At 37.4% G+C, this 72,089-nt stretch overlaps 1 protein-coding gene across 2 annotated transcripts; it reads left to right on the forward strand.

Annotated features, from left to right (window-relative positions):
* Nucleotides 1–9,270: 9,270 nt before the first annotated feature.
* On the forward strand, nt 9,271–29,372 carry TMEM212 (transmembrane protein 212). Of its 2 annotated transcripts, XM_039865040.1 has the most exons (4): nt 9,271–9,873; nt 18,561–18,620; nt 20,052–20,375; nt 29,151–29,372. In XM_039865040.1, exons 1-4 carry the CDS (start codon nt 9,715–9,717, stop codon nt 29,175–29,177), a joined length of 570 nt encoding a protein of 189 aa, XP_039720974.1. In that variant the 5' UTR covers nt 9,271–9,714; the 3' UTR covers nt 29,178–29,372. The 2 variants fall into 2 exon arrangements, with proteins under 2 accessions (XP_039720974.1, XP_039720973.1); XM_039865039.1 differs by lacking the exon at nt 29,151–29,372 and having other exon boundaries at nt 20,052–20,672.
* The last annotated feature ends 42,717 nt before the right edge of the window (nt 29,373–72,089 follow it).

Consider the following 72,089-nt stretch of genomic DNA (forward strand, 5'->3'; position numbering starts at 1 on the left):
CTGTGAAGAGAGAATTGGGAGAAAAAGTAGAGTTCACTCTGTTTTAAATATTCTAAGTGAATACGGTATAAAAACCACAAAGCATAGTTTTATCCTCAAAGGCTGTAAAGGAAATAGAATCTTTAGAAAAGAAGGGCTGTGTTTGTGCTGGGCAGAGAGCTGAAAAGAACGCTTTGTAAGAAAGTCAAACTTTAGCCAAGAACTTAGCTTTTTTGGCCCGAGGCAAAAATATATATATAAAAATTAGAAGAAAACTTCTCTTTAGGACCAGGTTGAAGGGTTTTTATTATGGATCCTAGCAGCTAACTTTACATAAACTATTTCTCTCTCTTTACTCTAAGCTCTGCAATGTGATTATGATGCTTTCACTCTAGACTTCCACTTTCCTTTCTGCTAAAAGCTTAGGACTGTTATCAGCATCATTGCCTGATTATCAGTATTACAAATAGCTGGTGGTAAATAATCAAAACTAAAGAAAATAGCATGTGTAGCAGCAACATACTAGATATTGCTTTGTTACCTATACCCAGAAGGTTTTAAATGCAGTAATAGATGGTTATATATGTGACTTGTAGAACTTGAACATTTATGCTGAGCTTATCCCAAATTTTAGCCACATTGAAAGAACTGAGTAATGATATTCAAGATTTATAGTTAATAGCTGAATTTTATGCCCTGTAAACTTAAAGGTGAATTGAAAATTTGCCCTCTTCCTAAAATATGAACTTCCTGAAGCAAGACCTGATTCTCCCTATGGTATTATCATTCATATTGTGAACAACTGAACTAATCTAAGTGCTGACTCCTCTGTCACTAGAGGGGGTTAAAACATTTCCATCTTCTGTTGCCATGGCAAAGGAAAGGTTCTAGAAAGTTGTCCTTTCTCCCACTTGGTCTGTGTGGGAGTATTAAAACCTCAATACAACAGTGCTAAACTTTTTTTTTTTTTCCATATTTTGTTTTTCTATAAACAAACTTTATCTGTGGCCTTGTAGTGGACAGTCAGTTCCAGGAAACACACAGCTAACAATGTCATTCCCCTTGTATTGCACATAATATAAAAACAGAGTTTAAGTAAATATTTGAATTAGGACAATTTGAAAAATTTAACTTTGGAGTAGCCTTTCCCTGGCATGTATTGATCACTTCATTCCAGAGCGGCCGTTTCAATGGATTCAATATGCCATACCCTCACCATTTAAACGAAGCTAATTCAAGGTAACATATAATATACCAGCAAAATATAATCTTAAAAACTCGGCATTTACAGAATAGAACTCAAATTAGGTGGTTCAGTTCCTGTTGCACGTCAAAGAAAAACCTGGTCTGTAAATAGCAGTAGAGCAGCACCTAGTGCTAAATGCAGATATAGCAGAGAGATCACCGGTCACAACCAGCTTATTAAATTTTAGGTTAATGTTACAATTAAATGGCTTTTTTCCTTGGTATATTAACCATGGAATTATTCTGTGAAATGACAAGCATGGACTGGCTGATCTCTAAGGTCTTTTTCGGCTCTGTTTGTCTGTAATTCTCCAGTTGGGTTATTACTATGTACTTTTCATTCTCATTGTCCCACGTTCTTTTTAGTGAACTTGTCCATTAGGTAAAGGAAACTTGCTTAGGCCTAGCTTTTACCTTTTATGTCAATTAGCTTTGTGTTGATTGTGAGGAAGAAATAGAAAGGCTTAGGTACCAAGACAATGTGATGGGAAGTCCCAAGAAAGTAACTTTTCTCCTATTGTACCTCTTAAAAAAAAAAAAAAAAGTAAATAAAAACTAGGGCATGATATATACATTGTTGAAAAGGGAAAGGAAAGTGTGGACCTTTGTATATAAAATTATATCATCTACCTGCTAACAGTAGATGATATTTATACTATGCTACCCAACTCCTTATGTCATAAGGATGCACTTAGTTTTATCATTTGTTCTGTCTCAGGAAAGAACACAATATCTGTATGGAAATACAGTAGGAGCATAGTCTGCATAGCCAAGTTCTCCCAAGTAAAAATTTTAGTATCTTTATTATTTCATTTTCCTATAGATTAAACGAAAATACTTATATATGGAAAGTGGTGAGATAAAGAAGTAGATGAAACCTTTGTATATGCAGAGATAAATAAAAAAAACTATTAATTATCATCATGAACATGATGAACAGATCATTATGAACATGAACCGCTTTAAAGGTCAGCATCACCAGTAGATTAAAAAGGTACACATCAGAGTTTTCTCCCAAAGTGGAAATTCTTGTTAGACTCATGTGTTTAGTCTGTGACCTGGTATCTTCCTCTACTTAACACAGGTTCATATGGTAGTATGTCATATGCCAGTATAGCAAAACTAAAATAATCCCAGAATGGGTGATTTCAGTGCACCTCTCCCATATATCTAACATACAATACACATGCATTTATAATACAATCTCACAGCTGATTATCCTAACCTAGAAAATGTCCCTTGTGCTTCTGTGTGGATTTCATAGAGAGGAGATGGAGAGATTTAAGGTACCAAGATATTAAATGTTTCTAAGTGAAGGCCTGAGGAGCTAGCTTTTACAGCAAAATGGTCTGAATAAACTAGAGGTTTATTGATATGTGATAAGTAGTGATCTCATAAATTTATTTATTCATTCATCCAGTCATTCATCAATACTTCTATGCGTCTACTATAGGCCAGGCATTGTTCTTGGTTCTGGGATGTAGCCATGAACAAAACAAAGTCCTTGCCTTCATGGAGCTTTTGTTCTAGTTGGGAAGATATACGGTAAACAAATAAGCCAAGAGCTATGAAGAATAAAGTCAGGTGGTAATAAGTAAGCTCAATAAAGGGATGGAGAAAGAGATTGATAAGGGAAGGTCTGTGATGAAGGGCCTTTTGAGCAGAGACCTAGATGAAGTAAGAGAGTGAATCAATTGTTTGTACCATTTTTAGCTCACCTTGCTTTCTTATATTTTAAAATATAAAGAAAATTGAGTATTCTGATATTTTAACTGTTGCTTGGAAAACATAGAGTAGGACTTTGTTTCCTGACCAATCAGAAACTGGTTTAGAGAGGTTCACCCTATCTAGCCACTCCTGGCTGGGGGATGGGGATGTATTTGCCTGTGAGTTCTCCACCACATCCAGATCCTCACTGAATTCTCATCTCTCCATTCACCTACACCAGGAGATCCATGCCTACAAATGTTACCCGTTACCTCCCAGCTTTTCATCCCTTTTCAAGAAGCTGGGAAAGAAGAGTGAGTCATTTTTATGTTCCTTCAATTCTTGCCCTCCTTGGCCTCTGGTGTGTTTATTGACAAATTTTAATTATTTTATGACACAGTCACTAGAGCTGGGCTGAGATCACCAATTTGTTATTCAGAGGCTGTTAATTACCCAGTGGCTGCCAGCTTCTAGTTACTGCCTGTTTGTGTGCCAGAAGGGTCAAAATGAGGCCTTCTCAGAGGCACTCTGGGTGAAATCTCTGCAGCAGACCCCAGTTGGCCAAATCACAGGGCCCGGTGCTCATTATGAGCCCATTGCTTATACCAGATAGAGAGGGATCTAGCTGGAGGTTCCCAGGCCTCAAGGAGACAGCATTCCTGCTGATAAAGGCTTCTTAGGAACGGGCTTTTTGGCCACATAGGCACTTTTGCTCTTTGGGGATTTAAGTCATGGAATTGTAGATACGGAAGGAGCCTTAGAAATCATCTAGTCTAAGTCCACATGCTGCTGAGAAGAACAACAGGATTATGAGAGGTTTTGATTTACTCAAGGTCACACAGGCCTGGTCTCTTTGTACTGCACCCGGCTGCTCCTCATCTTATCCATTTTGTTTTAGTCCACGCCCCTGCGAAGCAGCCATTCAGCATATGACAACCACCTACCCAGTCCATCTGCACGTTAAAGGCAAGGGACCACATATGAAGCACTGAAAAATGGAAAACTAGCCACCTCGGTGCTCTTGATAGGAATTCTAGGATTTTTACACCAATACACAGAAATTAACTTTGGTTTTAGTTCTCCCCTTGTTCAAGTTAAAAAAAAAAAAATAGAAGAAATCTCTGTTTAGTTTTCATTTTGTTTTGTTTTGTTTGTAACTGCGGGTAGAATAAGCAGGTCTAACGATGCCTTATTTGTGTGTATATGACACCATCTCCATCCCTACTATGTCCTTGGTTTGACCACAGCGTTATATGCGTTGCTAGACTTCATAGTTTAATTTTCAGATGTACGTATGTTTAAAAAGACATAGTACACCTGTATAGTGATCTAGTAGAGAAAAACAAAAATCACAGTCTTCAGAGTCAAGCATTCCTAGATTCAGAACCAGGGTTCAACACTAGTTGTGTTATCTTTTGTTATTTAACATCTTAAAACCTGTTTTGTCATCTGCAAAATAGGAATGATAATGACAACTGTAGAAGGCTTTCTTGAACACATCTCACCTTTGCCTTTTACATAATTGGATCAAAAGGTGTGATTATTGAACAATGGCAGCCTCCATTGTTGTCAATAATTCTCAAGGATTATTGAGTGGCATGGCTGTATGTCTGAGTATAAGTTAGGCCTTTCATTTTATCCAGTTAATAATGTTTAATCTTTCTTTTTCTTTTTGTACCCTCACCTTTTAATTCAAAGTTTTCAAACCTATAAAAAGTGGAAAGAAAGCAACTTTTGGTTCTTTTCTTTTTCAAAAGTGCCCAGAGAAGGAACTAAATGAATATACATTTTCTGTTGAAGAAAACTTAAATGTTTGTCACTAAAACAAGTACAATCTGAGAACATTTTGGGATACTGAGAGCTGCTTCTTTCTCATTCTGCCTCCACCCCCTGACTTTCTTTCAATTTATTTCTCTTTTGTCCTCCCTACAAACATCTTTGGTAAAATGTACATGAACAGCCCATAGCTTCCATTGCTCCTCTGTCCCGGAATCAACTCAGTCCAGATTCGGGCTTTGGATTTGTGAGTGACGCAAGAAGCTGTTTTTGGCTTCAGAAATGTTTTCCTCTGTGTTCTGACTCCTCTCTTGTCCTTCTTTCCTCTCCATCTTTTCTCCACTTCTCTTCCCCAGAAACCCCCACTGTTTCTCTCTTCCTGTTTTCTTAGTTTCTTCCCCTCTCCTTGGTGGCCAAAGCACCAATCAATCAAAGCCACTGTCACAATCGCAGTTCCTCTATCTACATGATAAAACAAGATAGAGTGAGCGGTTCTTCCAAAAGACAGACAATCTCCACAGTAGCCTGTGGGAGGCTGCCTAGTGCAGTCAAGTCTGCCAATAAGAGCATTTCCTTGCAGCTGCAGACTTGGGAGAGCAAACCGACAGCTAGCTACACAAGTTTGCCGGTGACACACTTAAGTTGTTTTGCTTTGCAAAAACATGGGAAAATTCTGATAAATTCCAGATGATTTCAAAACACTTTTGAGGGTCAGATATACAAAAAGCAGATAAAATCTGAATTAGGTAAGTCCAAGTTGATGCACAAATCTCTACTTGGGCCCAAACATCTTGCAGATTGAAAGGCTTTAAATCTGACAATTCCCAGTTAGGGATGATAAAAATTGAACTTTGCTCTCCTTAAACCCCAAGCAATTATGAGAAGAGAGGGTTCACTCAAAGTTGAAGTTGAACAGCTAATAAAATGCTGAGGGAAGTGTGCATTAATGAATAGCATTGGAAAGGTTTTTCATCCCCTTAAGAAACTGGAATATTTGAAAAAGCAAAAAAAAAAAAAAAAAAAAAACCCAGAAAAAACAAACAAAAACTTTGTGTCTGCATAAGTGGTATATCTGCACAGTATAATCTAACACACCTGTTCCATTGTTCCTATTCTAGGAAGACAATTTCTGTCTGGTGCTGAAGGAGGGCAGAGCAGCTTTTGCCTTACATTCCTTACACCATGACCTACATTCATCAATATTCTCAAGGATTGTTGAACCAGCATGGCTGTATGTCTGAGTAAAACTTAGATTGTTCATTTTATGAAGGTTATAAAACTAAATCTTTTTTTCTCTTTCGTTCTTCCACCTTTTAATTTGAAATTTTCAAACCTACAGAAAAGCGGAAAGAAAGCCTAAAGGACACTAACTCACCTACTTTCACCAATAGGACATTTTCTTATAGAACTATAATGTCATTCATGCTCCCAAGATACCTAACATTGATACGCTAGTATTATCTAACATAAACACCATAGTTAAATTTCCCCAATCATCCCAGTGACCTTTTTATTATCTTACATGTCATGGACAGTTTTGAGGAGTTTAGTTTAGTGCTTTGTAAAATATTCCTATAATCTGAATTTGTCTGATTGTTTCTTTGTGATTGGATTCAGGCTAAACATTTTTGCCAAAACACCACAAGGGTGATAGTGTGTACTTCCATTGCATCATATTAAGAGGCAGTGATGTTAGTTTGTCCTGGTATTGGTGATATAAATCTCATCACTTGGTTCAGGTGGTAATATTGCCATATTTTCCATTGTAAAGACATCTTTTTCAATTGTGCTCAAATCAGTTACTGCATTGGGATTAGCAGAGTGTTAATTTTCTAATTTTTTTCGTTCCTTTTGTGCATGTCAGATGGAATCGTCAGTATCAAATCCAGGTCTTTCTGATGCCAAAGCTCATGCTCTTTCTGCTACAGATATAACCTCTCTGATGTGTAAACAAATGAAGCTGCTGAGAAAATAAAGCATCTTAACTTTATCTCATTTAGAGCTTTATTTTCTTTTCTATTGGAAAAAAAATGGGCCCCTTCTATAGCTTTAAAACTTACTTTTAAAAAAAACCAAGAGTATAGCACACAGATAGCTGTTATTTCTAGAGCTCACATGTGAAGGAATGTATCTAAAGAGGTAGAGAAAATCCAAGTCAGCTTCTCTCTCTCAGCATCACTGACATTATCCCATTTCTTTGGGGGTCCAGGTTACATTTTTTTGCAGGGGATGGATAGGTGAGTGCTGGAATTAAAACATCAGTTTTGGGGGGGTTTGTTTTTATTTTTAGTTTTTCCTTTTTTTTTCTTTTTTTTTTTTTTTTTTTTTAGTGGCAAAGCTAAATTGAATTGAAGAGTTTAGTGGGACTTCTACCGGTCTTCCCTGAGCCATAATCGTGAGATCCCCCTGAGTGAGGGGGAAGATAGGGTCTGAAAAGTAGCCTGTGAAGACCTTAACTCCACACCTCCACTGAGATGATAGATCCACCTTCCAATAAATTAGCGACAAATGGAAGGGAAGGGACTTGGAAGGGGATGGGGGAGGGGATGGGAGTGGGAGGGAGGAGCCTGTGAACCTTGCTAGCTGCCAGACACTGGGAGCATAGAGACGTGAGAATTACATTTTGTCTTCTTTCCCAGTTTCCTCCCTGAAACTCTTCTTTCCCAGTTTCCTCCCTGAAACTCTCCTTGCTTTAAGGAAATTCATGTGAAAAGATTCCTGCAGGAAGGTGCAGCTGGGAAAACATAGAGAGAAAGCCCTAGTTGTACCTGTCCCTTCTTTGTTATATTAAGTGGCAACAGCTCTTCTAATAACTAATGAATTCAGGTTTACAAGTCACACTGGCAGTGTCAGGGTTAGCCTGTCAGTGTTACAAACACTAAACAGTCCCCCCAAATTAAAACAAAAAAATATTCTCTTTATTTGCCATCTTTGTACTGTTTAACATGAGTATTTCAACAGTCTTTATTTTCCAAACATGCAAACAGAAAGTGATCTGACCCACAGTATATTGACATACCATGTAGCTATAACCTTGAGATAAAAGTAAAGAAAAAAGTCAAAACAGCTCAAACCAAATACTAACACAAATGAGTCTTTCTTCAGTCCACATCCCTTACCTCTGTAACAAAGAAACACACTAGCAATAGCATGTCCTTGTAATGGTGGACACACAAAGATAGATCCACCTTTGGCAGACCCCAAATGCATGGCTGGAAAGTCTGATGCATTAATTAACGAACTTAACAAATGTATACTACTCTGGGCCAGACACAATTCCAGGTGTTGGGAATGTCTTATACCTCTAGGGGATGTATAAGACTTGGAAGGCCTCTGCCCTTGTAGAACTTAGCTAGTGACATTAGAAAAAAAAATAGAATATACTCCCAAAGGGTTGAGAGAAGGTGGGAAATAACAGCTATAGCAGAAAGTCTGAGCTGCTTTCCAGGATTCCGTGTATCCAGGAATTAAACTGCTTCAAAATCTGGGTCACACTGTGGAATGGCTGTTAAAGACAGAAAGATGGAGAGAGAAAAAAGCAGAGAGTCAGAGAGAAGCTTCACTCCTCACTACAGATGGGAGGGTCTTTTGGGAGCTTTTACCAGGTTGATCAGGAAGAGTCAAACCTAATGTTTATAAGATGATGGATAAAAGCAACAATAATGACTGTGCTTCTGCTGCGTGCTGAAACAATGCCAAAGATGAAATGTCCCAACATGTGAACAGGTAACTAACTGAGCTTCTTTGCTACATAGAGCTGAACGCTGAGCATTTTAAATGTATTGTCTCATTTAATCCTCTCAATTGTGGCCTGGCGAGAAACTCTAATTTTATTCCCATTTTTCATATGAAGGAACAAATCTAAAAAGGTAAGTAACTTGACCTTGTCTAAGGACATACCTGGCAGGTAGTGGAACGAGAATAGTATTCTAGCTCTGTCTGATGCCAAATCCGCGTTCTAAACCACTGCATTTCCATCCATAAAACTATTTTTCATCATTTTACAGAAGAAAAAAGATATTAATATTGAACAAGAAAATTATTCAGATAGCTTCAAAAAATAGTCTGTGTTTTCAAGATATTATCTTGGAAGAGACAGCCAACCATGTCCTATCAGTCAAAAGCAAATATGCACCACTTTCTCAAATGTATGAGCGTATAAGAGATGGATTTTTCAATTGCTTAAATGTACATAAGCCCGACCTCTAAAATTTGAATTATGATTCAAGAATAAATGGAAATCAGTATTTTATTCAACTAATAAATTACTCCTCCAAGTTTATTTTACAACTGCATACATTTCTATCTTTGCAGTTTACTTGATAATCGAATTACTAATTAACTAAGGTGAAGCCGATTTAGTGGAAAAATGCAGAACTCCATAACGAAGCTTATGCCTATTTGGGGATAAGTCTATATCAAAATCTTCATTAAGATTTCAAAAATAATCGTAGTAGAATTAAACTTCGAAGAGGGGAGAGTTCGTGTTTTTTGCTTTAAATCATTTAAATTAAATGCAATGAGAAGCGATCAGAGTGCTTATTTTTCTTTGTTTTGTGGGAAATTGTGCTGGGAATGTGGATCTATTGTGAACAAAGGATGTTGGCTTTATGCTGGAACCACCAAGCAGGTTGAGTTGAGAAACAATTAGCTCAGTCAGCAAGCCTTTGAATCTGATTAAGCCAGGAAGTGGTCACTCCCCACAGCAGGGCAGAATGAAGGGAATGAAGGCAGTAACCCAAAAAGAGGAATGATTTCTCTCTCTCTCTCTCTCTCTGAAGTAAACTAGTATGAGAATTTATTTTGTCCACTCTATGTCAAGGATTATTTCGTTACACTTTATTATCTCAGGTCAAACAAACTAGAATCTTGTTTCCAAGTGGATCAACAGTCCACATGTGTCATGGCTACTGTCTCTAAGAAACTTATGTTTGTTGAGGCCTGACATACCCCTATGTTTTGGTAACAGAACATCTTTGAGACCAAGGACCCAGGTCACAGAGGAAAATGCAGGGCCTCTACCAGGCTGCTGGCTGGATTCTTGTTACTCTGGGGTCTCTCAGTGTTTTTTCTGGAGTTATTGCTTTCTTCCCAGTCTTTTCTTACAAGCTTTGGTTCACGGGATGGAGTGTCTGGATTGCTTGTCCCATCTGGAATGGAGCTTTGGTAGGAACAGATTTTATTACACATGTTGAGAGAATGTAAGAAGGCGGAAAGGAAAGATGAAACGGAATGACATATCCTTTTAAAGTTTTCTAATAATATGAAAAAGTTGAAATTTTACAGAAAATTAACATTTACTTTGGAATATTGATTTCTTTTAGTTGTATTTTAAATATGGGATCTTTTTAAAGATCATTTTATCATGTGTACTGTATATTATATATGTATATGCTATAATGAAACGCTATTTAAGAAATTCTTTAAAAGTTATTTTAATCTTCTCACCTTGATATTCTGAGAAATTGGAATCTCTTTTGACATTTGAATTTAGAATAACATATCGAACACAAAAAATAATTTAAAAATGGAGAATAAAGTAAAATAACTTTCAGGCTAACACTTCCATTAGAAATGCTGATATGTGTCTTACACAACTCAAATGTGCAAGCCCCAAATCTTAGTTTTCCCTCCTTTTCCTTTGCACACAACTGTTTAACCTGAAAATAATTTAAGAAGCTGGGCGATGGACTTCACCCACTTCCTAGTTCCCTAGGAAAGTGTGCATGTACCAAGTACAAGTCAGCTTCAAGTAGGTGCTCCATGTCTGCTCACTGGATGATTGCACAGATGAAGTATTGAACTGGTACCTCTGCTCCGTGGATCAAAGAAGTGAACACATCTAGCCCTGTGAATAGGTGGCTTCAAGGTAGTATGACTTAAGAGAAGTTACAGAGGCCCGCGGGCACAATAAATCTTTCATTGTTTCTCAGGTTAACTGACATTCACCACTAAAGACTAGAGAATTCAATTTTAAAGCCTTTTGATATTACGGAATTTTTTCTTGGGAGAGACAACATTATAAGCCTTTAAAAAAATCAGACTGGGATATTACCTAAAAGTGAGAACTTAGGAAATATAATTTTAATCTATTTATTAAATAAATATGTACTGTATCCTACTACATATTCGAGTTACAATGGAGAATAAAACAAAGTCAAAGGAACTTGGTCCAGTGGGGTTTAATGATGGAGTGCAGATGGGGGTAAGCTGGATGCTGGGTGGGCGGAACTGAACGAGGAGACCACTTGATGGTATTTTTCTTTTTTCTTTTTTTTAAAAAATATATTCTTTTACATCTACCGCCCTAATCTTGGCACTTTGCTCTTCTCCCCAACACCTACTCAAAACCATATGTTCATTGAAAAAAATGTTTATAAGATGTGTACCAGAACGCAAAGATGGCAGTTACATTTAGTCAAGCAGCTTCCAAACTTTCTGTTGGTGACCCACAATAAGAAAAAAATTTTACACCTGGAACATACATAATTACATTCTTCTCTAGGTAAATAGATAGATATTGATATATACAAATAATTAGATCTATATAACAAAATTTTCACAAAATCACCCCTAACCTTCTATGTAAAATGAATTCTGATATTTTCTATTCTATTTAATTTTTTTTAAATTCTGACTTCACGACTTATCCAAAGTTTAACAAAACCATGATTATAGCCCAACTCTATGTCACTTTCTTAGAATTCTTTCCCTATCCCTGCAAAATTTATCATAATGCAGTCAAGAGATAGCGGTCATTTGATTAGGTTCACAAAGTATTGAATTTATACTTCTTATAGAACAAATATCTCTTTTCTAATTAGACCTTAAGATGTAATATAATAGGTCTCCAGCATGTAGCTAGTTGGTGTTTATTTTATTTTGAGAGGACAGCGTACGGAAGTAGAGTCGGAAAGGTAGGACTTGGGGAGGTGGGGCGTACATTCAAGTCCTGACTTTGACTTTCTTGGTCAAGAGCAGAACCCTCACTCAGCCAATTCCCCATTGCCTTTGCCTATAAAATGGGAAATTTTACAAATAAAGAGAGCCTATGTGAAACGCTCCAACCCTAAGATGCTCAGAGAGAATGAACACAGTTTGAACAAAGTCTGTATAATAAAGAGCTTTGCCAGTTTTAAAGCCCTGTACAAGTGCTAGTTAATAGCATGCCTTTCATTGGTGCCCTCTCTGTGTCCAAATTTTTTGTTCCTAATCCCTTGCCACCTGACTCTCTCCCCATCCCATTACCTCCTGGACTTCACCTCCTACCACTCTTCTATAACTCAATTATTTCCCACCACATTCGTTCTTTGTTGTTTTCAAATATTCTAAGGTATGTTTCTGCCACAGGGCCTTTGCATTGCCTGTTGTCTGCCTGAAGCTTCTTTCTACACATGGCTCATTCCCTAACCTCCTTCAGTTTTTTGAACAAATGTCACTTTCTCACTGATGCCTTCCTTTATTATCCTATTTAAAATTGCAAACCTCCCCCACAAATTGGCATTCTCAGTCTCTCATACCCTGATCTATTTTTCCCCATAGTCTTTATCATCATCTAATATACTATGTAATTTACTAATTTTTTGTATGTTTGCCTCCCCCCAATATATATTGTACAAGGGCAGGGATTTTTTCTATTTGTTTACTGCTTGTATGTCCAGCACTTGGAATAGAGTGAGTCACAAACTAGGTGTATAATAAATATTGTTCAATAAACATTGTCGAATAAGTGAATAAATCCCATGATCTCCGTGCTGGTGGTACAGAATTCCTTATACAGTCGAACTCCGATTAGATTGCAAAGACTAAAGGTCAAGCTGGTATTTATACTAAAGGAGGAAAAAATCCTCATTAAAAAGAAAAATAAGAACGCTCACTCGTTTAGTAATGTTTAAATTTAAAACGCGATTTTTTTCCTTGTGAGTTTCCTGGTGAACTAGAGCTCTGTCTGATCAGGGTCAACTTCAAAAGATCTCTGACTCATTTCACAACCATCCTTGCCAGTCATTTCTCAACTTGCCTGCAAAGTGTATCTTCCTCTAGTGGAAAGATAATTTGTACACTTCAATCATATTGACATTGCTTTTTGCAAATGACTCTATACCTCTTTGGAGACTTGTAAGAGATAGATTTTTACAAGTGGTACAGTGCTTTGTATTTGTTCAATTCCTTTCATTCAAGGCTTTCTAAATTCTTCACAAATATTGGTCCTCAGACTCTCTTAGTTCTGTCCTGCTAGTCATATGATAAGCTGTTTTCCTAGAATTTCTGAACTAGTTATTTAAAGGCATCAGCTGCTAGAAAGTATGCAGCAAAGATATCATAGTGCCTTAAGGACTTAGCTCTACTTTAATCCTGGAAAACCTGGCTGTAGATCAAGCTCTGATGAAGAAACCAAAGTACAGTGAGTTTCACAAGATCTGAAGCCTGGAGGGTCTAATGACTTGGCCAATGGTGAGCAAAAGTGCTGCACCCAGAACCCTGACCGGAGACGGGAAGCTGGGAGAAAAGCAGGGCTAGACCTACCCTTGCAGCCCCAGGTTCCTCCTCTTTAAAGAAGAGATTTGATTTCAGCATCGCTCAAGTCCCTTACAGCATCAACAGTCCTGTAATTTCCAACTCTTGATGATCAATTTTCTACTTAGATATCCAAAGCTTCTTTAAGCTCAGCTTGCCACACCTCCCCCGCAAAAAAAAAAAAAAAAAAAAATTAATCATCTTACCACCAAAAGCAACAATTTCTTCTCCTGACTTCCTTGTCTTTGAACCCAGTTTCAAACCTCGGAGTGATGTTTGACTCAATCATTTCCTCTTAGTGCTTCTCAAACTGTAATTCACACAAGAATCACCTGGGGATCTTGTTAAAAAAGCAAACTCTGATTCAGTAAATCTGGGGTGAGAACTGAGATTCTGCATGTCTGACAAGTTCCCAAAGGTGTCAATCCTGCATGTCCTAGGACTGTGCTTTGGGCTGCACTGCCCTAAACCAGCCCACCCCACAACCCACCGCTTCCAACTATTACCGAAGCTCAATAATTAAGTTCATTCTGCCTGAGCGCTCTGGCCAAAAATACATGAGCAGGGGTTTGCAGTAAAGAGTTTATTAGGGTTGGCCAATCTGGAGATAGGCAAGCATGTGACCCGAAAGATCTAAATCCCTGATGGCATATAGGTTATTTTGTAACTAGTAGTTACAAAATAGTCATGGGAATGTAAAGGACAGCATAGGGAATATAGTTGATAATATTGTACTAACTGTGTACTTCTTAATCCTTTCAGCTTTTTCACCCTGCCCTCTAATCCCCTTCCCCGATGGCAGCCATCAGTTTGTTCTCTGTATCTACGAGTCTATTTTTGTTTAGTTTTTTTTTTCACTTATATCGTTCTTTAGATTCCACATCATTTCCTCAGGTCTTGAGGACAACTCTGAAGTCAGCTCCGAGTCTAGAACAAATTTCAAGGAAAGGTAGCCAAGGGGGTCAGTTCTACCTTACAGGAGCTGAAAGATAACTTAGATTAAGATGTTATCTTTAGCCTTCCAGCGGCTTAAACCTGTGACCATTAGTCAGAACCAGGCTATTTGTCTTCTGCCATCTCAAGGGTCAACGATCATCATCACGGTGAGAGACTAAGTTCAGGACAGTAAAGTGTGCTGGGAAAGAGGAGGAAAAACACGATTGTTTTAAAACTACAGTTTAAATCAAATCAAAATCAGAGGACCCTCGATTTCACAGTTACATCTTTCTTACGAGGCATATCCCTATGCATTACTTACTCTTATTCTCATTGTGCAACCCACCCACCACTTACCACTTCCCACCCCTGCCCAGGTTTTATACCTAGATAACTTTCATAGCCCAACTGTTGGAATCTCTCTATTAGTGGGTTATAAAATCAATCTATTGAGTAGCTAACAGTATTTATAAAACATGAATCGAATCAGAATAGAATAGAGAATATTAGAGTGTCTCACACATAGTAAAGATATTATTATTTTGGTTAGATATAAAAATATTTATAACTTGGCCATGAAGCAAAATATATTTCTCCATGTGGGTAGAGGTTAAAAAAAAAAAAAGTTTGAAGACCAAGGTCCTACAGAGACCTCGAGGCCTCACTCCATTCCAATCCAGCAAGCATGCAACAACCAGCTCATCTTTCTAAACCTCTGCTGTGTCAATCTAGCTCCTTCTTCAAAAATCTTTAGTGTTGCTTCATTGTCCAGAGTCCAGACACGTTAGCCTGAATTTTGAGGACCTCCACAACCTGGCCTCCCGTGGCTTTCAAGCCTGATTTCCTCTTCTTTTCTGCCAAATATGGACCCTAGGCTTCCTCTCACACCGTTTCCGAAGCATGACTGCCACTTCCTCGCCTTTGTGATGCAGGGCAGGACAAATTTCCCCGAGTCGGGGCGGGGGCGAGACCAAGCCCTCCACTGAGAGAAGAAGAGGGTCCTTTGGTGAAGAGTGTAGAAAGAATTCAACACACATGCCAAAGTTAGAGTCAAAAGGAAAGTTTATAGGAGAAGGGGTAACGCTCCATAAACAGAGTGTGGTCTCCAGAGGCAGAGAGTGAGAGCCTGAGAGACTCAGAGGGACAAAGACAATAAAGATGAGGATAGCGAGAGAGAAGGAGTGAAGACAGTGAGAGGGACCCCTAGTGTTGGGGAATTCAGTTTTACATCATTCTTTAGTTCCTGCGAGTTACAGTTTTAAGACTTTGTTGACCCATTTCCTTTGATATGGACATACAGTGAGGAAGGGAAAGCGTATGTAGTGTGAAAGGCCTGCTGGCAGTTCCCAGCCTTTAATTCATAGGTTCCCTATGGTTTTAGCCATAGGGAATGAAAGATTTTATTTTGTGTAGGGCAGCCACTTAAAGAATCTGTTTTTCCTGTTTCCTCTTCTACAGGTGTGGGAAATGGTTTGTTAGCAATCTCAGCAGAAACCTTCCTTTGTTCTGCAGGTGTCCTCTTGGCCTGGCTGCAGAGCTGATCAGCATATTGCAGTCTCTGACTGTAGTTTGATTTAACAGTTTAGTTCTCTTGCCTCCTCCCTACATTACTTGCACATGCTGCTCTGGCTGCTTGGACTGTCCTTCTGTCAGCCATCACCCATTGAAATCACATCTATCCTTCAAACCTACTTCAGTTTCTATTTCCTCTATCATTTGGTGGCTTCATCATTTGTTACCCCTGGTAGTGAGTGATATCTTATCACTGAGCTCTTCTCACACAGAAAGCATTCACTCTTCTTGCCTAATTTTGTGGACATTCTTATACTTGCATTACTTTCACATCTGGACTGCCAATTCCATTGATAGTTGGAACCTTTATTTGTATAATTATTACTTGGCGAGCTTGCTCATCTTATTTAGCCTCTCTGGGCCTCATTTAAAAAATAGAAGATCTATATCTTAGGGTCATAATGAGTGAACACATGTAAAATGTTTAGTATAGTGCCTGGCATAGAATAAGAGCTCAATAAATGTTAACTGTTATCATCTGCACAGTGCCTATGACATCGCTTGTTCATAGTAGACCCACAATAGATGTTTGTAAGTGAATAAGTTAGCCCATATTAAAATGATTCTTCTAAAAGTTTCTTTCTTTGGTGACTGATCTCTGCTTCCTTCAATTCATCTGTTTCTGGGAACCGCGTTCTTGAGAAATTTAAAGATTTAGTGGGAGGGCTCACAATTATCAAGCAATCAGAATGGTAGCAGCAACTGTTGCAAAACCCAAGTACTGTCCCTGGAATTGCCCATACAGCAAGTCAACAGCCTGTTGAGGATTCCTGAAAGAGGAGGGCGCAGGGCTGGCCCTCCTTCCCTCCACACTCACACCCTTCCCAAGCGCAGCCCCCGTCTCTGTCCTTCCTCAAACCTGCCCATCCTGCGGCACCCAGCATCGCACCTCTCAGACACTCCGGCCCTCACATTTCCTTTTCCCACTTGACCTCTCCCCTACCCTCAAATCTCTTCCTTTTTTATTCTTTTCCCTCCCTATCTAAAAACAAATTTTTTTTAAAAAGAAATAAAAGGGGAAGGCTGACTCCTGGCGGAACACCCCTCCCTCTATCTCCCTTGCACACGGCGAGGGGCACTGGTAACGATGGGTGCACTGGGCTCTTGAGACACTGCCCTGTAGGGCGGATTTAACGAGTTACTGGCATTTATACCGCAGCCTAGTCCATGAAAGATCTTTTTCAAAGTTTTGTGTAAATAAAGCAAAATTCAAGCTGGCAGTTACTACAGAAATAACAGGCAACTGCAATTCTGCAGCATTTTTCAACTTTTGAAAGGAAAGAAACAGTTCATGCCAAAGTAGTTACGGCAACCAGGAATCTAAGCGTCTGGTAATGTCAGCTCTCTAATTGGAGTTAAACCAGCAGAAGGGTGTCCTTTGCTTTTATTTCCTTCCCTTCAGTGTTTCTCTCATAGAGCGTTGACGCGTCATTTGAGCGCCTAGCCTCTGAAAGCATAGACTGGCCCCAGGCTTAGCCAGCAGTGCTACAGTTTCTGCTAATAATTCTCCTGTTTTGTTGTACTATTTATACTGGCTCAACCTCCATAGGGTCCCTTAGAAATTTTCCTCTTGCAGAATCTAGCCAACGTCTTTTGACTACAGATGGTTCTGTTTTTATCCATAGGAGTTTTATGGTATGGCAATGCCAAGTCTGGAATTTCAGGCTTAGCTACATGGGAAGTTTTGTGTGAGTTTGTGTGTGTGTGTGTGCTTCTCCGCCCCTCTCTCGAATTTTCTAAATCCAACATTCAAAATAAAATATGCCAGAAAAATGAAAAGCTAGGTCTCATAACAATAAATATGCCAGACCCAAAGCTACAAAAGCAAATTACCACAAAGCCACATTGATAAAAAGCTCCGATTTTTACCCCTTAAATTTGTTGATACTGTACATACAGTCATGTTTACTTCTCTGTCAAAAACCTAAATGATACTATTTCAGTCCTGTCATTCTATATCTTATTTCACGCACATCCCTTCCTTGTTTTCTCTCTCAATCTAGAAACTTTTCTTAACTAGGAACAAATGAATTATGGGTTAGGAGTAAGTGATTTCCAGGCTCAATGACCACAAAGGTCTCCTTTATCAGAGCTGGTACTGCATCAAAGATGAGCCCAGAATTTCTTTTTTTTTTTTTTTTTTTTTTTTCCATTATCTATTGCTCAGTTCTGGTGACACCATTCTCTCCTTTGTTTAACTATTTTTATTCTGTACTTCGGGCTTTTTTCCTTCAATGGAGACTATAAAGAACTCTCTTTGGAAAAGCCGGACACCACTGTACCCAGAACAATAAATGCACCATCATGCATTCATTCTAATGATAATCTTTGTCACTTGAGAAACAGGTATCACGTATTTGTATCCCACCAGCAGGCTTTCCCAGAAAAAGCAAATAGTAAAAGACAGTGCTGCAGCTGAGAGAGTTTTTAGGGTTCCGTGACACATTTCCATTCCAGTTTCTCCCATTTGCAATTTTAGCAATTTGTGAGAAAGATGAACAATAGACAATTAATCAAAATAAAACATATGGCAAGAGTTTTAAAGCCAAGCTTTTATTGCAGTGACACCTTACTGTAGCGAAGGTTATAATTGTGATGGCAAAGGCAACACAGAAAATCAAAAAAATGAGCCGTATGAATCATGTCTTTATGACACTGATAGTTTCTTTTCCTCATTGTCATCACAAATGAGATCAGAGCCATAAATCCATTTAGCCATTTGCCGTTCCTTCTAGTTCATGATAAAGTTGTCAAACTGTGAGACAGATTGAACTCTTTCCAGAGGTACATTCTATCATGGATGTTATTTTTCCATTTTCTTTTCACAGGCCATCACAGCTGGTGTACTCCTACTGTTGGCTCACAAAGACTGGGCCCAGAGACACTTGGTAAATATGTAGATATTGTCAGCATAAGAAAAGTCCAAACCTGTAAAGAATTTTTATAAGATTTAATCTGAGCCAAAACTAACAACAATTGCTAGGAAGCAAGATCTCAAATGCTTCAGAGAGTGACAGTTTTGCAGTTTCTTATGCATTTGAAATTAAGGAGGAAACATAAGGAGATTACCAGGTAGGAGAAGGTAAGGCGAGAATTGGATTACAGGATAGTTAAGATTATTTACTCTCTTTAGGATGGTTACGTTTTAGAAGGAGGGGTCTGGAAAGAGATATTTCAAAGGTGTGTTTACCTAGATGCACAGAAACAATGGACAGGGCTTGCTGAAGGCAAAGATAAACCTTTTACTAAAGAAGTTCTATCCCTGGGCTGTGACTACTCACCATGACCTGCCCAGTAAGGAATTTATGATCAGATCGCCTTGTGAGGTTACTTTCCATCACTGGACTTGTCAGTTTTATTACAGAATCCCTTTTTTGACCACAACGTAGAGGAGGATGGTAGAGTGTGTTTGAAGATTAAATCTCTACTAGATGAGGATGGAACATAAAGAATGCGATTTCCAATTATAATTGAATTCTAATTGATGTCTTACTATGATGAATTTCAGTAATAAACCATGTTTTCAATGAAAATTTTTTTTATCTGATTCCTGCTCCAAACATTTTCTATAAGTTTCTGTGATTATTATAAGTCATTTGGGAAGAACAGAGCCAGTGTTAGTGTTCCTGGATTTCATCTTGAAGAAATGCATCAATAGATTCCTCTGCTTGTAATAACGCATTTTCGAGTCTCAACATCTCAGTTTGGGATCTCTTTTCAATCTCCCTGTTATCTCCCCCTTAAAAAATAATTATAAGTCTTGATATCTTGAATTTCAATGGTAAAGTGCCAAGTAATCCCACAATATAGACAGACCACCTTGATCTGATTATCGATCTTTCTCCCATGGGTATAGCAGTGTTTCTCACACTTTAATGTGGGGGCTTTATCTAGGGATCTGGTTAAAATGCAGATCTGATTTAGTAGATCTTGGTGAGGTAGAGATTCTACCTTTCTAACAATGTCTTAGGGGATGTCATTGGACCACGGACCACACCCTGATTAGCAAGGTCCTGGAATAAGGCTGGGATGCTGTTTACTCAACTGTTTTTCCCATCCTAGACTGGTTCTCAGCAGGAAATAAATATTTGTTGAATGGAATTGATTTCGTTGTTGCCCCAGTTGGCTAATGTTATTCTCCCATACTGTAAATTGGAGAAGAGAACCCAAGAAACTAAGGAAAAGGTTGCAACCAGTTTCTCCTTCATTTTCCAGTAGGAAAGATTAATACCAGGTATCTCTTTCTTTCTTCATATTTCTAAGAAGCCATTGAAAAATCTAGTTCCCAAAGTAACATCTTGTCTCTGCTTTATTTTCAGTGGGAAGCTAGTTTCACCTTTGTGATTCTGAGTCTTATGGGATGTCCACTTCATTTTACAATAGCCTTGGAATCAGCTCTTCTCGGCCCATATTGCTTCTACTCATTTTCAGGGATTGCAGGGATTGGTTACCTTGGTTATGCAGTTGCTTTTCCTTTTCCATATGCAAAATTCCCATCAGTTTGCGTGGACCCACCACACTATGAAGAGTACCACCTGACGCTTCAAGCTTTTGACCTGTGCCTGAGCTTTGCCATGCTCTGTGCATCCCTAACAGTGTTCCTCAAATTCTGTGCAAGACTTTTCTGGAATGGACATATAAATGTAAGTTCCAAGAAAGGGGGAGCCGGTTCTTATTTTATCCTGTATGCTGAAATGGAAAGTCTGATATATTAATATTTAATCTGTCTCTTATTCACCACTGTATCCTATATAACCATGCAAGTCAGTGCCTGGCATACAATAGGTACTCAATAGTTGTTTTTGTATGAATGAATGTTAATATGTTGATGTAATAACTGGAGATATGGCTGTAGGTAACACTAGATAATTTTTATCCCAACTCACAATTTAAAAAATTACTAATAGAGACAAATACTAAGAGCTTTTTGTGGAAATCGAAAGTAGCACGCTTAATATTTTTAATATTAGTCAACTACAGATACCTTAATTTAGCTTCTATTCCACTCAGAAAGGTATACAGAATTCAGAAAGGTATACATGCTCCTTGGCTAGAAAAGATATATAAAATTCTCTTACTCTTTCTACTCCTACCCTAGCAGAGAGGCTGATGTAGGCTAACATCAAAATTTAATTTTCTAACTTTTTCCAAGAGAGCTAATAATAATATTCACGATATGATAATAGACACATAAACAATGTTTACTATGTGTACATGTACATTCCAATTTACAGATAGCACACCAAGACTAAAGAGTTTTATAGAACTTGCCCAAGATCACACAACTAATGAGTAGTAGGTCCAGATTCAGAAAGCAAACCCATTTCTCTTAATCAGGCCAGATTTCTGGACCTTTTTTTTTTTCACCCACCTTGTAACCTTTCCTCCTCTGCTCAGCCATTAATATACATGGCTCTGACCTCCAGGAGAATTAGAGCAAGGTCACTAGGAGAAGAGCACAAGTGATCTCTGTTCTAAATTCCTACGAGTATTGATACTAGGTCACTGCTTTGTGGGTTGAACAGCTTACCTCTGGAAAGAGATATTTCCCACTGCAAACTCTTATACTGATTTTATGATTCAAGTCAGTATTATATTAGGGTCAGGTGAGTCTGAGTAATGTTAGCCATTTTTTTTCCAAGTTGATCTTGTCAACACCAACCAGCAAAGCTGGGAAATAAGAATCGATACTTTCAATGCCTTTTGTAGTCAATCTTGTCCTCTTGAACTTTTACATAAGTCTGCAAAGAAGATTCTGTACATTCTTAGGAACAGAGTTGATTTTACAATAAGAGTTGAGACGAGCAGATCAAAATTACCTCCCCCATTATATTGCCAGGGCATCTATAAGTTTAGTTATTTGATATTTTTCCCTTGTGATGAACATCCCAAGTTCCTAGAGACCTTTGTTAAAAGGAGCATATGGCTAGGAGACTCATGCCTTAAAGTGCTGGCAGTCATAACTTGTTCCTCAACATGGATAGTTAATCAGACACTTGTTTGGCTCTCATCTTAGGCATACCACTGATAACATCTAGGTTTAACACAGGATAGAAGGCAGCGAGAAAAAAAATTTAAAATATATGCAGAACTTGGTATGCCAGCCCCATGGAGACCCCAGTGAGACCACTTAAACTACCTGGGGAAAGAGAAAATTAATTGAAATCAAAGCAAAGTTTTTTAACTTCAGAATTTTTTCTTTGCCCATCTTGCTCAGAATATGGTTTCTTGCTGTGTGATTCCTAAGTTAGGTATAGGATCCAACACAACTAGTATATATTTTTCAAGGTGAACCAATGACATCAGAATCACCCAGGATTCTTGTTCAACCAGATTTCCAGAGCCAGTCCCAGACCATTCCTACGTCAAGAACTCTGCGGTTGCAGGCAGGGAATGTGCATTTTTAACACATGATCCAAGAGATTATGATGAAAACTCTCTTCCTGGCACAAGATTATCATTGTGTCACTTCTGGACAGAATCTTAGTTTTTCTATGTGCATGTAATGCAGCACTAGTTTGGATGAGAGTTTCTGATAAGTTTAGTAAGCTGCATGTCTTTGGTGAGTGTTTTTGGATAACTTGACACCACTTAGTCTGTAATGGTGGCAGATCATGTTTCATTAGGGAGGATAAGTGGCTGACAAGATGGGATATTATATTACATATTAATAAATACACCTCTGCCCGAGCCCACAACAAGCACATGCAGCCTGAGCAAATCCTTTATGGTATGTAGAAATCTCAGCTATATTAGACACAATTTCAAGCAGTGAGATAAATGTATTATTTATCAAAATTGTAGAAAATGCACAACTTTCTTAGATGAAAAGATAGATCATGAGTTGGAATACAGAATACTACATAGTGATTATATTTAAGAAACCTCCATATAGTTACATTGTTAGACTTCCCATATCCTAAAAGGGATAAATAATGTTTTAAAATTTTATTAAAAACTATAATAAATATTGTAAAATATGCTGCTGGTTCACACTTCTTTCATATATAAACAAAACACTGAAAATGCTTTTAAAAGCTGTACTTTTAAGTGACTGCTTAAAAATTAAAATTCTCTTATATAAATACAGTGCATATTAGGAAGCTCGAGAGCTATGAAAATTTATTTTTAAAAAGTTATGGTTTGAAGGAAGATTTGGGGAGAAATTGTAGTTGTACTTTATTTTACTATAGAACAAAATAATTTTTTTTTTAGATTCATATGTAGCAGTCAATATTTTGATGAAAAATATTCACTTCTAAGAGTTTATAAGTTCAAAAATATGTTTTCAGAAATAAATCGAGCACCCCCTTAGGAAATACCACATTCATGATTTCTTTCCTGCCTTTCAGTTTAGTAGAATTTAAGTCATCTTGTGTCCCAGTCAACTCAAGCTGCTATAACAAAATACCATACACAGTATGGCTTAAGCAATACACATTTATTCTCAGAGTTCGAAGGCTGGAAGTCCAAGAAGAAGGTGCCAGCATGGCTGGTTTTTGGTGTGGCCTCTTTTTCTGGCTTGTGGAAGGCCACTTGCTCACCTTTCGCTCACATAGCCTTTGCTATGCCTGCTCATGGAGAGAGGAAGATCTCTCTCTTCTTATAATGACACTAATCCTACCATTGGGGGCTCTATTCTCACGACTTCATCTAAATTTTATTACCTCTCAAATAATTCGCCTCCAGATGTCATCACAGTAAGGATTAGGGCTTCAACATATAGATTTGGGAGGGGGACACAGTTGTTATTATCTTGTTGAAGGTCACACAGCGATGGTATGTGAGCATGTAGTCAATTGGTTCCATCCAAAACCACGGTGAGAAATGCTTGAAAGAGCCACAAAGGTTTTGGTGATTTTGATTAAGACTCACAAAGGCCTTGTGTGAGTGCTACGGAGTAAATGTCTGTGTCATCCCCGAAATTCATGTTGAAGTCCTAACCCCACTGTGATGTTATTTGAAGGAGGGACCTTTGGGAGACAATTAGGTTTAGATGAGGTCACGAGGATAAAGTCCCCATGATGGGAATAGTGCCCTTATAAGAAGATGAAGAGACCAGAGATCTCTCTGTGTCCACCATGTGAGGATACAGCAAGAAGGCAGTTATCTGAAAACTAGTGAGAGGGCTCTCATCAGACACTGAATCTGTCAGCAGCTTGATCTTGGGACTTCCAGCTTCCAGAACTGTGAGAAATAAATGTTTCTGTTTCTAGGTGGCTTAAATGTTGTTTAAGCCACCTAGACTATGGTGGTCTGTTAGAGCAGCCCAAACTGACTGCGCTTCCAAATTTCAAGGGCCTCATGGGAAGCAGTGGAGCTGGGAAAGGAGTAAGAGCCTCCCACTTCTGCCGCTTCACACACATGGGTTGGAGAGAGCCTGTTGACTTAGGACACAGCGCAGGAGGCAAATGAGCACAACACAGAATTCAAGCCGAGAAACTGAAACGCAAAACAACCTTAGCCAGAATTGTCTACATTCTTGGTTCAGAAAATAATAAAGTGATGGGAAAGAAAAGAATTGGGACACCAGACGCACTACAGCTGTCCCCCGCAGCTACTCTGCCCCTCCTCCACAGAATGGAATGGCTCAGTTTGTTTTCCTTTCATTATTCATTGTTATGTTTAGGTTTTTTTCTTTTCTTCTTCTTCTTCTTTTTTTTTTAATGAAAAGGGGAAATATTTTCCCCTAATTATATGAGAAAGTGGTTTTATTATTTTTTAATGAATTAAGAAATGCTGCTTCCTATCAAAAATGTAGGTAAATCCTATAAATGTAGTTTAAAAAGATTTAGGGACAGAATATTTTTTAGTAGAGGACCCTCTTCTTCCAAACTGAAGTGAATTAGCAAGCAGCAATATACTTCTAGTGGACCTACACTGCATCATTATCAATATAAATACATTTTGTGACAAATTTACTTGTGACTCTCATCCTAAACTATAGTAAGATCTTTCTGGTGCTTCCCCTAGTGTTAAACTCAAGAAAAACTCAAGCAGGACCATGGAATAATAAGAATCTACTGTATTTCTTCCCATAAATTCCATTATGTAATCTCTTTAAATTGGTCAGTAGAAAAATCAGAATCTCAAAAAATAATCACAGTCAGGGCATTACCATTCCTTTAATGTCATTATTTTCTCTGGAATAATAATAGCAGTGACATAAAATTGTATAACAGAAACATAATTGTAGGTGCTGTTTATTGGGCAGTTACTATTTGTCAAGTGCTTTACCTTCTTTATTCCTCACAACACTCTGAAGCTCATCATTCCCATTTCCTGGTTGAGGACGTTGACATGGCCATGTGGAGCTAGGATTTGCTCCCAGGTCTTGCAGGGTCTGGAGCCCAGACCCCTCACGACTGGGTCACACCTCTTGGGTGATGTATCTTTGGTCCTACCTATCCCTAGTGACCGTGCATAGTCATGCTTTTCATGGACAATCTTTCTAGCGTTTCTCATTAATTAAAACATTAACTCATATTTTAGAAATGGAAGTTATTTTTTTCCAGGATATTTTTATTTTATTTAATCAGTGGGACCACATCAAGGGCGATAGCAACTTATTAAGAGAGTAGATAAGACTAGGGTGTCTATTATAATGTATTAAAATAAGCTTGATATTTTGTCAGAGAGGGAGCAGTAAGTGGGAAGGGGTAAGCAACCTGAAAACTTTTTTTTGTCAAACTTTACCTTATAAATTATTTTCAACATATTTTCCTCTTGACATGCAATCTATTTAGTCTCTCAATATAAAACATCCTAGTAGATTTTTTCCCTGCTCTTTACTCTTAATCCAAAATGTTATCATTATTAATAAATTTTAAAACACACTTTAAATGTTATATTTAAAACAAATAAGAAATATATTTTTAAAAAGAAGAAGTTTTTGTTTTATAAAAGGGAGGAAATTTGAGTAGAAATCTGAAGCCTCCATTCTCTATAATCATATAAATTTAGTTTTCAACAAAGAAAACTGAATTTATACTAGTAAATATTTCAGAATGATTAAAAATGGTGCTAATATGTGAGTACAAAACCATTTAGAAATGTAACAATGTTGGTTGGTTACTTTAAATTTTATTAATTAAAAAGAAAAATACTTGATAGCTATTATTGGATGCCTGAATTCAGTCTTCATAGGAAAAAAGAGAAACAGAGGAAGTAATTAGGGTGAAAAACAATGGGAGTCATGTGACACTTCCCCTCCCAGACTGGCCCTAGGAGCCAGTGGGGACTGTGGACAAGGCAGCAGTTCACCCTTGCACGAGTCAGTAGTCGTGGACTTGCACTTCCTCATATCTAGGACCACAAAGATTGGCTACTCGGCCTCCTAAGACCTTTGCAGATCTGTCTCAGTTTGTGATTTGGAAATAAAACTTTATCCCATTTGAGAAGATTTACATTCAGGAGGGAATGATGTGAGCAGCAATGGCTTGCTCTTTATCCATCCTGTGCCTCTCTGAAGTGTTGCTGGGGCAGACAACATCGCCTTGCTGTGCGAGCTTAAGAACTCACATACACCAGCAATATTCCTCATGAGAGATGGTATGAAAGTTGTCACAGGTCACTTTAACTGCTTTAGAAAAACACCTTTCTTTACTCAATATTCAATCTGGCATATGAAACCAAGCAGAATTATCTTGTTGGCTGTATCTTTATAACTTATCATTATATTACTGAATAAATAAGAAACTTATAATTCCAGTTTATTTGTAGAAAAATTGTTTTAAAATGTTTTTCTTCTCTTACATCACATAACTAACCTAATGTCTCAGAAGAACAGGAAAGCTGCTGGTTAAAGCAATGGAATTACTAGGTGCTGGATGGTAATTAGTACCTATTTGACAAGAGTATCTTCTGTTCACTAGTACTGTACATGGCTTTTCTCTTACGTGTTAAGGAGCATGAACCCAAAGCCCCAAACACAGTTTTCCTTATTTAAACTTACTCCTTAACATTTATTGAACATATGTTATGTGCCAAATATTATGTTAAAGGCTAAAGGGTAGAGACAGAAAGATGAGCAAGACACAGTTCAGTTCTCTATTGACTTATAGAAACTTGAGCTAGAAGGACCAGAGCTCAGATGAGGAACACCAAGATCTAAATTACAGAGTGAGAGTGGACATGGAGAAGAAGTGACACATTTGAGAGATATTTAAGAGGTAGAATCAACAGGACTCGTAAACGGTCAGCAATGGGACAAGGGAGGAGCGCAGGAAGATGCGAAAGGGTTTCTGGACCATGAGAGACAATACAAAGCAACTGGATTTAATGTGTGAGTTCTACTCTTATCACTTAGGGGAAATATTCAGTTTCACATTTCATTATTAATGAAAAGTCATTGTGAGCAGCAATGAGATTCCAGCCAAGGAGTTACTAGAGCTTGCCATTGGCCATTACTTGGCTTTCACTGTATTTGTATCAGATACAAATTATGCCTTGCTTTGAATTCATAATACACCTAGTGCCGAAGAGCATGGGCTATAAAACAGTTTCAATCTAGGCCGTATTTAGTTAACAATTTTTCTTTTCTTCTACTAAATCTCCTGTAACAAAGATTGCCCACAAATGACCTATAGATTGCCAAGCCCGATGAAATCTTTCCAATCCGCATCTTCCTTGACCTCACCACAGCCTTGAAACTATTGGCCACTTTCTCCACGAAATCCTCTTCCCTTTGAATTCCATGTACCTTTTGCTTTGGTTCTCTTCCTCCTGCATGATTGTTCCTCCTTGGTTTCCTCTGAAGACTCCCTTGTTCTGCTCACCCCTTAAAGCCTGATGGCCTCAGTTACCACCTTTGAGCTGGTGCCTCACACATCTATGTCTGTAGCCCAGTTCCTTCTCCTGCTCTATTGAGCTCTACATTCAATCATTTTTTGGACACTTCTGGGTGTCCCTTAGACAAATCAAACTCAAGATATTCATAATGGAGCTGATGATCTCCTTGCCCCCAATACCTGCTCTTCTTCCTGTATTTCCAGCTCAGTTGCCAGTACTCAGGACATTTGGGATAAGCCTAAGACCTGGAGTCATCCTAGACTCCTCACATCTGAGTCAATCACCATAACCTGACAACTGCACCTCTTAAATATTTCTCCATCGTGTCCCCTTTCTCTGTACTGACCATGATGGCCCTGATTTGGCCCTCCATCTTCTCTCACTCAGACTTTTTTTGCCTCCACCCCTTGCAGTCTTGTCATTCTTAAAAAGTATCCTTCACACAGGCTCTAATTTGAGCTCTCTAGAATTCAAATCTGCTTTTATTATTCGCCTGCTCCCTTCTGTGGCTGCCCTTCACACTGAGGTTACAGCCAGCCTCCTTCATGTGACATCCACATGTATTCAGCTCTTCTCTAAGAATATGAGTTCCTTGAAGATAGGAACTCTCTAAGGTAAGCAGGAAAGGTAGGACTAGGAATGTGGGAGTCAAAAGTAGTAGAGCAGCATGTCGCAATACTAGATGTCATTTTGTCTTTCCAGCCATAGCTAAAATCTTACCTAAACCTATAGCATGAGTATTTCAAATTTAAAATCAACTCACAGGTCATGAGCGAATTTACTACAATCATAGAATTCAAGAAGAATCTCCAGGAAGGAATAGAGAGAAAAGGTAGATTTGAATTTTCATACCAAGGAGCAGTGGTTTCTTGAAGAAAAAATGCTTTCAGCATGATTTATGACACATGCAGAAGCTGATAATGCCAGAGTACTTTTGAAATCAGACAGTCTAAGCTGTAATTGTTTCCTCTATCATCTACTATCTGAGTAGCCTTGAGAAAATCAATACTGAACCTCTCCAAGCCTAATGTTCCTCATTTGTAAAATGGAGATAACACCTACCACACATATTGCAAAATGAAATGATGTAATTACTACTAAAACCTTGCACTGGTCATGGCACTTGATAAGTACTCAAGTAATGTTTGCTATCTTCCTCTTTCTTCTAATCAAATTTAAATTCTTGGCTCTCATTCAAAGATTTCAGAAGGTGCCTTTTACTCTTCTGTTAATTTTCAAAAAGTCCCCAAAACAATCTAAACCAGACAAAACAAACAGCAAATGACCAAAAGAGATAGTCAACAGAGAGATCACCACTGCCTTAGACAGCCCCTACCCACAAAAGTAATGGTTCTTCTTGACTTTTTTATGCTTATGCCAGATATTTTATTACACATATATTTCTTTTTTATATCTTTCTGCTATCCCCCTTCACCAGCATCACCAATTTTGTTCTCTCTGGTGATCCCTCTTAAATCCTTAAGTAGTACCACGATGCTGTTACTTGAGTCATCCTTCATTGGGTTTCTGTGACATAAAAAAGACTAAATTAAATGTCAGAAGTGACATTCTATTTTCTTTGATAAATTGTAGAAATAAACATTACTTTATTTTTCTTTTCTTCCTAGGGTCAAAAGAATGGACAACGAATTTGAAGCAATGATTCTCTTAAATGTGTTGTATTTGTGGCCGTTATTTTGAAATATTTTCCAAAGAATTTCGATCTTTAAAGTTTTTTTCTGTACTTATAAAAAATTGAAGTAATTGTAGATTTTAGCCCTTTTTGATTGTTAATCTTATTTTTTTTTGATTTATGTGTTATGATAAAAAATCAAGTCTACAGTCATGCCACTCTGCCCAATCTTGTCTGATCTCGGAAGCTAAGCAGGGTCAGGCCAGATTAGTACTTGGATGGGAGACCACTCAGGAATACCAGGTGCTGTAGGCTTTAAAAAAAAAAAATTGAAATTGAAATTGAAATTCTATCATTGTTGGCATAGAAATTTTGAAATCTAAAATATAAATTGGCAGTGAATTAATGTTTTCTTTAAATTCCTCTTGTTTGGTATGATGTTTTATCAAACTATAATTCTGTATTACTTAAATTAAAAAACAAAACAAAACATTTTTCTCAGCATTTCTTCATTGCCATTACCAAAGTGGCTTTAGATCTTTAAACACAATTAAAACATTGAGTAGTGGCCATAATGAGAAAGGTCCCCTGCAGGGAGAGTATGACCCTCCCTCTTGGGCTCTCTGTAGCTTGTCTTTGGCACTCATGACAAACAGTTTAATAGTTGGAAGGGAACTCAGAGGCCCTTTAGGCCAACTTCTCATCACATGTCCCAAGATCTATATGCCTCTGACAGAGCAACCGTTCCCAAGAGGCAACACCATCCAGCTGTCTACTGCCTCTAAATGTAAAAGGTCTTTCATAATTTGGCTAGAGATCTGCTTATCTTTGCTGTCTTTGTCCCACCTGTAGCTCTTAATAGCACAGTGGAGTGACTCTCAAATGTGATGCCCAGACCAGTAGCAATAGCATTACCTGAGAACTTGTAAGATCTGGAAACTCTGGGGCTGGATCCCAATAATCTGTTTTAAGAAGCCCTCCATCAGGTGATTCTGATGCACGCTAAAGTTTGAGGAGCACTGGTGTGGTGTAGCAGAAAAGTTGGTGGGGCTTTGAAACCGCTGGATTCAGATTCTGGCCCCCTGTCATTGTAGGCAATAGCCTCAGTTCCTTGCTGGTCAAATGGAGCTGATGCAGGTAACTAATTCCCAGACCTGCTGAGAGAATTTGATAATACTATATAGGTAAAACAAATAGCAGAAAATCTAACACATCTTAAGCACTCAAAAATAGTGTCTGTTCAACACACTTATTAGATACCTTTGAATATCAGTCTATATAGAGTTCATTCATGAGAATGGACAAAAACAGAATAAAAGTTTTATACATAATACTTTAGACATATCATGAAAAATATGATATTCAGAGAGGCTAAGTGACATGTTGGTGCCTCCCAGTCTTTAGCTTTCCAATCAACACATTTATCATTTAATGCAAAAAGTTATCTAGTCCTAGGCCTGATGATTACATAAGTAGGGATTTCAAATTTATCAGTACACTGTCTGAATTAATTTTAGTATTATTTAAGCATTCCCATCTAGTATTGGGCATGCTGGCTATTTATTTTCTTATGTACATTTTGTTTTCTTAAGTAAATTCCACTCTGTTCTGAAAGGATTTAAGGTGACCGTTAGGTGTTTTACCAAGAGTTAGAGTTCCCTCTGCTGTGGCATCAACTGTAAAACCAGTGAAGTCCAATAGTTGCTTCCCAGAACTTTAGCAAGAGGATCCCAGCAAAATGTGTAAAATTCCAAGGATCTCAAATGGATGCTAAGTGAAGAGGTCTAATATCGAGTGCTTTGGAATCTCATGTGTAACATGTTCAAAGTTATACAGATATGAAGAAACATGGGGGAGTTATTTCTTGTCTTTGCATCTGCATTCACGAAGAAATGAGCAGACATTTTGCTATACCCTTGCCCGGGAGAACTAAATGGTTAATGAATATTTTATATTAATAATCACGTGACAAAAAGTCTGCTTTACAGACCGGAAGGAATAAGGCACCTTTACTTTAAACAGCCAGTTTAAACAGCCTATTTCCAGTTTTATGTGGCTGTTGATATTACTGGACGAGTGACAGAGGCCAAGGCAGGAAAATAGGCTGGGTAACTTATAATTCTTTGAATGTGGACACATCAGCTTGTGGGAAGGAAACTATTTAAAATGGGGCTTAGGAGAAGGGGGAAAAAATTTCCCTTTCCCCATATGAGATTCTTCCCTGGTGTTGTCATGCAATCTTGAAAACCTCCATAGAACAGTAGATCACTCTCATTGGATATATGCAAATTATCTGAGACCCAGTGGTTTCCTGCCAGGGAAAAACTTATAATAACAGAGCAAGAATGCAATCTGAGCCCTTGCTCTCTGAAATCCCTAAAAGAACAGAGTCGTTCTTGACAGGGCAATTTCAGCCCTTGACATTCCAGGAAATAGCTTAATAATGTCATTTAGGCTGGAGTTGTAACCAATCCTAAGACATGGAGACACAAATGCAATATGTAAGATTTAAAATATCAGTTTGGGGACCATTGTTTTTTTTCATAGATTATCTAACAACAAAAACCACCACAACAACAAAAACTAAGCAAGGCATCCTAATTAAGTTAAAGATTATTTTCACTAATTAAACACCATATAGAAAAGGAAAGGTTTCTGCCAAGAGATTACAGACACATCCTGAAAACTATTTCCTTTCCCTTTACTTCCCTAGGTATTGGGTCCATGCCATATCCAGGATGTGACACCCAAACAAAACTGTATTTTGATCATTAATATATATGCAGAAGTTAACCCCACCCTGGGGCCTCAAAGGCCTTTATGAGACATGCTGGCCTTTACATTTCAATGTGTTTCATTTTCTCTGGGTACAGTACAGCTGAAAAAGGTTACAAAACTCAGGTTAAAAGTCAGGAAATGGATCAGGGCCCCACACTATGACATCATTTTCTTGTAATGCAATGAAGCAATGACATTTCCTGTAGGAAAAATGATTAGAGCAGACAGGCAGCCTCAGCTCAGTGTTTGTAGAGAAAGGTAGCAGGCCTGCCTTACTCCAATTCCTGCCTTCCTCCCTCCTGTTCCTTGGCTGGGGCTTCTCAGAGGTCAGAGACAGAAAGAGAAAGAGAGAGAAAGACCTGGGTCACTTTTATTTTATGATAGTCCTGTTATATTTAAAATGCAGGTATGCTAAAACTCAGTTACAAAAAAATGTGGAATTAACACTTTAAGGCAAAAATAAATAATTTTGCCACTTACAATATAGTTTCAGGTATCTGATATAGTGATTCGACTTTTTTATACCTTACAATGTGATCACCCCACTAGTTCTAGTAATTATCTGTCACCATGCAAACTTATCACAATATTATTGACTATATTCGCTAGAAATATTTTTTAAAGTGACATATAGGCAGAGCCACCAGGGGTAATTGTGCAGGTTGACCAAAAGGAAGAGTGGAAATTAAAATCTAGCTCACCCTCCAGTTGTCAAACCATGCTTCCTGGTTCAGGGCTGTATCTGCCTTTTTCAGGTTCACTTGAATGTCTCATGACAAGAGAAAGATGGTTTGTAATGGCACATGGTGTAAGTCAAACGATGACTCAGTCTTCTGCTTTCAATCCTGGGTGTCTCGATAACTATAGTTATGACATCTTTGGGAGATATTTCCAGAAGTGTAAATTTGAAGAGCAGCCCGATTGTGAGTTCTGGGCCTGATGAGCCTCCTGACACAGTCACCACAGCATATAGAGAGAGCCTTTTGGGGATTTACAAACAGGTTCGGCCAAGGAGCCAACATTTGGCTTGTTGAGTATGAGCTATGGGCTAGGTTTCAGCCTGGTCAGGTGATTTTGTGGACAAATTGTATAACTTGTAGTGGCACTACTGGTCCTCAAAATAGTAGATCCTGCTCTGGATTCCACATGCAGACAGACTTGCTCAGGTGCCTGGTGAGTGCTGCCTTGGGGTAGGCGTCTATTCCCTCACAAAACAGTTACCATTAGGGACAAAATGTCCACTTCATTAACAATGGAATGAGGGGTCCAGTGTTAAAATCTGCTGTCATTTTTCTTCTTCTTGTCTCGCTTGTATTCTCCTGGGAGTTAGCAGAATCTGCTAAGCAATGACTGTGACTGCAGATGTGACAGAAGGGAACAGCTTTCTGATGCTTCTTTTGTCCATTTCAAAACAAAATTAATACTAAGTCACTCTTCTGTCAGTGGAAGAATGTGAGTAAGAGAGAGAAGTTTCTACTTCAAAAAACAACAACAACAACAACAACAACAACAAAACAATTAGGGGTGGCTCCTTAGTGTAGTGGTTAGCATGTCTGCTTTACACGCAGAAGGCCCTGGGTTCGCGCCCCAGGTGGAGCCACGCACCAGGCTTCAGGTGCGCCAGGCCCCAGGTGCGCCAGGCCCCAGGTGAACCAGGCCCCAGGTGAACCAGGCCCCAGGTGAACCAGGCCCCAGGTGAACCAGGCCCAGGTGCACCAGGCCCAGGTGTGCACTGCGAGCGCGTCGGGGGAGATGCCCCGCCTTTAGAGATCCATTTCTTAAAAGGGAGATGGCAACATCCATAGGTCAGGAGTGGAAAGGTCAGGAGTGGAAGTGGGGCGGGGGGAATTAAAGGGGGGGGGGACCAAAAAAACATCAAACAGTAATAACTTCAGAAAGGTAAAAATCCTAGTATCCATAATGGATTTATATCCTGGAAACAATGTTTCTAGATATTGTACTAGGTTTGCCAAACAGATTCAAGCTCTCTTTGGCAGCTGAGTTGGTGGGTATCAGTGATGCTCCCAGCCACTTGTTTACACAGCGTTTAGATTGAGAGTGTTTCTACAAATCATTACACAGTAACTGGATGGACCTTGCAAATATGCTCTCTCCGGAAAAAACAGGCAAATATCTGAATGGCTTAACATTTTCCTGGGACACGTCACAAGCACAGTCTTCATACCTTTCCTTCAATATCCTGTGGGTGTTCTCTCAAATGTGTGGGTCTTCATAAACGAGTCACTTTTCCCGGGCCTGTCAAAGGTGTCAGTGATTACAACTCTAGGAAGCATAACAAGCCTAGAAAGAAAATAGAACTTTAATTTATGAGCAAAAATATAAATTGTCCGAAATTACTGGGGTTTTATTACTCTGCCAAATTTGCATTCTTATACTATCTAATCACCCTTTCTTGAGGGCTCATTATTTTCTCCAGTTAAGCTTATTTAAAAAAGGAATCTATTTTACATTTGGTATATTTGTATAGTCACAAAATCTGGAGCCTGTATTTTTCACCATTTGAGTAACCCTTTCGCTTGCCCATACATGTTGAAAGTGTCGTTTAACTTAAATACACAGATCAGAATTGTTTAAGACTCTACCCTTTCACCTTGCTCTAGGCAAGGAAAAAGATCAAAGCTTCCTGTGATTTTTAGGGATGACCCCGTCTTTGTTCTGAACACTTCTCACATCTCTTGTTTGTAGAAGCTTCTGCAAAGACTGAATTGTTTTTCTATTCTATAAATCTACTTCTTATATAGAAGACCCTCACTGCCCATTTTGCACCTAGAAGAGAGAATGTACCTATGTAGAGACTTTATATTATGATGGTTTTTAAAATTTATAATATTAAAACAGATATTTTTTAGTAGAAAGAATCATCAGAATTTGATTTTCTAAGTTATTTGTCACTGATATGCTACGATGATAAAATTGATATAGAACAATGGAAAAACTCGTTATCAATTCTGCTATAAAATAACCTGCCTGAAAGACTTTATATATTTTATTTTTACTTTAAAGTGACCTTAATTTATTTATTAATCCAATAATTCTTTTAAGGTTGAAGTAGAATATAAAATAAATGATGATATTATTTCACTTAGTTCGTTAATTTATTATCAACTAAAAATATGTAGAGTGCCTGCCAAAAGGCAAGGTAAAATGAATTGGGAAATGAAATCTTCTAGTTCACAAAACAGAGGTAATACAGAAATAAACACCGCAAAAAAGTTTGAATGGGTCAATACTTACCGGGTTGAGGACTGTAAAGCAAATCATTTTACCTTTTAGGGTTTTAGTTTTCTCATCTGTAAAATGAAGGAGACAAAATTAATTGTAAGGTCTCTTTAGCTCTAAAATTCTGGGACTAAAAGAAATATATGCCAGTGTTAAAAGTGAATTTAAATTACACAAACCCTCACATGCTTTGTTTGGCAAATATCACAAGGAAGATAAGCTCAAATTTGAATTATGACTGCAGATAGGGAGATGAATGCTATTATAGACATAGCAAACAATAGGAGGAAAAATATGGAGCTTAGCCGTAAATAGGAGAAAAATATCTAAATGGAATGGACAGACTGGGCAGGAGGGAGACAGAGCAGAGAGCTGTAGTGCACTGCGAGTCTCAGATCAATCAATCACCAAGGATTTTATTCTACTCAGGTTACTTTATTTGTTAAGGGATTCTTAAGGGGGCGCCTGAGATAACATGGCCAAGGATTATGAGCCATGCTAAGTATAGCAGTCTGCGAAAATATCCTAGCATCTAGCTCTATGACTAGTGGAGGAAGGGCATTTGTAAGTAGAGAGGGCTTAGAAAATATTTTAAGAATGCTCTGAGGTTCAGCTTCAAACGGTGGGTCCTGGCTGAGGATTGTAAAGAAACAGCAGTTACAGGCAGCCAGGGAGTGGTAATGAAAATACAGTTACTCTCTGTAAGCAGAGACTTTGGACAACCACCATTTGGGGGTTGGGGGTGGGTATTACCAATTTGTTGCAAACAATCACTCTGGCTCTAAATCAAGGAAGAATCTTCACATGTCCTCAAGACATAAATGAGACTATGTTGTAGTAGAAAGGTTTCCCACAAAACTCATTTCTCTCAGAAATTGAAAACATGGAATGCTGTGTTCTCTTCCACAATGAGAACTAGGTAAAACCCACTCCATGGCCCTTTTTTCCTTGCTTGCCAGGAAAGCTGGAAACAGAATTTAGATTCAATTTTAGGACTTAAAAATTTAACACCCTATTTTTATAGTTTTAACTTCTTACTTGACCTTTTGCTCTTAACAATTTTGCTATATTTGTAACTTTCATTACATGCTACCCCATTCATTCATTTATTTCACATATTATTTATTAAGCATTTACTATGTGCCAGATGTATGAGTCCTTTTGAAGGGCAGGTGGAATGTGGCCTAGTCTGGCAGGCAGGAGACTCTGTCTTTGATTGTGCTATGTTTAAGTCGTAGGGTTTGATGTTTATATTTGGGATACAGTTCAAGCATTTTCCAGATGAACAAGGGTTCTGGGGCATATAGCTGGTTTTCCTAATAACTCGCCCCATCTTCATCTCAGTTAAGAGTGGATTTTTCCCTTGAGGGTCTTTGATCCTTAGCTGCAGACATTCTGGCACCAGGGAGCCTTACAGGTCAAGGCTCCAGGACACACAGAGGTCAATAAAATCAGGGGACTTCTTAGCACCCGATGAGAACCAGTGAAGTTGAGCGCTATGGCTTCCAAGATGGATGGCTGATGTCGTGTGTGGTACAAATAAGTGTGCACTTACTAAGCTCTGACTGGGGTCCAATACGTGTGTTCCAGAACAGTGCTATTTGGAAGAGACACTCTGAGAAAAAGTCAATAAATTTTGTGCTTCCTTTAATCTGTGAAGTTTCTTTTTTCATGTTAGTTTCCCAAAAATTGAGCATCATGGGGTATGAAGGCAAGAGTGTGAACCTGAACTTCAGTTTCCCCATCCACAGAATAAAGGAGCTGGGCTCACTAGTCTAGCCAATTCTAGCTCTAATCATTTGTCATTTTATGACTATCAATTTTACTTAGAGCTTTTTGGTTCTACCACTCCACACAAAGAGTCATTATCATCCTCATCGAAAGTAACAAAAAACAGTATGCAAAGAAACACGGTGGAAAACTTGTATAATGGCAATACTGAAGGACATGATTGAGACCTACATAATGATTGTTGAGTTAATAGCAAAGACTTGCTAATGTGGTTACTTTTCAGGCTAGATCACTTCCTTCATAGCATATCCAAATCAATGGCGAACTGTGTTTACACAAAGTTTTAATATGTATGTATATATGCATCCATATTTACATTTGCTTAGCATAGTGATGTGTGTATAATAAGCATAAAAAGATTCTGAATAACTTTTGAACTAGGGAAATAGTTTATAAACATTTTAATTTTATATTAGTGATTTATATGTAAAATAAGTATCTGGGAATATAAAATACACAAATATAGGGAAAGCACAGTTCCTGCTCCAAATAATTTATAATTTAGTGAAAGTGCTTAAAAATGTAACCAACACTGTGTGTAAAACATTTTGATAAGTTCAGTAAATACGTAGTTATGACAACTACAAGCTTTTTTACAGTGAAAAATCAATATTGGGTACTGCCTACTATGCTAAATGCTGAGTATACAAAACGGTAGCAAAAGTCTCTGCACTTTATAGCCCTATAAGCTGATCAAAATGGTATATTCATTCATTCATTCTGCAAACAATTATGGGGAAAATCACTGATATAGGCACTTTAGAGAACAGAGACATCATTTCTTAATGGTTCCTGCCTTCAAGGATCTTAAAATTTAATGGGAGTGAGGAAACACCTAACAAAGTAGAATGGACAGGAAGTATCAGTAAGCTAACAAGAACACTCAGAATAGAGTAATGATACCCAGGGTTTAGGAAAGGCTTCATAGTGGAGGTGGCCCTTGACAATGACCTGGAAAAATAAAAAGCATTTTAAGGGTAGAGACAAAGGGGAAGGTAGGTCATCTCAGAAAGAAAAATCAGTGAGAACTAAAGATTGGAGGCCTAAAAATTAATGCATGCCCTGGAAATAGCAAGTCGAGTGGTGTGGCTGGAGCATGGAATCCAAAATTGGTAAAGGGGGATGAGGCCAAGAAGGTAGGATGGAGCCAGCGCACAGAGGGCCTCCAATGCCATATTAAACCTACTGATTCTATTCAGCTAATGGTCGGGAGCCAGTGGAGGTTCACAAGAGCAACAACAAATAGGAGACTGGGTACTTGTTCAATATCAAACATGACACTTCTGAAATGAACAACTGCTAAGGAGCAATCAAGTAGGGTAGAAAGAAAGGGTTTTCTAAATAAGAGATATAGGGGCAATGGGGCAACCAGAGGAAGTCTTGAGTGGGGATGTGTTGAAACCCTTCACCTAGCGAACTCCGACACATTCTTTAGATCTCAGAAGTGAACATTTCGTCCTCAGGGAAGCCTCCCTACATCTTGATTGAAGCATGCCTTTCTGCTGTGGAACCACAGAGATCTTTGTACCTTTCCTTGGTAGCACTTAGCAAAGTTTGTAATTATATACTTACTTGCATTTGATTAATGTGTGTGTCCCTCATTGGACTATAAACTGAATAAGAACAAAGACTATGTTTCTGTTTTGCCCTTTGATTTTACTGTAGGCTACCCAATTATGTCTGACCAAAGTAGGGACTAAAATATTTTATGAAAGAGAGAAAGAAGAGAGGGAGGAAAGGAAGGAAGGAGGGAGCAGAAGGGAATGAATACATTGTTAAAAGAGAATAATGAGAAATAATATTTGAGACCTTATAAACGGGTATGGTGGTTTTAAAATACGGCTGCAAAATTCTTTGACATTACTCTCATCAAAAGGTGGGGATTTTAATCCTTTTCCCTAATCTGGGCAGCCTTATGACAAATAGAATACAGTAAAGTTGATGGTATGTGATTTCCAAGGATAGGTTGGAACCACTTGGTTCTCTTGCTATGCTCGCTCTGGGAGAAGCCAGCTACCATGTAACTAGTTTGTCTTGGGACCACCAGTCTGGAGAAGCCACCATGCTGAACAAGTCAAGTGCAGATGTTCCAGTTGAGAGGCTGAGCTCATCATCTCTGCCAAAAAATGTGAATGAAGTTGTCTTGAACCCTCCAGACCATTTCATCTGCCTGCTGAGCACCTTTGAGTGATCTCAGTAATTGCCTTAGGAAGCAAAAGAATTGCCCAGCTGAGTCCTGCCTAAATATCTAACCCAAAGAATGTTTGCACCATAAAATGGTTGTTGATGTATGCCAGTAAATTTGGGATGATTTGTCACATAGCAATAGTACTGGACATTAACCAAAGTCTCAACAGAATCCTCCCCAATAACAGCTGAGGAAATTGAGATCCAGAGAGACTAGCTAATTTATCCATGGTTCTAAATTGGTGGCAGAAAGCAAGATTTAGGAACCAGTTTTCTGAACCCCAGACCACTGTTTTTTTCTTTCTAATATATGATAATGAATTAAGAAAATTTCTGTACAATTATATGCAGGGTCCAAATAACTGTCATCCCACAATTTTATCCTTATTGAAGCTTTATGCCCTTTGATAATTAAGTAGATTAGTCAATCTCCTTGACAATATAAACAACAACAAAAAAAGTTAACTGTGACCTTACATATGTGGAGCTTACAAATGCTGTAGATGATTTGAACATTTGAATGTAACTATCTCCCAGTTAGAGGAAGAAGCATGCTCAAGTATATAAAACACAATAACATTTCTTCTTAAGTTTGTGGCACTCGGATTCTTAGCAGACTAGGTTTTCAAGGCTGTCAGTTCCAAATTCACTGAAAGATCTTTTCTGCTGAAAGAAAAATGCCGCCTCTATTAATATCAACCTTTTCCTCCTCAGAACACTTGCTTGCTGGTGATTTATTATGGACAAGCTGCTTCCTGCTTCTTTTGAAAGTTAGATTTTTTTTTTTTTTAAATTCTGCAAGTGGAGGAAGAATTCCTCATCTCTTGTCCCCAGGGCAATTTAGTTAAGGCTAATCTTCAGGAGAGGGTTGGGTATTTACAACTCACAAATTGATGCTGCCCAATACCACACAAAAGAGAAAAGGGTTGTGCTGCTGTGTCTGATGTCAATTGGGAACTAATCCAAAAACAAATGAGGAGGACTGGCTCATGCAGCATGTATGGGAAAAGATTCTTTTAGATTTGAGAACTTTGCAATTATATCATAAAGATGGAAAATTTCTCCCTTAAAAAGATCAAAGATATTAATTATCCTTTTGTTAGCAGCGATGTCATTTTTTTAAAGACTCCATTTGAGAAAAATAACAACTAGATAATTCGATGCATGTGCTTTTCATAACTGTATCACAAAGAAAACTGTACACTGATGACTCAAGTTAATATTTATCTTATTACATTTTTCCTATTCCTACAGTGAAACCCATCAAAAATCTAAGGAAAGACAAATGTTTAAATCAATTCTATTCAGAATTTCTCATAAGCGCAGCTTTATAAATTTTAACAAACGTTAATCCTTTAAAATCCCACTCGTGATACAGACGGTACTTGTGGAGGGTATGCGTACTGGGCTTGAATGATGTTAGGTATTAAGACTCTCCCAGCTGCAAATGGCAGAACATCCAACTCAAACTAGTTTTAACAAAAAGTGAGGTTGATTGGCTTACGAAACAGAAATGTGCAAATTTAGAACTTGCTTCGGGCACAGCTAGAAGAGGGGGCAAATTGAGGCTAGGTTTCTACCTTCAGACTGTCTTTGCTCTCTCTGTTTTCCTCAGCGTTGGCACTTTTCTCAGGCAGGCTCAACCTTTGTAATGGAAAATGGCCCCTGGCAGCTCTCAGCTTACATTTGGCCAAATTCCAAACCCAGCAGAAGAATTCTAGATCACTGCAGACACATCCTAGGGCTGATTCTGTCTTGTCCCTCTTGAGTCACGTGCCCACCCTTGTGGAATTCTCCTTGACCACACCTATAAGGTATTAAAGATGTAGAATTTACCAAGAGTTGTAGCTGGATTTTAGCTTAATAGATTCTTAAAACCTTGCCCTAAAGAAAGTGTATGACATGCCAAGTTATACAGCTAAGCCTTCCAGAAACTCTGCCTTTTTATGAAGCTATATTCCCATACATATCTCACCTTTTTTTAATCCCAAATTTACCAAAAACATAATCTATATTTGTTTATTCCCCTTTTTTGCTATAATCCTCTTGAAGTGTAATCCCACTTCGCTACTAAAATGGCTTTCCCAAACATCACTCATCACCTCTCGATAGCCAAATCCACTGGTGTCTTTTTGGTGTTCCTGCAGCTTGTCCTCTTGGCAGCATTAGACACTATGAGACACTCCCTTTTCTTGGATTTCTCTATTCCTGAAGCTTGTGCTCATTCTTTGTCTCCAATAGATTTTTCTTGGATTTCTTTACTACCTTCTGTTATATGTGGCATGCTCCCTAAAAATAGATGTTCTCCAAAGTTTGGTCTTTCTTCTTTTCTTCTAATTTTATAGTCATTCATCAGGCAACTTCATCCAGTTTCATGGCCTCACTGTCTCCTTATCTGATATTGACTTTAAGATCTATAAATCTAGCCTTCTCTCTGCTAGACTATAATTTTGAATGTTCCTCTGCACTTGGATGTCTATCTTAGTTCATTCAGGCTACTATAACAGAATACCGTAGACCTAGTGGCTTATAAACAGTAGTTCTGGAGTCTGGGAATTCCAAGATCAAAGTGACAGCAGATTCATGCTGGTAAAGACCCATTTTCTTGTTCATAGATAGCCTTCTTCTTGCTGTATCCTCACGTGACAGAATGGGTGAAGGAGCTCCCCGGGGTCTCTTTTATAAGGGTACTAATCCCATTTATGAGGGCTCCATGTTCATGACCTAATCATCTCCCAAAGGCCTCACCTCCTAATACCATCACCTCAGGCATTAGAATTTCTACATATGAATTTGGGGGAGAATACAAACATTCAGTCAATAGTAATGTCTTTCCATCATCTTGAACTAGGCATTTTCAGAAGAGAATTTGTCATTTTAACCCATATTGTCCTCTGTGCCCTATAAAACGTCACCACCATTCTTTCAGTCATCTAGAATAGAAGAAAATAAGATAACTTGCACTATTTATTTTCACCTCATAACCAATTAGATCTCCAAAGACCCCAGCATCTACTTTTCTATCCCCACTGCCACTGACCTAGGTCAGATCTTCATCCACTCTTCCTTATTATGATGACTTCCCGATTTCTTATTTATTTTATCTAAACTATCTTATTGAAAATAGATGTCCAATACTCACGAAATTATTGATTTTGTCACATGCTATCAGTCCAAAATTCTTAATTTTCAAGATTTTCTATTATTAAACTCGATCCTTCTTTCTAAACTCATCTCCCAAATGTTCATTTTAGGTATTCTCCTGTTTAGTCACACCAACCACCCTTTCACATCTCTACTCATGTTATTCCTTCAATTTCAATAGCTTTCTCTCTTTATCGATCAATATCTTACTTATCCTTTAAGAGTCACCTGTGGTAGACAACAGTATGGTTTATCAAGTATTTCTGATTCGCTCCCTGCTTAACAGATTGTACTCTTCTTACCCCTTTGCCTGCAGAGTCATGTGACTTGCTTTGGAAGGTGAGACTTAAAAAATGTCAGCAGTCCAACATCAAAAAAATGGAGTCAGTACACCTGAAACTTATTGGATTTCATTAACCAACGTCATCATAATAACAAAAAAATAATAATAATTAAATCTAATAAAAGAAAATGGAGTCAGACATTTTATTACATAAAGACAACCTACATTTATTTCTCATCCTGCTACTTATCCATAATAGTTTTAGTGGGGGCTCTGGTCCACAGCATCTTTACTCTAGACTGTCAGAGCAACCAGTGGCATAGCCAATCTCACTAAATTGTAGAGCTTTCACTCAGAAATGGTCAGAAAGAAGGTGGCATTTTGGGTAGTAGACCATTCAGGGTAGATGAGAATATGCTGCATAACCATTATCTTGATTTCCATTACCATTACTATCAATAAGTCTTACTCATCTTTGAACTTCATATAGATAAAAATTTATGGTATGTATTATTTTGTGTATAGTTTGTCTCGTTCCACATTTCATTTATGAGATTTTTCCATTTTGCTACATGAATTAGTAGAACATTTCTTTTTATTGCTCTGTAGCATACCATTGAATAGATGAACCCTCAATTAGTTTCTCCATTTTCCTGTTGGCGGTCAATTGGGTTGTTTTGTGTATTATAAATAATGTTGCTATGAACATGTTTGCTGTAAACACACAAATGCATTTCAAGTGAAATCATAGGATATACATATGTCTTGCTTTAGATACTGCCAAACTGTTGTCTAGAGTGACTGTACCAACTTACATTCCTACTAGCAGTGTGTTACTCTATATAAAGATATAGAGTAAGATACCAGTTACGAAATTATCAATCCTCTCAATTTTAATCATTCTAGTAAAGGTGTAGTAGAATCACATTAGTATTTCTCTGATGGCTAATAATATTTATTGGCCATTTGAAAATCTTCTTTTGTGACATCCCTGCTCTAGTCTTTTGCACACATTTCTACTGGATTGTCTGTTGTATTTCTTCTTGATATATAGAAGTTCTATGAATATTCTGGCTGTGAGTCATTTGTGAGTTCTATGCATCACAAATAATACTCTTCTATTTTGTGGATTGCCTCTTTATTCTCCTAATAGTGCCTTTTGAAGCTCTCGTTTTATCAAAGTCCAATATGCCAATCTTTTCCTTTATTGTTAGTATATTTTTGTGTCCTGCTTCAGAAATATTTTTCTACTCCAAAGTCAAAAAGATATTTTCTTATGTTATTTTCTAGACACTCTATTGTTTTTCCTTTCATATTTCATTCTATAATCCAGCTGAAATTACTTTTTTAGAATAGTGTGTGATGGGGTCAAGATTCATTTTTCACACACATATATCCAATACATATAAGAACATTGAATCTTAATGTAATTTGATCTATTAAACAGATTAACTATTTCTCAAAGCTCAACTTCCCTAAAGTTATTATATCATTCTTGAAGTTCCTAAACCATTAACTTTAAGATGGTGACCTATTAAAACTCCTCATGGTTTCCTGAGATCATTTTACTGGTAGGGGGTGGGCGAGACCATTATACCTTCTTATCTTAGAGATCTTAACCAACGATTTCAAGGCTTTGAGGAAATAACAATAATTTTTGTTCACCAAAATAAAGAAGCTCTGCCCTTCTTTATTGATTGTTTCAGGCTACCAGCATACATATATTCTTTACCATAATTGAAATTTCATTATATTCCACAGTATCTTGTGACCATATTATTTTTTTCTTGTAATCTACATAGAGTGAATGCTCAGCAAATAGTAAACCACAGCCTATTAGCTATGGGAAGATGTTCTCCTACATTACCAAATGTTGACCCACAACAAGCAACTAGATGCAGCTCATAGAAGAGCCAAGGACCTGTCTGTGGAAAAAATTGCCTAGGTTTTGATTTCTCATAAATGGTGCAACCACATGCAATTTCCTTAACCATCCTGAACTCAGTCTCATTCATCTGCTCACTCAGGATAAGATTTCTCTAGTATTATCATGAGTTTTGTATTAGTATTTCATAAGATTGTTGTGCAGAATATTACATGTAAAGTCATTGTCTCACTGCCTCTCATATAGACTACAGCTAATAAATTTATCTATTATTATTTTCTGCTATTAATGCAGAAGCTCCACTAACTAATTGTTATCCTAGAGGCCCTCTATAAAAGAGAGTTTAAAAAACATGATACCAAGAAATGAAATTGATAGTTTTCATTTGTGTACACATAGCCAAATGCCCCACCATAAGTTGTCAGGTTTATTTCTCATAGACCAAAGACATACTTTGATAAAAGGGAAAATATCTTTAATGTTAAGATTTTCCAGAGATAGACAGGGTGAAATAAATAGGTAATAAACATGCCAGCCGTGAAATGAAAAAGAAATGTGTTCTACGATTATATTCTCCTTGGATTATCATAGTGATGTTGCTTTGGGATGTTGCTTCCAAAATGACTTTTTCATTTAACTCTAAATCTCCTGGAACAGGCAAATCTTCCCTGATTGAATAGGCCCATAATAATATGTAGGGGCAAAAATAATTATTGTCATTAGAAACAAGTCAATATTAAGATTATAAAGTCTTTTAGACTTCAATTGATACAATAATGAGGATTAAAGACCATATTTCTAAAGATTAAGTTGTATGCAAACATAATATAAATGTAGCTACCAAAAGGGCTAAAGACAACTTCTTTTACTTTTTCTTCTACATAGCATCTAGGAATTACTATGAATTTATTTAACTAAGTAAATAAAGTAGCCATTAAATCTTTCCTCAGAAAATGAAGATTGGCTACTTCACATAAGTACACTTATCTCTTCCCTATAAGTAACTTTGAATGATTTTGTGGTTTGCTTGATTTAATCTTTTTTCCCAGATATATCAGGGTTTCCAACACCTACCTGATAAGCAGTTTCAAAGATGAGGCCAAGAATATCTGAGCTGTACAGACCTTACTAGGTGTGCAAATTTCTCTTCCTTCTAAAACATTTCTTGAGAATCAGAGGAAGGATAAGAGTAACTCTCCATCCAGCTTTTCCAGATCCCTGCCACAGAGGGTATTCTTTAATGCCTGGTCAAGCTGATTCTTGGCTAGCGAGCTTGAAAGTGAGGTATTCCTTGGCTTGTGGGACAAGAATTTAAATAATGGCAGGAGCTCAATAATGCTTCATCAATGACGTTTAAGTTAGAGCCATGTAACCCTGCTCCATATGCAGGCAAACAACAAACTGAAAGCAAGCATATATGAGCAGAGGTAGCAATTAACTTGGGTAAAAATCCATTTTATTAACAGTTGCACCACTCCTGTTGCAGTCCAAGGGGGAAAACAATCACAACACAAGAGTCCTACTCAGAGCAAAAAAGCACCCTAGACAGTTTTCTCTGGTTGTGAGCAAAGCAACATCTGTGATTCACCTATATGGATTTAAGGAAGAAAAGAAGCTAAGACTCCAGGTCATTCCAGATTTTTCACTGAGTTTCAGAGTGATAAGTCAGTAGGATGGGGACCTGATGTTGGCCTCTGGAAACCGAGATCAAGTAAGAGCTGGTCACTTTTACTAATATCCTCCACCCCATCCCAGCAGTCAGATCCCATCCCCCAGTTCTCTCAATGCATAGAATTAATTTCAAATAAAACAGAAAGCATATGCCTAAAGAGTTTAGCAAAGAAGAAGTTTATCATTAGCTTTTAAATTGAGGTTTTGACTATTTGGCTACTGTGGTGAAAAAGTTCTATTGTGGCTTTATATGCACCTTTATATCACAAAATGATTTTTTTTTCATTTACTATGTGACTTCGAACTTCTTTAATCAGTCTTATTTTGTTAAAGTTCCTTCTAGTCTCTTAACAAATAAAACCATGAATCAAATACTTCTACCATCTTACAAACCAGTGGCTAATGAGTAGCTCTAGGATTATATTTTCTTTCAAAATTAGAAAGGAAACATGGATAACATTTTTCATTCAGGAATTGTGGAGCATTAATACTGGAGCACTACTAACAACATACTATTAAATTTCAGGCAAACCACTTAACCTCTCTGCCCTTTTTCCATCTGGAAATTCAGAAGATAAGTAGCCCACATCAACAATACTGTTTCAAAGGCAAGCTGGTAAAAGATTGAAAAGCACTTTACAAATATTAAGTGCTTTGTAATTACTGCTTGTTGTGACAAACTCTATTTTCAGACCTGTCCAGGATACCAGAAAATACCCCCTGACTGCTAATCTGAGCTGAACTGTATGATCTGGACAAAAATACAGCAGGAAGGAAAATTAGTCCTAAATAGACCTTTGCGACCATGAAAAATGGCGTTCCTGGAGAGAAATTTGAAGAAAGAAATTTTGATATATTGAGGGGAGATATGAAAGCACAAATAAAGCTACTCTAGCAACTGATTTATTTCTTTCCTTCTAAACAGTTCAACACATCTCTCCAAAAATTCTCTGTTAAAATATATAACTTGAAATGTAATGCCTTACATTACTAAAAGAGAAGAAGCAGAATTATCCTCAACCCCAAGTCACACAAATTTGAACCTTGAAGGAGCCCAGTTATCCATAAAGAAAAATTTCCTGCTCATGAAGGTCATTAAACCTTGTTCTTTTAGCTAACAAGGTGGTCTTGAAAAACATGTTATTTTCCCAACTGTTTAATTAACCAACAAATCGTTATTGACCACCTACTATGTTTAAAGCACTGTGCTCAGCTCCTGTGTAGGATACAATTTAAAGACAAAAAAAACAACAAAAAAAAAAACACAAAAGATAGTAACTCTTACTCTTAAAAGCTCTGAATTTAATTGGACAGATAAGAAATATACATGAGATGAGATAAGTGGCACCACCAGGCTGTCATAGATATGAGCCAAATGGCTAGTTCAAATAATAAGTGAGAGACCAAGCGGGCAAGCTGCCCTCAGCTAGGGTAGTCGGGGAAGGCTTCTGAGGACAAACAGGATAAGCACTGGATCCTAGTGCATTGGGGTGACAGTCGGGGGAAATAAGAACTAATTTAAAGCTGACCGTGTGAAGTAAATAATAAGAAGAGTAAAATACAAGCCAATCATACCCATCATCCTCTCCTCTCCTCTCTCCTTTCTCACACATGCGTGCACACATACACATACACATACACATAAAATATAAGGGGAGAAAGTGCTCAGAGAGGTAATTAACCATCCTTTTTGGCCTTTAAATATTTAACAAATTTCTGTTGCCCTTGTTTTTCCTCCCCCACTTCTCTCCTTCCCTCTCTTTTCTCTTTCTCTCTTTCTATTCCTTCTTTCCTTTAACCCTAATCTGTTCAGAGTCATCTAACCCTAATCCAATCAGGAATTGGAGTACTGGACACTTTTTTTAGGATTAAAGAGTAAATTTATTTTTTAATTGTCCAAATATAGCTCGTTATTTTAGTGTTTTCTTAAGTTTTGGGTCACATTGCTAACAGTGTCTTTTACTTCCTTTTGAAATCCTTTTCAGGAATAACTCCCTTCCCTTAAAGAAAGATATATTTGCTATGCTTTATCTCTTTAAGAATCTATAAACAGAACAAAATAGCACGGTTGTGAGAGTTAACTAGTGGTCACTGGCTGAGGACTGGTCACTTTCAACTGTCTTGAGGCACTATGAAAAATACAAAAAGTACAGAAATTCTTGTAGCTGTTTCTGAAGAATTCCAAGGCTTCCAGTTCTCAAACTCACAGAATCCCATCGACAAAGGAGCTCAAAAGCCACTTAGTTCATGCTCCTCTGAAACAAGCCTGACACGGAACCTTTGGAAAACAATTAACATGACTTTCTGGCTCACTCTTAATAAAACTTTGATGCTGTTAGAAGAAAATAACTTTCTGGGATCCTTCAACTTATTCTGTTCGGAAATTAGATCTAAGTCTCTCGGCTTGTGATTGATATTTTTTCCCCATTGTTTGTATTAAATGACTTATAACACATCAGTAAAGTATTTTGGTAAAATGCTGATAGCACTAATTTGAAGATCTAATCTTACTCCAATAGCAGAAACCAGCTGCATTCATTATAATGTCTTCCCTGATTCTGTCCAGTAGACATCAGGAAAAACAGGAGAGAAAGAAAAAGGCAGGAAGAGAATGCTTTTAAATAAGAGCTCCCCTAAAAAAACTACCCAAGAAGTAAGTTGAGGTGCCAGGGTGTCCATGTTGGTTATTTTACATTCATGCTATGTTATACTTACAAATAATAGCCAAACCAACTTGCCAAGTATTCAATTTATGAGAATGGTAGTTTGGCTTTTCCAGGTTTGACAGTCTCACAAGTCATAATATGTTCTTTTCATTTCAAATAAAACAAATTACCTAGACTTGACTGACCATATAATATTTTATCTAACCGTCTCCCTCAACCCCTTCCTCCCATCACACACAGACTACCACCATCACTACACATTACATGTATGGGAGATTCTAATTTAGAAAATAAAGAAACTGAGACTCATTCCTGGAATAACAGAACATTAGAATTCACTAAACAATAGATGAGTCACTTTTTGTAGTAATTATAATTGTGTTCCTCAATGCAAGAGTTTTCACAAAAGATATTCTTTGTTCCTTATACAAAGCTTTTCAATTCTTAAGGGGGATTTGTGGGTCACTGTGGCTTTAAGGACAGTTTACAAACTAGCATAACCCTGGAAAAAAGTTTAGAACAAAACTCAGTGATGTATAAAAATCTTTAAAATTTAATTTTAGCCACTTGGATTTGTGACGTTTGAAAAAATAGTCTATTAAAAGCTAGAATCAGGCCTCATCATTTCCATACCCTTTGGTAAAATCTACAGACATTATTGTCAATTAATGTTTCTTCCTAACTATTAATTTACGGTAATTAGCAGTTTTCTTTTAGAAAAATTCAACATATGAAACTAAAATTATAAAATCAAGAAATTGCTTAATTAGCTCAAGCAGTATTTTTATTTTAAAAGCCTGATCAAAATAATTTATTTTGAGGCATTTTTATTGCTATGTTACTGCTAAAGAATAAAAATAGTCATGTTCGTTTCTTTGTGTCTTTTCTTCAATCCATTCATTTGCCTGAGTATACTCATTATCTTACTGAAAAACATTGAGATTCTCCATACATCTGAAGTGTTTATAAAACTGTCTTTTCTTTCTTTTTTTTTTCTTTTTTTTTTTTCTGACAACTCTCCTGAAATGCCTAAAGCAAAAGGGGGTTATTGATGTCTTCCAGGACTTTAATTGCAAGAACAGCTTTATCTCCTAGGCAGACAGACACTACACAAATGTTTGGTTTACTCCATATCACATAGTTAACAAAGTTCTTACAGTTTCAAGGAAAACAGATTGTAAGACTTTGCCTGGAGAACTCAGTACTCGAGAAAAAGAAAAAAACTAACAGATATTTCCAAAGAGATTGAAATTTCAAAATAACCTTAACTTAGACATAATCCTACAGGAAAAGGTAAAGTGTAGACTGGGAGTTTTTAGAAAATAAATGTAAAGGATAAGGAAAGGGGTTTCGTTTTTTAATTCCTGTTCAGTAAGTACACCCATCCTAAGAAGATGGCTTATGCATTGTAATTGTCCTCATATCTGACCTAACAATTCAACCTTATTATTCCAAATTGTTCAAACTATAGGAAAATCTGATGAAAATAGCTCTTTCATTTGACTTGCATGTTGCAGTTGAATGCTAAGTATACCTTTCAACTAAGCTTTAAAAACACAGTTCATCTGTAAGCTATGCAGGCTCTTTTCCGTGCTCCCTCTTTGTGCTGTCACCAGGAAAAGGTAATGAAGTGTCTTAACATGCTCCTCAGGAGCATGCATCCCGCCTGCTTTTATTCACCAATAGGCTTTGTTTGTGAGGAAGTTACAAGACTGACATTTATGGCTTTCTAGGCAAATGAAAGCAAGAAGAGATGCTGAATCTTAAAGCTGTTTACCAGCTGCTGGAAAAGGTCGACTTTGGGCACCAACAATCCACACAAAATCCAAAGGTATTAGAAGCATCCCTGTCCTTTTTTCATGTCAAGCTGTAAAATACAAAAGGGGCACAATAGGTGCACTATATTGCCAAACTAAATTAAGGCATGAGGAAGAAATTACATGTACTTCTGTGAGAAAGGGAGTCTTGAAAGACCAGTTCTTTGCTCAGATCCCATGAGTTAAATTGCTTAAAAGCAGACATTGTGGTTATGGTTCCTTGCCATATGCTGTCTGCTGAGGTCTCACTGCATATCTTAAAACACTTAAGCCTAAAGGGTTTAGGATGTCTTTGGAGGCCATAATTTGGAGAGGACAACTTTATCTTTGTGGGAGACACAAGACACATACAAATGTTTGTTGGATTCCTTCTCTCTTCTCTGACAAGGAGCTTATCAAACTGTCCTTAAGCAAATTGTTAGGAAAGTTAATGATTTCATGGAGAAGAGTTATTGTGGTTTAGAATTCTAAGGCTAGAGGCTTCAGTCAGATGACATTCTAGATTTACAGGGAATTGAAGGCAAGTTGGAACATAGCTTGTCAGAAGTCAAGAAGGCGCAGGTCATACACCTTACGTGGGACTTGCAGGAAGATGCCAAACAGTTTTACATGTGGGGATGTGTTACAATAGCAGAGAAGCAAACATTCCAGGCAAATGAGAGAGCGGTGAGAAGAGAGGTCAGCAGGTACCTAGATAGGAGTTTTCTAATCCAAGAACTATTCTTCAGATTGGAGAATTTTCTCTTATATTAAAAGGACTACTTGGGCCATAAGTATTTGGAGGGGACAGTCAGAACAGTAGAATTTGAAACCGACAGGAACGTAGAAATATTAATATACCATACATGGATCACCTCATCTCTGCTGAAAATCCTCCAGGGCCTTTCCACTGCTCTTCAAATGGAACCCAAAGCCTGGCCTTCTCAAGTCTACATGTCCCTGCAGCATCACCCCGCAGGGCAGCCTCCCCCACTTCACCTCCCTCTACTGCCCCCAGCATTCCCTCTGCTGTCAGTCCTCTTGCTCACCTTTCCTGCCAGTCTCAGGGCCTCTCTGTCCATCAAGCTGCTTGGGCCTGAATGCTCTTTCTTCACCTCTCTGTTGGATGGATGCATGTCATTTGGAATTACTTCTTTTTGCTGTTTATTTGTTTTTGGTCTACTTCCACTACACAATAAATATCAAAAAGTCAAAGATCACATCTTGTTCTTCATTCTGTCATCAGGATTTATCTGATATCTAGCCGATAGGTGCAATATAAAAATTCATTAAACAAAAGAATATAAATGAAGACTTTGAGGTCAAAAGAGGTCATTTCCTGGAGCGCTTCCAAATCTTCAATAGAAGAACTATGCTGATCACCCAGGTTTCCTGAAAATTCTGGTTTCTTTCAACTAGAATACTCAGGTAAGAGTTATTATCAACATTTATAAAAAAGTTGTGTCTTCAGTTGGCGTTCATGCTTTTGGAGAGATCACTGAGAGAAAAAGTTTTCAGGATGAGACTGAGCGAAGCCGACCACCTTAGGGGCGTCAGGAGGGTGAGTAGGGTTGTATATTCATTTATTCTTTTTCCTTGACCATGTCACCACTTCTCACTCCTATCTCTTCTCTCAGAGCTACGCCTCAAATGTTATGGCTGCCAGTCCTTATTCTCTGAGTTTTCTTCTTTTCTTATGTTAGGCACATGTTCTGCTCTGCACTGTGGAATGTCATATCTTTGCTCCACACCCATTGCTTTAAGATGGAATTTCAGCTTTTAATTTCCAGCACTTATTTGGGGGGCAGGGGAAGCAAGATGGAAGGAAGGAACAGGGTGGTTTAATAGCATTCTGTTGTCAGTCTAGGTATGAAGCCAGCCATTTATTAGATGTTATGTTAGGAAAAGAAAGATCCTATCTGTGTTAGGAAGAAAAATATACTATATTTATTTACTTTTTTGCTAATATTTTAAAAGAAATCCTAATCCTGGTTTTGTAATTCCCTGATTTTGTAACTCTCCAGAGAAACTTCAGTAGCACAAAAGGTGTTACAAAATCTAAAGTCTCAAGAAGCTAAATCACTTAAACTAATAAACATGTCACACAATACTCTGTGGGGCCTAGGGAAGGGTAATATCATGAAATCAAGCAATGATCAGCTTTTAAAACTCCCCAAAGGACGGTCATTACAGGCTAAGTGATCTGTTGTTGGTACTATTTTTTTTAACCTCTTCTTTCCTCTTTAATCATATTGTTGATGCTCATAGACCCTTTCACAGACAATAACAGTACTAGTAATACCTACCTTTTACAGAGTGCCTACTATGTGCCAGACACTTTACATTGCCTCTAATTCTTATAGTAACCTTAATAGGTATGCATGGTTATCAATATTTAAATGAGAAAATTAACATTTAGAGAAGTTAAGTATATTGCCTAAGACCATATAACAATTAGCATCTGTCAGATAATCTAAGCCTGTACCTAACACCAGTGTCTGTGTCCTAGGGTGGCTAGGGGTGGGACTTTAGTTCTGCCCCACACACTTGATCTCCACCAACCCAAATATACAATCTAAATAAAGAAAAGTCTTGAGTTTGCTATGCACACCCTGCTTCAGAATAATTTGCTTGATCCCTTCACCCTACTTCCAACAAATTTGCCACATCTGAGGTCATTCTATATAGAAATTCTAGAAATGACAGTGCTTTACATTATGTCATATTACATGCAAACAAAATTAAGTACCATGAAAATTTGAACTTGAACCATTGGATTCAAAGCCTAGTATTCATTACATCACTGCCAGCCAACTAAATATTTTAAACAGCACACTGAATATTTTATCCAGCTTTCTGTGGATCCAAAATGCTTTTATTTGATGTTATCTATCCAACTGTGAACTGCATTAGAATATGGGGTACAGATTTATCTTTCAGAAAGCGTCAGGCTCTTGGGGAGCCCATAACTATAGAGCTTCTTGGTTCAATATAAACAGGGATGGAAACCCAAATAAAATATGTACAATTTATGTTCATATCTCTAACGTACTATTTCTAGCAGCAATAAGAAGCTGCTGAGGATCCTAAAGTTTTCTTCAAGACAGAGTCCCTGTTCCCTAGCCTTTTCTTGAAGCCAGCCCCATTACAGCTAGCTTCAACTGTCCTTGATAACCAAGAGAAGAGCAAACTCCACACACACCCTCACCCAATTTAAGCAACATATTAGGGCCAGTTAAAAAAAAAAAAAAAAGCAGAAAACAATTTTAGCTATGCCATTGTATCAGAAGAGTATTTTTGAAATATTATCAATTTTCCCCAGTAATTCCTTTTCTGCCTTGACCTTTCCCTCTGTGCAAACACCAGATTAGACCTTCTTTGTCTCAGGAAAAGGTCAGGATAGCAGCAAGTGGAGAAAAGGAGTCTTTCTGGATGTCTGAGTCTAGCTCCTTAGGAGAACAAAAAGGACCCGGACTGGGAAAAGATTAGGAAAGAAGTGTCGAGAAGCACAAAAAGCAGAGACACTGCTAGGCATCAGAGGGGACTCCACAGGCTGAGCTCTGGAGAGGAGGAAGACCCCAGGCAAGAAATGGTGGCTGAAAGCCCAGCAGAGTTCCCCAGCCCTGCCATGGTGTGAGAGTTAACTATGAGCCCCCCACACCCAAAATTGGCACAAATTATGTGGGTTGTTACACGGCTCTCTTCAATGGCTGAGGTTAAACAGTGCTCAAGGAACAATCAGGGTGATATACACCTCAACCAATGCCGGTGTGGCTAGATGACATTGAGGATCCAATGCATGCCCCCTAGAGCATAGATGCAACACAGGAAAGGGAAAGGTATGGAAAATAGACTAAAATTATTTTTCCATTACACCCAGAGAATGAGGTTTGAAACAGAAATTGATATATTAAGTCAGGAAAAAGTAAATAAAGTTGGGTATCTTATGCTTCTGAATTTAAGGACTAAACTTCATAACTTTTAACATGTGATTAAAACCATGAGTGCGATCTGCGAAGAAAAAAAATGAGAAAACATATCATGATTTTTCTAAACATTTGTTTGTTCATCTTCAAAGGGGGAATAATAAAGCTGTCTATAACCTAGAATTAGTATGTGCATAAAGAACTAATAAATTACTATTAAATGATACTAAAGTAATTACATGTTCGGGTGGTTGGATTGTGAATTTTTCTTTTCTTTTACTTTTATTTCCCATATTTGTGGGGTTTGTTGTTATTGTTTCTATTGTTTAAGAAATACAGATGAAAAGAGAATGGAGAGAGAGAGAGAGAGAAAGAGAGAGAGAGAGGAAAAAAAGAACTAAGAAGAAGTGGACCTTTAAATAATATGTAGCTTGAACATAGAGTTACTGGTAAAAGATGAAAGGGAAATGCGGTGGGGAGAAATTTTAGAGGATGTGAAATCTCAGACTAAGACATTTAGATTGTATTCTGCAATCAATGAAGAGCCACCAAAGTTTTAAATTATGAGAGTAACATGGTTGAATCTGTTTAAAAACCCCACTCTGGTAGTTTGGGGGTGGAGTTTCTATGAACTTAGACAGAGAAATCCATTCCCAGGCTATTGCAATAACCTAGGCATAAAATCACAGAGCTGCTCAGGCAGTGGTAGTAGGAATGAAAAGTGGGGGTGGATGAAAGAGCTATTTAGGAGGTACAGTGTAGTGAACAACTGGTTCTGAGGGTGGAAAAAATCATTGCTGAGAATGACCCTGAGATATCAAATCTTCAATCTCCTCTTGAAGAAGCTAGGCTTATAAGAGGAGATTGAGCAGCGTGGGAGTCATTTTGAAACTGGGCAGAACCGAAGATTGCTAAGGAATGCTCGTCACTTAGTTAGCAACTGCAAAGTTGGCAACCTCAGACCACAGCTACACATGTGCTATCCTGGGGTTCATGACTTCCTGCTCCCATACTACTCCGAGCTGCCCTACAGCTGATGGACAATGCCTGCAACCAGAGCAAAAAAAGCATGGAAACCTACAGATCTTCACTGGGGGTACACTCTCCCAACTGGGAAAGAAAAGGCTGGGTCAAGAGCTCCCTACTCCATTCCTAGAAGACACATCTTCTCCTTGCACAACATCCAGCCCATGGAGCATGGCTTTCCCCAAGAATGGGGAGATCTTCCCTCCTTGCTCCACCACAAGCAGAAACGAGACCAGTGTGTTTTAACAAGACTTTACTGAAGGCTTGGGGATTACGAAAGGAAATACATTCAGAGAACATGAATCCCAAAATTCATGAGACACAGCTCAATCTCCAAGTTACGCAGCCCAGCTCCTCCTCATGAGCCCTAAGAAAGAAACAGGAACTCCCTGCATCCTCCATCTTTGGCTTCAAACTCCTTCCTTTTGGTAGATGCCATCAGCAACTCCCACCATCTCAGGGGCAGAGCATTCTACATGAATGATTTGTATCTGGATTTATTGTTTTATTTAAAGCTATCCTCAATCCCTGGGACTCCCAAGAAAAAATAATAGTTGTATCTTTTATATTACATTTTAAGTTTTGAAATAAAAAATAATCTTGAAGAATGGTTAAAATTTTAAAAAATAATTAAAACTGCTTACACATTTAAAAAGCCTTCAGAAAACATTATTAATGCTTTCGGATAGTCCCTTTTAGTGTTTACTTATATATATGTTTATATATAGTTTTAATCATGCTGTATATACATATAGCTTCTTTTTGTTACATTTACTGTATCATAGTCATGTTTTCGTATTGATTTTTATACCCTTTATTTTATATTTTTTGATTCCTGAAGTTCCATAATTATATTACCATTTCTATATTTGATTGCTTTCATTAAAAGTTATTAACTTATTTTTTTCTGTTTATTTAGGTAAATATACTGATTGCAGAAAATTCGGAATATAAAAAAATAATCATCATCATCTATACATAAAATCATGATATAAAGATGTACAGATTTAATCTCAGCTTTTTTCATTTTACTTTAGCCTTATATGGTTATATGGCTTATACGGTCATAAGGATTTAACTTTAAATGGTTATTCCTCATACAGGAAATATGTTCTAAGGTTACTGTAAGTCATTTGATCCTGTTGAGGCTCTTGGCTCAGCACAAAGTCCCAGGCTCTCCTCCACTTTGAGACCAGCTCAAATCTCAGTTTCTAGATAGTACTCCTGCCACCAGCAACCACCCTGCGGCTGCCCTGTCCTCCCAGTGGTCTGTTCCTCCAAACCACAGCTCTTTCCCCTCATTTTCTTTTCTTTCCTTGGAAAAAACAGGTTCTTGTAGACTTCTGCTCCTCTCGTGAGACCAGCAGCATCTCCAATGACATGTCTTCTCCAGGGCTGGCAGTTCTGTGTTGAGAACTTGCCTAGAAACCCCCAGTCTGCACCACCCATAATGCTTGAAGTGGGAATTGGCAGATTTCTTAACACCAAAGTTCTGAATTGTGGAGAACAGACTGATGAACAAACATTTCTACATTATTATTTTTTTTACATCGCTAAGCGTTTTATAATTGCTTTACTCAGCAAGCCTGGGAAATACGTAAGTAGTCATCAGTTTTACAGATGTGGGAATTAAGGTTCAGAAAGGTTAAATGACTTGCCTTAAATAGTCACAAAATTATAACATTAGAAAGTCAAATGAGAACTCTTCTCTTCTATCAGAATTAGACTCTTCTTGAGGTAAAGGTAAATGATACTACGAAAAAGTAAGTGTACGTGTTGGCCTAATTTGGTGGGGAAGAGAGCAAAACAGTAGAGAGAACGAGGTGAAAGAAGAGTAGAAGAGCACAGAGAAATTCAACAACAAAAGCCAAAGGTTGTAGGAAAAAAACAATTTTGTAGACCTGACAGCTTAAGAATGTTATTGTCCGTGTGTGTGTTTGGGGGGTCAGGAGGTTCCCGATTTGATTTATACATTTGCCAATTGGCTCACCTCTATTTGTGTAAGAGTGGAATGGCGCCTTCCCCCCCGCTCCTCTCCTTTAAGGGTCATTTTCCCATTATGTATTTGAAGTCACAGAGTTTTAGCTTCACATTAGATTAATGTAAGTGCACACTGCAACCTTTGTGGTTTGATGATGTTGACTCTGGATACCCACAGTAGAACACACACCCACACACTTCTGAAAGACACAAAACAAGGGGAGTTGGGATAAGATGGAGTTCTGGGGGGAAAAGGGCAAAATCTTTCCATATTTGTTAAAAAGCAAGGGTCTATGACCAAGAAAAAAAAAAAAGAGAAAAAAATCTAATTACTAAAATAAGAAATGAAAGAGAGTGCATTACTACTGCCCTTACATGAGTAAAAACAGATTATAATGGAATACAATGAACACTCATATGCTGCCCAGTTAAATAACTTAGATGAAATTGACAACTCATAGAAAGAAACAAACTACTCAACTGACTCAAGAAGAAATAGAAAACTGACTAAAGAAGAAATTGAAAATTTAAATAGACATGACGAGCAAAGAATTCACTGAGGAAGCGATATGTAATCGTAAAACTTCCTATAAAAAAAAATCTCAGGCCCAGATGGCTTCATTAGTTAAATTCTACCAAATGTTCAGAGAAGTAACACATATACTTCACGAACTCTTTCAAAACTAGAAGAAGAGGGAATGCTTCCCAATTCATTCTTTGAGTCCAGCATTGTCCTGATACAAAAACTAGATAAAGACATCACAAGGAAAGAAAACGAAAAACTAATATCCTTTATAAATGTAGATACAAAAATTATCAACAAATACTAACAAAACACATCCAGAAAGAGGATTAAACACTACCACTCCCAAGAATGCAAGGTTGGCTTACCATGTGAAAATCAATCAGTATAACATATCATGTTAATAGAATAAAGGACGAAAACCACATAATCATTACCATAGATGGAGAAAATCATTAAAAAACAACCACCACCACCATCAACATATTTCATGGTAACAAAACAAAAACAAAAAAAATGTGACAAACTAATAATGGACAGGAACTTCCTCAAACTGATATAGAGAATTTACAAAATACTCACAGCTAATATACTTAATAGTAAAAGCCTGAAAGCTTTCTTGTTAAAATCAGGAACAAGGTAAGGATGTCTGCTCTGCTCTTGCCATTTCTAGTCAACACTGTACTTAAGGTCGTAGCCAGAATAATTAAGAATTAAAAAAAATACATCCAGAGTGGAGAGAAAAGAAGTAATTTCTATTTATAGATGACATAATTTCTATTTATAGATGACATAATTTCTATTTATAGATGACATAATCTTGCATGTAGAAAATTCTACAGAATCCACAAAAATTACCTACTAGTGTTAATGCTGCATTATAGAACATCGACATACAAAAATCTATTTCTAGACACTGAAATGGGACAATCCGAAAACGAAATTAAGAAAATAATTTCAACTCCCAGAAGCCCCTGTGGCTTGGGTGGTGCGGGTGCTTTACTTTCAGGATCTAGACTCCTCCTCCAGCAGCTCGAGATGTTCTCTGCTGCTTCCTCTGCCCTCCCCTCAGCCATGTGCACTGCCATGGAGAAATGGCCACAGAGAGAAAAAGATTTTTTATAAGAAATTGGCTCCCATAGTTATGGAGGCTGCCAAATCCAAAATCTGCAGTGTGTACCAGCAGGTTCAAGATCCAGGAGAGCTGATGATGCAATTCCAGTTTAAAGGCTGGCAGCCTAGAAACCTTGGAGAGCTGATGGAGTGCAGATAAATTCTGAAGAAATGCCACAGGTCAGTGATGAAGCAGACATCTGACTTTTCATGGGGGAGAGAGAAATAATTACAACTACAGCATGTCCAGCAGCCTTTTGAGCCAGGCTTTTTGAGCCAGGTGTTTTGAGATCTTCGTTATGGAGATCTCAGATTCAACAAAGAGGCAAATGCCTGGAGCTTCTAGGGTGGAGAAATCTGATTACTGGGCAGGAATCGGAATAGATGATGCAGGAAGGGAAAAAATCTGACAGGTGACTCAATGCACCTAAGAGGCAATTGCAAATCAAGGAACATTGAGATTGCATTAGACAACCTGATATCAGATTGGTAAAATTTTAGAAGAATAAGAAATCCCTGCATCAGGCGGATGTAAGGAAACAGCTATCATAAGAAACTGCTGTTAGCAATATCACTGATGCAGTCTCTTCAATTTGGAATCTGGCTGTAGCTATTAACATTTTACTATGTATATCCTTTCACCAGCAGTCCCATTTCTTGGCATCTAACTCCAGCAGGGGCTTAGTATATATTGTGAGTGGAATTGCCTCACCCAAATTTCCATGTTGACTTTTTAATCCCTAGAATTTCAAAATATGCCTATATTTGTATTTTTGGTTGTTAAGGAAGTAATTAAGGTTAAGTAAATTCATTAATGTGAGTCCTAATCCATTATAATGACATTCTTATAAGAGAAATGGAGGACACATGGAAGCACAGAGGGAAGTCCATGTGAACAGAGATAGAAAATGACCGCCTAGAAGCCAAGAGAAGCAACTCAGGAGGAACCAATCTTGCTGACACCTTCATCTCAAATTTCTAGCCTCCAGAATTACCAGAAAATTAATGTCTACAGTTTATACCACCCAAAGTGGTAATATGTTATGTTAGCTCAAACTAATACATCTCCTTAGGACACACTTAAGTGCTCCCAATGGCACTGCTGAAATGGCACCTGAATTCAATTACCTCAAAGGCTGCAGAGGGGCATCTGCATAGACCTCCAGCCAGGGAAACAACAAGATGACATTCTGAGGGCTCAGGATCAATGAGTAGGTAGAAGAACTTGGTCCCCAGCACTCACTCTCCCATACTGTCAAGCATGACTGGATATGAACATTACAGACCTGCCAGACTTCTAACACCTAAACGACCTGGTCTTGCACAAGATGGACATCCCAAGCTTTTGCTCAACACACACACACACACACACACACACACACACACGGAATGAGAGGTAATGGGTGTGGAGCTGCCCAGATGGGGTCACACTTGTGGCCTGGCCTGGATTGGCCTGCCCTAGCTTCTCTGTGTTACTTGAGATTTCTTCATGCCAGATGGCCTATGGCATTGTAGGTGAGGAGTGAGCCAATGTCTACAGCAGCAGAAATGTCTCTCACTTTGGTCTTTCTTCAGTGCAGAGCCTCAGAAAGTTTGGAAAGTATAAGAAAACATACTGTTCTCTTGAATGTCTGTAGTCATGTGAGTTGTATAGGGGGCTATCTCTAGAACGTGGGTGCCTGGTTACCAAAGTTCTAACTTCTGTTGGAGTCTTTCAGCAAGGAAGTAAGGTTACTTCTAGGTTCCATTACCTTGGCCCCTATCTCCAATCAGAGCCACCCAAAGCCGCCTCTGGGTTCTTAACTGCTCACTCTCCTTGCCCATTTTATTTCCATAACTGTACACCAATGTCCAACACAGTCTTCCCCACGGTTCCCCGTGAATGTACCAGGTTCCCATCTTTGAGGAGAGAGCTGAGTTATCATCTTTTTTTCTTACCAGTTCTGTTTTCTCAAAAAGTCTTTGTGCCTCTCAGAGCCTCCTCAGTCCCCCAACTTGCACAATGGGGATGTTGCTAGAAACCATTTGTTAAGGACATCAGATGTAGATAAGATAATACCTATAACAGTTGTGGGCTAGTGTCACATAAATCTGATGCACGAACATGGAGGTGGAGGACTTAAAGGAATGAGTGAGTCCTAGCATGGAATACCACTCAAAACAGACTTAGGTTCCTATCATGTGATTTCAGAAAGTCACTGCCCATCTTGGCCTCATTTTCAGGTCAACACCTTTAAGGGTTTGAAATTAGAGAAAATCGACTTTGTCATCCACTGGCCTACAGCTTTCTTATGGTCTCCCATTAAACTTAGAATTAGACCCAGTTGCCTCATGCCAGTCTGTGTAGTAAGCAGCCTCCACAGTGGCTCCTAGTGATTCCAGCCTACCAGTATGAACATCCTTTTGTACCAAATAAGCGGTTTGTTATTGACTTCTGAACAACAAAATACAGCCAAAATGATGGGATGTCAAGTCCAACTTTAATTACAAAGAGTCTGTCACTTCTGTCTTACTTGCATTCTTCTGTTTCCTCCCTTTCTCTCTTCTTTTGTTTCAATATCTCCCTGCCCCACCCTCTCCACACACACACATCATTTCTTTCTCATATCTCTGGACCTGGGAGAGCAAGTGTCAATGATTTGTGTTTCCCTATGCAGAGCCCTGAAAGAGGGAATAGAGCTCCAAGGCCAGCAGGCAGGAACTCAGGCATTCAGTCCAAACAGAATCCTGACAATAACCACACAAGCTAACTTCGGAGTAAATCTTCCCCTAGTCAATAGAGACCTAGTAGCAGAAGCACCCAGCCAAATCATGCCCTGATGCCTGGTCCACAGTAATTGTGAGACGTTAATATATGTATTTTATAGGTATAAGGTTTTGGAGAAATGTTGTTTGTGCCCCAGTTGCTCCATACGACAGTTGTCAATAATAATAAACATACCCTGTCTAAGGTTACGAATAATGTTAACTAATTAATATTTGAAAATGCTTAGAACATCTAGCATATCACAATTGCTGTGTCTATATATTATAAATAAGTTTTGAAAATTCTTCTTACTCTGTCTATGTGCTCCTGAGGGTGGGGACTAGAGTGTGACCTAATATCAAAGGTACTCCATAACATATGATGAATAAATGAGTTGCACTGTTGAATGGTCTGCAAATTTCCTACCCTGCACAGGCATTGCATCACACATTTGAGTTGCTGAGTAAGACCATAAATCTGCGGTCTTTTCATAATTTGAGACCAGAACTTCTCAGTATCCTGGGAAATTCTAGGAGAGGGATGGTAATCCCCGGATAAGGGTGGAGATGGTTGTCAGGGTAAGGAGAGCCTTTTCTGTAGAAAGACAGGAGCACTTAGCTGAGGTCAGAACCTGCCCAGGCTAAGGCCTGGAAACCAAGAAGATGAGCAGACACTTCCCAGGATGCTCAGATGGAACGGGAAAATCTCAGGGGCCTTTTCACCAGCTGCTCCTGATGTGTAGAAGGCCCTGTGCTGAGATATTCGAATGACTCCTTTGACTCTAAAACTTAATTTTTATTTGTTCGAAATTATACATGTGCATAATATTTAAAATAGTAAAACTTTTGGCTAAGTGTCAGGTGACTAGGCTGTCTGCGGGGCCCAGATGAGGACCTCATCTCCCAGGTACAACTAGATATCTGTTCCTGCTTCCAGGACCAGATGATTATGTGTGTGCTGAAAATCTGTTGCTTCTGAAGGAGTAAAGCCTCAGCCCCCAAGAAAGGCTCAAACAGAGCATAATGGGGAAGGAGCTGCCAGGCACTTCACTCTCCACGACTTAAAAAAGAAAAATTGCTGCCATAATATTACACAACCTTAAGAAGGAAGGAAATTTTTACACACGATACAAAATATGCATGAAACTTCAGGACATTGTGCTAAAGGAAATGAACCAGTCATGACAGGACAAATACTGGATGATCTCATTTATATGACGTTTTTATAATAGTCATATTCACAGAACTAGAAAGTAGAATTTTGGTTGCCAGAGGATGGGAATAGAAGGGAATGGGGTGTTAGGGTTTCAATTTTGCAAAAGGAAGAGTTCTGGAGATGGGTGGTGATGCTTGCACAACAGTGTTAATATTTCTACAATTAAAATTATTAAAATGCCAAAAATAATAGTAATTTAATTTATAATATTGTCAAATGCAATAAAATTACTCAGAAATAAAGTTAATAAAAGTAGTAAAAACTTGTACATTGAAAGGTATAAAGCATCACTGAAAGAAATTAAAGAAGATCTAAATAAATGGAAAAATATCCTGTGTTTTTGGATTGGAAAACTTAATGTTGTTATAATACTCTTCAAATTGATTACAGATTCAATGCAATACTTATCAAATTCCCAGGTGTTTCCTCCCCACCACCCCAGAAAAAAGCTGTGTCATAATACTGTAGTGTAAACATATAGATTAATGGAATAAAACTGAAAATTCAGAAATAAATGCTTATATTTATAGGTCTATTGATTTTTGACTAGTGTGCCAAGCTATTTCAATGGGGAAAGAAAAATCTTTTCCGTAAGTGGTGGTGGATCAACTAGAAACGCACATATAAAAGAATGAGGTTAGATTCTTGCATCACATCATATACAAAAATTAACCCCTAATGAATTAAAGAGGAAAAAAAAGTAACTCAAAGAAACTTGAGTTAATAGACACATCTATTACCTTGATTGTGATGATGGTTGCATTGATGTATGCTTATGTCAAAACTCATAAAATTGTATACATTAAATATGTGCAGTTTTTTGTGTATTAATTAAAGCTGTCTTAAAAAAAAACCTAAATGTAAGAGCTAAAACTATATAAATTAGTAGAAATCATAGGTGTACATCTTTGTGATCTTTATTAGGCAATGGTTTCTTAGATATGATACCAAAAAGCACAACTAACCCCAAAGATAAATAGAACTTAATCAAAAAATGAAAACTTTTGTGCTTCAAAGGACACTATCAAAAAAGTTAAAAGACAACACATAGAATGGGAGAAAATATTTGCAAATCATATATCTGATAAGAGTCTGGTGTCCAAAATTTATAAAGAATTCTTATAACTCAAAAATTAAAAGGAACAAAAAACTCAATTAAAAAATGAGTACAGTATCTGAGTAATAGAATGCCTAGATCATATAGTAATTCTGTTTAACTCTTTAAGGAATTTTATCTATATAAATGGCCAGTAAGCATGTGAAAAGATGCTTATCATTAGCTAGCAGGGAAGTGTATATCAAACTCACAATGAGATAGCTCTTCATACCCACTAGCATGGCTATATAAAAAAGATAGACAATAACAAGTGTTGACAAGGATGTGGAAAAATTGGAAAACTCATACGCTGCTGGTGGGACTTTGGTGTGACTAATTAGGAAAAAACCTTGGCAATTCCTTAAAGAATTAAACATAGAATTACAATATAATCCAGGAATTTTACTCCGAGGCATATACCCAAGTGGAATAAAAACATATGTCCTCTTGCACACAAATGTTCATAGCAACAGTATTCATAATAGCTCCAAACTGGAAACAACCCAAATGTTCATCGACTAATGAATGGACAAACAAACTGTGGCATATTGGTACAGTAGAATATTATCCAGTCATAAAAGAGAAATGAAGAATTAATAAATGCTACAATATGGTTGAACCTTGAAAACATTATGGTAAATGAAATAAGCCAGTCATAAAAGGCCACAAATTGTATGATTCTGTTTATATAAAATGTCTAAAATAGACAAAACCATAAAGATTGACAGTAGTTTAGCAGTTGCCAGAGTTTGAGGGTAGAATGAATGGTGACTGACTACTAATGGATATGGAATTTCTTTTCAGATAATGACAATGTTCTGGAATTAGATAGCAGTGACGATTGTACAACTTCATGAATATGCTAAAAAAAAAACCCACTGAATTTTATACTTTAATATGGTAAATTTTATAATATGTAAATTATATCTGAATTAAAATAAGTGAGCATCTAGAATAGTGTTGTAGAAAGTCATTCAGAAACATTCTCTTTGCAAGAAGAGGTCCTGCAATAATTTATGCTAGAATCCCAATTTATTTTAAAATTGCTTAGAAAAAATAAAAACTAGAATATATTCAGCAATGCTAACCTCTGGACTGTTGGTTATTTATCTTTTTCATACTTATTCTTTATAATAGGCCCTAACTTACATTAAATATCATGTAAGGAAATGGAAAAATAAAAATAAAAACAAGCCCCAAACCCCAAAACATGGTTGCTAGGAGCTTTTTCTGGGTGGTGAGAAGGGTAGTGGAAAGTAAATGTTCTACAGACCCCAATCTACTTGTAGAGACAGTTGGTGTGATAGAAATCTCTGCCTAAAAAATCAAGTTGGCTTAAGCATAAACCTGTGAATTCAAGTGTCTGCCAGTTTGTTTGTTTGTTTGTTTGTTTGTTTGTTGTTTTGTGTGTGTGTGTGTGTTTTAATGTTAAGGGTAAATAGAAGGAGTCTTCTGTTTAAGCAAGACTTATGATGGGCAGTGCTTTTGCACCTGTAAGCCCTTGGGCCACAATCTGGAGTTAGAGGTGGAAGAAAGGAAAAGTGTGATAGCACTGTCAATGGACACTTAGTTCATTTCCAAGTCTTGGCTATTGTAAATAATGCTGCAATAAACATAGGGTTACATGTATTTTTATGAATTAGTGTTTTCATATTTTGGGGGTAAACACCCAGAAGAGGAATTGCTGGATCATATGGTTGTTCTATTCTTAATATTTTAAAGAACCTCTATACTGGTTTCCACATTGGCTATACCAATTTACATTCCCATCAGCAGTGGGAGAGGGTTCCCTTTCCCCACATCCTCTCCAACATTTGTTATTTCTTGTCTCGTTGATAATAGCCATTCTAACAGATGTGAGGTGGTATCTCATTGTGGTTTTGATTTTTCATTTCCCTAATAACTAGTGACGTTGAACATCTTTTCATATGTCTGTTGGCCATGTGTATGTCTTCCTTGGAAAAGTGTCTGTTTAGGTCCTCTGCCATTTTTTAATCGGATTGGTTTTTTGTTGTTGAGTATTATGAGTTCTTAATATATATTGGATGTTTGCCCCTTATTGGAAGTATCATTTGCAAATATCTTCTCCCATTTGGTTAGTTACTAAAGAGGGTTTCTTTTGTTGTCCAGAAACTTTTTAGTTTGATTCTACATAAGTTTATTGAATACCAAATATATGCAAAGCACCCATGTTAAATACCATAAGTTTACTCACTTAAACCACTTCTGACCCCCTTGACTTTCTCCTGTAGAAACTGTGAAGCAAATATTCTAAATCCTAGCCTACCTCATGGTTAAGGATACCTATGTATTCTGATAAAGACAAGTAAATAGAAGTTTGATGAGGAAAGAGAGATACAAAAGCCCCTTGCTATATCTCTTTTTTTCTACCTGGAACAAGATTTCTGGAGTTAGAGTAGCCAGTTTACGTGCATGAAACAAAAAGCATGAAGATGAAAGCCAATATGTTAAAGATGACTGTAAAAATTGGAAAAACTGGTTCTTTATGGCATTGTGGAGCAGCTGAACCAGCATAAGCAATGCCTCCTTTGAACTTATTATTTGAGAAAGAAGAAAATCTCATTTGTCTTTTGGCCATTGTCAGTCAGCTCAACACATTCCTAACTGGCACAGAATTATATTAAGTCGTACAAAGATACAAATAGAAATGTGACCAAAAAAAAAAAAAAAGCTGCCCTTATGATGCTTACAGTGTAGGGAGATAAATCATTTAGATCAAGAACTAAGGTGTAAAGAAAAAGTTCAACTGCCTGTAGAGCTGCCTAGATGATATGCCCTGGGATTTAGAGCCATTCACCTCCAATTCTGAGGAACAAGGTAGTCCTTTCAAAGGAGGTGGCGTCTGAACTGACTCCTTAAGCACTGATGGAGGAGAAGCATGTTCTAGGTGAGAGAAAAGGAGAAAGCAAATAAATGAAGGAAACACAGGGCATGCAGGAGACTAGCAAGTCATCTTTTTGCCTTAGGTTAGAGTAAGCAAAATCAGAGTTAAAAATATATTGGGAAAATAAAACTAGAACTAAAATATATTTTTAAAAGACTAGAACCAAGAACATTTTTATTTTACAAAGTATTTTATGGTAACATTTTAAACAACATAGAAGTAAAAGTAATAATCTCCCTCTGCTACTTTACAGTCAAGTGTGTATCTTTCCATAATTTTTTATTTGTCTATACAAATAAATACAGATGTGTTCACATATACAAGGCTTTTTAAAAAAATGGATTATAATACATATATAAAATAAAAATTATCAATAACATGGAGAAATGCTCATAGTACAATAAAAAAACTTTATGAGCAATATACGAAATTTGATATACAGCAAGATCTTAATACATTTCAAGAAGTGCCTAGAAAAAAAAACTGGTATGAAATACAAAAATAAATGTGTAAATAAATGAATATTAAATATTAATTGTTAATATTAATAAGCAATGTTTACTATTACCATAAATAATATTTTCTTAGAACTAGCACAAAGTTTTCTACACAATTCCCACAAGGTTAGCAGCAAAAAATATCTTACTACATTTCAAGGAAAGTATGGGAGACTGAGAACACATATTTGAACCACCTGCTTCCCAGTCCCATCCAAAATGACCTAGAAAATTTTAAACTATGTAAAACCCTAAATCAGTACTGGAAGCTAGGGAAGGAAACCATACAAATGCCACAAACTTCAAAGGATTTCTTCTAAATCCTGTGCAGTTGGGACCAGATTTAAAAAGGACATCCAGGTCCAATTTGCCAATCACCAAGGGAGAAGCTTGACCTCGAGGCTGACTGCAAACACCCACCAGTGATTCTTTTGGCTCATGAAAATTGTGTGAGTCTGAGGGTAGCAGAGGTGTCAAGCAATGTTAACTGTTTCAAGCAGACAGCCCATACATGATCTCGATAGTTATGTTACTGAATGGTTTTCCTAAGATTTGGGGGCTCTCACTGCCTCTATGGAGTGAGCTTAAAGGCAAGACCAAGTGGCTTCCCAAATATTACTGGCAGCAACATTCTTTGATGATGCAGTGGGTACTTAGTTAGAGACCTTGGCTTGGGAGTTAGGATCAGGGCAGCTATATCACATACCAGCAGTGAGGTTAGGGGTGCCGATGGAAGAAGCCTTAGAAAGGAAGCCCATCACAAAATCTGTCAAATAGCACAGGCTTTTCACCAAATACAAAGAAGAAACTTTATAAGTTGAAATTTAGATAACTGTATTTTTTTTAAAGTTTGACTTCACTTTCACATAGTATAAAAATTAATTTAGGATAGCTCATAGATATATATGTGAAAAGTAAATCAATTCAAGCTTCTAGAGGAAAATGTAATGTCTTCATGATTTCTGTTTGGGCAAAATTTCTTAAAGAGAGTACCAAAAGCACTACCCAGATAATGAAAGATTGAAACAATGAACTTAAGTAAAATGAAGGATTTATGTTTATCAATAGACAATATTGAGAGAGTGATAAGGCAAGCCACAGACAGGGAGAAAGTATTTGTAATGGATAGAACTGACGAAGGATTATATAAAGAATTCTCACAAGTTAAGATGAAAAAAACTGAAAAATCAATTAAAAATGGGTAAAAAAACTTTAACAGTCACTTTAGAAAAGTGGAGAGGTACATGACCCATAAGCGTGAACATTACCAATCAAAGGAAAAGGAAAATAGCTAACAATACCAGTGGTAGCAAAATGTAGAGCAAGTGAAACTCATAAATTGTTGATAGGAGTATAAACTGATTTTTAAAAATCACTTTAGATTTCTTGCTAAAATTGTACAATGCAGATTGTATGGAAATGAGAAATACGACCACACAATTATAAATGTCAAAGGCAATAGACAGCAGATTGATGCCATACAAAATAAGAAATTCACAATGACATCCCAAGGATAAAGTGGCAAAATGATGAGAGAAGACAAAGGAAATATGAAGGAGATATCCAGGAAATCCAATCAACATGTCCTAAGAATCCTAGAAAGAAAAAAATAGAATGGATATGTAGAAGCAATATTCAAAGAAATAATAAGGAGAAATTGCTGAGTTTATAGAATTACTGGTTACCAGGCAGTAATGAAGAGATATGGACATCTAGATATATCCTGTTGAAGGTTTCAAGATTTAAGAAGAAAAAAAACCTCTACAGCATCCTTGCAAGAAACATCGGCTTATTTCTTAAGCAGAGGTTCTTAACCCCAGCTATGCATTAAAATTATTGGGTAAGCCTTTTAAAAATACTAGTGTCTGGTCTCCATCCTTAGATATTTTGATTGAATTATTCTGGAATGGAGAGAGTCCCAAAAAAGATGAACCCAAAGAGGCCCACACTGAGACACATAATTAAAACGCCAAAGGTTAAAGACAAAGAGAGAATTTGAAAGCAGCAAGAGAAAAGCAGTAAGTTTCCTTCAAGGGAGCTCCCAGAAGACTACCAGCTGATTCTCAACAGAAATTTTGCAGGCCAGAAGGGATTGGCACAAAATATTCAAAGTGATGAAAAGTAAGGACCTACAGCCAAGACTATTCTACCCATGAAGGCTATCATTTAGAATCAAAGGAGAGATATAAATCTTCCTTGACAAGGAAAAGCTGAAGGAGTTTATCACCACTGAACTAGTATTATAAGAAATGGTAAAGGGACTTCTTTAAGAAGAAGAAGCAAACAAACAAACAAACAAACAAACAAATAAATAAATAAAAAGCAGCAAAAAAGAATGAAAGTAAAGGGATGACAAAAGACATTTCATGCAAATGAAAATAAACAAAAAAACCTGGGGTAGCTATACTTACGTCAGACAAAATAGACTTTAAAGCAAAGACTGTAACAGGAGAAAGACCCAGCAATTCCACTTCTAGGTATTTATCCAAAGAAACTGAAAACACTAATTCCAAAAAACATATGCGTCTATGGCCATGTCACCCTGAACAAGACCGATCTCATCTGATTTTGGAAGCTAAGCAGATTCGGGCCTGGTTAGTATTTGAATGGGAGACCACCTAGGAAGATCAGGTGCTATAGGTGTAAAAAAAATTAAAAAGTAAAAAATAAGAGATTGTAAGCTCATAAGGTCCTTGCAATTTGTGAGGTCAACCAAGGGTTGCCTCACCCAAAACAAACAAACCAACCAACAAACAAACAAACAAATAAATAAATCCTTGCAATCTGTGAGGTCAACCAAGGGTTGCCTCGCCTAAAATAAACAAACAAACAAACACAAAAGACATGTGCATCTCTATGTTCATTAGAGCATTATTTATAATAGCTAAGATATGGAAGCAACCTAAGCGTCCATATATATATGTATATACACAATAGAGTATTACTCAGCCATAAAAAATAATGAAATCTTGCCATCTGCAACAACATGGATGAATCTAGAGGGTATTATGCTAAGTATAATAAGTCAGACTGAGAAAGACAAATACCATATGATTTTATTTATATGTGGAATCTAAAGAACAAAATAAATGAAAAAACAAAACTCATAAGAAATAAACTCATAAGAGAACTTTTTATGGTTGCCAGATGGGAGGCAGTGTTGGCAGGGAACTGCTTAAAAGGGGCAAGAGATCAAGATGTACAAATTGCCAGTTATAAGAGCAGTCATGGGGCTATAAAGTACAGCATAGGAAATGTAGTTAATATTGTAATAACTTTGTACAGTGTCAGGTAGGTACTAGATTTATTGGGGTGGCCACTTCATAAATTATACAAATGTCTAATCACTATGTTGTACACCTGAAACTAGAATAATATTGTATGGCAATTGTAACTGAAAAATTAAAAAATCATTAAAAAAAATACTAGCATCTGGGCTTAATCCTTAGACATTCTGATTTAATTATTCTGGGATGGAGCATATGCATTGACATTTTTCAAAATCTTCCCCAGTGATTTGAATGTGTACCCAGGGTTGAGAACCACTGCCCCTCTTGAGAACCAAATAGTAGCCATAGATGAAGACTGATTTCCAAGTTGAGGAGGAAAAAAAATTATATACTTAGTCGAGGACATTTGTGGGAAAGACTAATATTCTCTTATTAGCCAGGGCTTAGGAAGTACTGTACTCAGAGTTTAAGGATATGATCCAACCAACCTAGGAATGGATCAAAATAAAGAACTCAAGAATCTGGGTATTATAATAAAAAGAGAAGGTAGGAAGCGGTGGAAACTGCATAGCTAAACCTAGAATAACATCTTGGAAACTGTCATTAAATGATTAGAGGACAAAACAATTCTCAAAAATAAATCCTCAAAGAAAAGTTAATAATATAAAGTAATAATAATTTAGATCTAAATTCCAGATTACAGCAATCAAAATTGTGAAGTGAGGAAAACAGTAAAGACAGTAAAAGCCTGAAAATTTTCTCATTTTACACAGATGATAATTAATAGGTACAGTTATATTCTTAACCTTGATAAGCAGAGATAAAAATATTTCAAACTGCTTTTAATAACAAAAAGATAATCACTAATAGAAAAAATGTAATTATAACTTCCAAATGACTAGAGAAATAAGAGCTAAGAAAATATAGTCAGTGAAAATATAACAGGATATAAAAATTATTATACAGTATTATGATCTTGTTTGACTATACATATATTTAACATACATATAAAAACATAAAAAAGAAGCTCCCCCAAATGATAACAGTGGTTTTCTCCAACAGGTTGGATTATGTAGTTTGTGATTTGTTTTCTTATTTGTTTCAACTTTTTCTAAATATCCAACAATTAGAACACTATTTTTTGTAATTCAAAAAATCAATAGATATTAAAATTTTAAATTAATATTCATCTGTTTTATCTTCTATGCATTTTCATGGTGCTTATTTACTACAAAG

The sequence above is a fragment of the Pteropus medius genome, unplaced genomic scaffold, assembly GCF_902729225.1.
Source record: "Pteropus medius unplaced genomic scaffold, Ma_sr-lr_union100, whole genome shotgun sequence".
Lineage (NCBI taxonomy): Eukaryota > Metazoa > Chordata > Mammalia > Chiroptera > Pteropodidae > Pteropus > Pteropus medius.

What these genes read in the sequence shown, in the direction of transcription:
- TMEM212 (XM_039865039.1), top strand. Translation starts at nt 9,715, where the DNA reads ATGCAGGGCCTCTACCAGGCTGCTGGCTGGATTCTTGTTACTCTGGGG. An exon ending in CCATCTGGAATGGAGCTTTG is followed by an intron (nt 9,874 to 18,560) that starts GTAGGAACAGAT and finishes TTCTTTTCACAG; the next exon opens with GCCATCACAGCTGGTGTACT. An exon ending in ACTGGGCCCAGAGACACTTG is followed by an intron (nt 18,621 to 20,051) that starts GTAAATATGTAG and finishes CTTTATTTTCAG; the next exon opens with TGGGAAGCTAGTTTCACCTT.